The sequence below is a fragment of the Anas acuta genome, chromosome 4, assembly GCF_963932015.1.
Source record: "Anas acuta chromosome 4, bAnaAcu1.1, whole genome shotgun sequence".
NCBI lineage: Eukaryota > Metazoa > Chordata > Aves > Anseriformes > Anatidae > Anas > Anas acuta.
The window spans coordinates 5781307-5842254 of NC_088982.1; the positions used below are offsets into that span (position 1 = coordinate 5781307).

A 60948-nucleotide genomic window follows, 5' to 3' on the forward strand; every position below is an offset into this window, starting at 1 on the left:
CCACCCCAAATCCCATCGGGGCTTGCCTTCAGGAGCAAGGCAGGGATGAGAGATGAAGACAGGCTCCAGAAATAAGTGACAAAGACACCTGGATGCTGAGCACCAGAGCACTGCTCAGCGCTGCTGTCCCCATCCATCCGTCTGTCTGTCTGAACCCCAACAGCGTTACCCTCCTGGGGACAGGGGGACACCCCCTCCCCAGCCCAGGCACCCAGCACAAACCCTCCCTTGGCCTCCAAAGCCCCTTCACCAGAGATGCTCGGGGTGGGGGGCACCCATTTCCACCCCTTCCCTGGCTGAGGTGGAGCAGGAGGCAGCACCCTGGGGTGCTGATGGGCAGAGGCAGGAGCGGGGCTGGGGGCTGAGCGTGCCAGATCCATCCCCTACCCCGGGCACCGGGTCCGACTCGCCTCCCCCAGCTACAGCATCACCTGCCTGTTTATACGGGAGATTTGAAAGCTGTTACCTCCAACTCTTTTTATACCCTGGTCTAATCTAGATACTGTTAATGATATTTACTTTCAAGACGCTCACCTTAGATTGGCTTTTCAACATCTAAATTAAGCGTTCCATCCCAGTCTTTGATATCATGACGGCACTTCAGCTACCTTTGATCATATCTACTAAGTATTCTCATTAGTAATCAACATTACTTACTTAAAATAAACACATGTTTTCTTGAAGCTTTGCGGTTACGCTTAATCAGCCGCAAAAATTCCCCTTAAGACGGTTTGTATCATTCAAGGGCATTTGTGTCCATAACCCTGTAAATAGTTGTTGTTTTCCCTGCGCTGTCTGCTGAGATCTGACTTGCCATTAAAAAGACTCGATAGCCATAACATCCCCCCCCATCTAAACCTCTGCTCGATGCGATCTGGCTGGCGGGGAGCTGGCAGCGAGCTCCTTCTTTCTCATCCCGGACCATCAGAGGGCACGAAGCGGCTCCCGCGGTGCTGAGCCTGACCCCTGACTTCCCGGCCTCGGCGAAACCACCCGAGTCATCGCAGCAGAGGGATACCTGGGGTTTGTTTGAATTAGAGGCAGGCACTCCAGAATGTGCAGTGAATTTACACGTCCGCACAGAAAACGATGAGTAAATTCTGTGTTTTAGGCTGGACTGGAGCCACACTGCGTTTCAGGTGCGCTGCGGAGCATCGGCTGCTGATGCTGCTCCCTGGGCAAAGAAGTCCTGCCTTGCTCGGGGTCCTGCATCCCACACACATCATGGTGTTGAGGAACAGTTTTGTGCACAAGCAGCACAGCCCACATCCAAGAAAGTCAGCAGGGGAGGCAAATAGGTGCCTCGCTCCTTCCCCTCGCTCTGAAAATGTCCCCGTGCCCTCCTCTGCTGCTGCTCTTGCTCCCAACTCCTCTCCTCCCCCCTTGGGAGCCCCATCCTGGCTTCCACATCTTGGGGTGCCCCAGTCTATCGCCAGCCTCTCCCACTGGGGGTGAAGGCCGGGAAAGAGGAGGTGACCCCCAGGAGACAGCAGTGGTGGTGCTGGGCTCCCAGCACAACTTCTCCATCCCGTCTGTCTCCAGCGGGAGAGGACCACGACGCCTCCCTGCCCGCCGGCCGCAGAGGGATTAGGGACACAAAGCCCCCTGCCAGGGAGGATTTTGCAGGGTCTAAATCTTTCCTGCTGCTGATAACGCTTCCTCCGGCTTCACCCCATCCCCTCCACCCTTTGATGTCAACTGGAGGCACCAGGTCTAAAACAGCCGCTGCTGTTGATTAGACCTAATTAGTCCCTAATGCCCTCTTAAATCCCATTTAAATAGGGAGCTATACAGCACGCCCAGGGCTGAGACAGCCCTGGCTGAAGGCAACGTTAAGGGGTCTGTGATCAAAAGGAGGGAGAGTGCTCTCCAGGTAATTCAAGATGGTCAGGGTGCTTACGGTGGGCACCAGCCCTCGTGGCATGGGCTCAGGGAGGCTGGAGGGCAGGGAGCATCCCCCAGCTGCCGGGGGCACCCCAAACCCATGTGTCCCCCTCCCCAGGCCCGATGAGCCCCTCCTGCTTAACCTAAATTCCTTCACTAGGGTGAGAGGCTGATTTCTGATGCAGTCAGTGAGGCAAGGAGGAAGAAAGGGGGATGAAGGCTCCAGCAGTCCGAGAACACGGGGTCAGGTTCCCAATAGAAATGTTTTTCCCACCAGATGTCGTTTTAGAGAGGATTTACACCAGCAAGTCGGTTGAATTGATAACCCCTGGGGGCCATCCCTCGGGTGGGGAGAGGAGAGCATCCTCCCTTCACCCACCTCATCCCTCCCCAACACAGGAGACATCAACACCGCCAGGACCAAGACATTAGGGCATTGGTTTAGGCAGACACAAGAGGGATGAAGTCCCGTTTATCACAAACTGAGTGCCTCTAACCTCAGCGGCTCCTTCCACTCCATCCTCATCCCATCTCCTCCATGAGGCTCAAGAGCTGGGAAGGAGATATTCCCTGGCCTGGGTCTTTGCCTCAGCCACACGACCAACCTCCCGCCTTTAGGTCCAACTTTCTCTAGAAACCGGGCCCGCATCCAAATTAATTTTCTGTATGTGTTGTTGGAGCGATTAGATCTGCAAATCAACATAGCCACAAACTGAATAATGCACCAGCGCCTAGCGCTGTCGGGGCAAAGCCCCAAGTTCCTCATCAAGTTCAGTCCTGCAGAGCCTGTAACTAATGATTTTTCTCACTTGGCCGGGAGTCAGCGCTGTATCTCTCACATGCACACACAAACATTGTACGTGTGCCTCGTTAGCATAGAGCGATCTGCAGATAAAGAGCAGCAGAGCGGAGCTCCGGCACCGGGACACTCGTGAGGCACCTTGTCCTCGTCTCGGCAGGAGATGCTGAGCCTGGGAGAGCCAGCGTGAGGGCAGGAGAAACATCTCGCCACCCAGACCTGTTCATTTTGGGGCATTTATCCCTTGCTGGGAGGTTCTGGAGGTGTCTTTTTAGCCCTGATATGAAGGGCTGGCTCAAAGCCTGCTGGTGGTGATGAAAGCCAAGGATGAGTTCAGTGTTTCAGAGCAGGGCCTTCACGAACACGTATGGACTGCTGTTGGTCTGGCAGGTTCCAGGTGTGGACACCACTGCCCTGGCCACAGCAGCATGGAAGCAGAAGGTGATTGTAGCTCCCAGAAACTCCTCAAGCATCACCTGGTTGGATCCAGAGAGAGAAAACACAAGGGGTGCAAGATGCCTTCTCCCATGTCCTGGTCCCCAAGGTTTCTTTGCTGGAGGTGCTGGGCCCTACTCTAGTCCCTGCCCCCAGGTTTGGGTTTCCACCCCGGTGCCACAAAGAATCATTAGGGTTGGAAAAGCCCTCCAAGATCATCTGGTCCAACCATCACCCTACTACCAATGTCACCCACTAAACCATCCACAGCTATGCCCAGCCCTGAGCCACAAGCTCCATCTCTACAACGGGGCTCCCCCATGATCCCAAGGCCTTCCAGGCTGGAGTTGCAGCCCCATTTGGGATCCTCTAGGGGTACTGACAGGGTGCCAGGGGCACACAGGAATGACCCTGGCCTACTCTGCCCTACTGTGGTCCTCTCACAGCCACAGCCATGGGCCTACACTCAGGAGCTCTCCAGAGGCCTGGTGGGAGGACGTTCATCTCCTAAATCACCTTCTAAATTTGATGTGTGGCACATCCGTGGTTCACAGCAAGAGGCTGGACAGCCAGGATGGACCATCCTGCTCCACCTTATGAGATGTCTGGGACAAGGAGGCACCCAGTGGGTGGTTTTTCCCTCCCTTCACTATCGAAGGAGCACCCAGGTGGCAGCAGGGTGGCATTCGTGTCACTCAGCAGTCAGGCTCTGCAGGGCTGACTTCTGGAGCTGAGCAGGTAGCTCAGCAACCTTTGTAGTCACCAAAGGCCCTATGGAAGTGCAGTTCACCCCGTCTGCTCCCAGCTGCTTCAAGACAAGATGAGCTGCACCCTAAATTCACTGTCTGTACAGATTAGATCTCCATCAGCTATAAAGGGAGCACAGCAAGACCTCTAGGCCTTTTACCTGTCTGCACGTAGATGCACGGTTCCCACCCTTGGTGGCTGAAGCTGGGGGAGATAAGGATTTGCATTGCTGCAGGAGAAACCAGGATAAGCGAGCTGGAACCAAGGTGAAAGATCCATAAAATGGGGTTAGGGGGTGAAAAAAAAAAATTATATTCCCCACATGGATGTCCCTGACTGGATGAGATCTGTGGTGCTCCAAGGTAGTGTGGGCATTTAGTGCCAGCTCCTAGCTCCACCTAAAGCCAACCCATGGGGTGAGTGGCATGTCCCCAGGCTCTCAGCACTGCCACACAGTGACACAGCGAGCCAGATCAGTTTGGGACCTCAACAACCTGATGCCAGGCCTAGGGAGATGTTTAATTCAAAGCACAATATCAGACCTTCCCTCCTGGTGCTGAACAGGAGGCTCCTGCGTTCAGCTGGAGCTTTAGCTGTGATCCCCAGTTGGATTTCCCCATTACCCATTTAATTACATTTCCTTATGATAAAACTCATATTTTTCATACTCACAGATTCAAATACCTACTTTATCCATATTATCGTTTATGCTGGTCAGCCAGCTGTGATACCTGCTATTCTTTATATTACACTTCCTAAAAATGATGTCTCTTAACTGATATCAGCAAGGCCAGTCCTACCTCCACCAGATACCCCCCATTCCGGGAGTAGACCACAAATGAAAAGGAGGGGGCACCCCTCAACTCCATTGCTTTTAGGGCAGCACCTCTAAGCACACTCCTTCAGGTCCTGTGTTTTTCAAGGATATCACCTTAGCACAAACACCGAGAAGGATGATATTTGCCCAGACCAAGCCCAGCTGCCCCCTGCCCTGTCCCCATGTCCTTCGTCCCCTTCCTCATGGCCATGCAGTGGCTCATCATCAAACATGAAGCTGCCAGGGCTTGGTTCCAGCTCAACAACTGAGCTGAAAATGGGTTCTTTCCACAAGGCTGGGACCTTGGGGGGCTGCAGATGTGGCCCCTGAGCCCGTACAACACGGTGCCTGTGCCAGATGGTAGGAGAGGAGCAATACCACCTCGGAGTCCCACCATCACCACCCTTGTGCCAGCACTGATCTCCTGAGGAAGCCCAGCTCACACCAGCAGGAAGGGAAAGGAGTCCTGCAGGTGTAGCTTGTACCAGCTTGCCAGGCAAAATATCAGTGCGAAAGAATGTACCTGCAAGTATAACTCCACGCAGTTACCTTAGGGCCTCTGTCATTGCAGAACCATTGCCCCAGCTCACACCCCTGCCAGATGTTGACAAACAGCAAAGGTGAGGTCATCCTCGGGAGAGGAAAAGCCAAGAGGGCTTCTCCTGCCCTGGCCTGGCTTTGCACGGCATGCGTGACCACAGGAGGGACAACCTCTGCTCACCACCCCAGCAGAGACCAGCCGCCCCTCCCTGGGGCCTCTGTTGACCATTGCTCTGCTGGGACAACCTGCTGGAGACCTTCTCCTCTTTCCATGGTTTTCTTCTCGGAAGGAAGGAGACGGAGCAGGCCAGATGGGAGCAGGACATCCTGGAGGCCATGGATTGCACCCACCACTTGCTTTGGGTGCATTTATGGAGAATAGAGTAAAACTGATGTCCGACCAGCAGCAATTGTTGCAAATCTGCAGGAGATGGAGCAGAATGGCAATCCTCTGTGGTCCTCATCTCCTCTTGGGTGGCTTCTGAGTGGTGGTGGGGACGTGCTCATGGAGCCCTCACATGCACAGAGCTGTAGAAATATGATGAGGGGAACACCTCCTCCCTGGAAGGGTCCTGGCACAAGGGTCTCAGCATGGGAAAAGCATCCCCGGGCTGGGCTCAGCCACCCACTCATGCAGCCGCTGCGCTGCGGTGGGAGCTCAGCATCTCCTGGTACCCCACCGCGCGGCTTCTCCTCGCAGCGCCTCTGCTCCGCCGTGAGAGATCAAAAGGCATCCAACCCACTGATTGCTCAGTTTGTGTCGAAAGGCTCCCTGATTACCTCACCATTAGCTGCGCCCATTAAACAAAATCCGAAAGGTTTTAGACAAAGCTGAGGTTTCAGATGAGAGGGCGAAGGAATGACTCAGTGCCTTTCAACGCCAAAGTCTTCTCCTCCGTCCTGTTTGTACAGCACCTAGCACGAGGGGTCCAGGTGCACGCCTAGGGCTCTGAAACACCGCCACAATTAAATAATAAGTGTAATAGCAGCTGTACTCCCACCAGCAGGGTTTCGTTTTATTATTTAAATATTCACTTGGGCTCGGGAGCACCTCTGGGAGATGCAGTTTGTTTCAGCGAGGAGGAGGGTGACCCCCGGCCAGCCACCGGCATGGCATGGGTACAGATGGAGCCATTGGGGCAGGAGGCAGTGGCCCCAGGGTCCTGCCATTCCCCAAAGGCTGGCGTAGGGCTGGGGAAGGGGGTTTCCAGCTGATATTAGGGGCCTATGCAGCCTACAAGGGTGGTGAGCCCCACTTTGGGCCTTTTCCAAATGAAACCCACTGATGTTGGCATTTCTCTGGTCCAGGGATGCTCACACCCGGAGCTGGGTGCAGGTGAAGGGGAGCAGGGAGGGCTGCAGAAAGGTGTTCTCCCCTCCCATTCCACCTGGAGAACGAGCAGCAAAAGGTGAATTTCGGTCCTAAAAAAAGAACTGATAGCAAACAAGCAGCGCCGTGGTTTGGCAGCGCCGCCTGAGGTTTGGGCTGAGGATGGTTCGCTCATTGTTGGGCACCGAACCCAACACAAAGGCAACCTCCAAGAGGACAGGTTTCTGCAGGGAGGCCCTGGAGACCCTCCACCTTGCTCCTGGCCTCGGTTGACCATGGCCCCGCACCGAGCCCACCGCTGGGCCCTCCACATCTCTGGATCTTCCATGCTGAAGATGGTTCTGGGAAACACGTTGCCTTCAGCTCGGTGCTTCTTCTGGACGTGGTCCTGGGCACCCTGCTCTGGGTGGCCCTGCTTGAGCTTGGGGTTGGACCAGACGACCTCCAGAGGTCCCTTCCAACCTCAATAGTTTTGTGATTTTGTGTTCCTCCTGCCAGGCCCGGCTGGCGGCCCAGAGCTGCAGCGGGACCCACCTGCATTTATCGCAGAAGAAACAGTGCCATCTACTGACCTGACTAACCCTGTTCCTAGAAAGCGAGGGGTGGATGCTTATCTCCCTTACGCCAGCCAGCTTTTGGGGTCATGCCAGCTTGAGAACTGCCCGTGGAGACACACCAGTGGGGCAAACCCACGAGAGACCCATGTGCTGGGCTGGGGCACCCCTGGGAGAAGGGCTGGAGGGGACGGTGCTGCTCGCTGCCAGCCAGCAGAATTTAATTGGCCTTTATTTTTTTTTGCTGTAATTCATGAACAAAGCTAAACCCCTTCAACAGGCTGCTTTTCGAGGGCTATCCCCCCTCCCATGCCATTTTTTGGTATAGTTTGTCCTCCGTGATCTTTGGTCCTACCTCCTCTGAGGCTGAGGGGTGCTGGAGGTGCTCCCAGAGGAATTACAGGACAAAGTACCTTGGTCTGGCTGCCAGGGGCCGGGGCACCTTGTAAAGGTCCCTCCCAGCCCCATGAAACCTCAGCTCCATACAGGTCCCTAGGAGGCAACTGCACTCAGCATGCCGGTCCCTGGGTGAGCTCTGAAAAGCAAGAAAGCGCTGACTTTCTGCTTGGTTCTGCTTTATTCTGTTCATGGGATGTATTATATATCATAGGAGTGTGATTTTATTACATTATATTGTGTTATATTGTGTTTTATTGTGTTATACAAGAGACCAGCCCCACCTGCTTGGTCCAGCACCAAGGCCACCTTCCCACCTCAAGACAGGAGACATCAGGGGTCTCAGAAATCAGCAAGGCAAAAATCACTCTTCATATCCCAAATTATGGGGACAAACCTCCATCTCAGCTGCAGGAAAACCCCAAGACCCCAGTCTGGGAGAGCTCCACGTTGGGGACACGATCCCACCCCCGGCACCTCCCTGGGGACGTGTGAGTCACAGGGACCAGGTTGAAACCGGGTCAGCGTGCGAGTCGAGGAAGCCTGGTGGTGCTCAGCTTGGGAACTGCCTGCAGAGAGCAAAGCTCCCGATTTTCTGATTTTCTGAGCTGACCTTCCAATAGCAAAACCATCCAAGCAGGAAGCACATTCCTGAGGTCTGACCCAGCGCGGCGAAGTCCATGGAAGGTTCCCACTGAACTCAACGGACACTGGGCCGCGGCCACAAACTTTTATGCAGCCAAGATTTATTTATTTTTCTCCCCTATGGCTTTGTCCAAGACTTCATCCCGCCAGGGCTCTGTCTCATCCTGCAACGAGGAAGTCAAATTTCTCCTGCAGAGACGTTTTAACACAGCAGATAACCAAATATATATAGTTAGAAACATTACCACGAATGTATATGTATATATAGCGTATATATTCTATATACATACAAACAGCCTCTTAAATGAGAGGCCAGCGTACAAGACAATCAGAGTAAACACTGTAATAATCCTAATTATGCAGCACATTCTGCCTAACATATTTATTTTTAATGGCAGTCATTTTAATAGCTCTAAGGCCCTGAATTAGTCCAATATGTTCTTAACTAGGTTCACTTTGAATACAAATGATAATGACTTTTCCAGAGGGTCCAGCGTCCTGGATGAGCTTGCTGCACGCCGGTCTACTCTGCTGAGCGCGTTTACTTTTAATAACAGGTTTAATGATGCACTCAGGGCCTAATAACCACGTTTAGTCACAAAGAGAAAAACCAGCTACGAAATGCTTTCCCTAAAAACTAGGCTACAGGGGATCGCCGCGCTGTTTGAAAGCGTTTCGGCTCTGCCCGCGCCGGGGCTGGGCGCAGCGAGGACGGCGGGTGCTGGGATTTTTGGGGAGGGTTTTGGGGCGGCTGAGAGGGAGCCCTAGATATTGGGGATGAGGGATTTGAGCCGAATCTGGCTTCGCCTCCTCCCACCCGTGGCTGGATTTGGGGAGAAGGACGGGGTGGGACGCAAAGGGAGGTGGCTGTGGGCATCGTGGGGCGCTCGCCGGCGGAGACATGCCGGAGGGGAGAGCGTTTGAAAATCACACCCACCACTTGTTAAAAAAAAAAAATAGAAAAAAAAAAAAAGCAACACAAAACCACCACCACAACCCCAACTCCTACCTCCAGCTCCCCAGCAGCAAGAAATGCAATCAAATCAAGCAGCAGCTGCTCTCAGGCCGGATCGAGCCATCACCACCAGCCCTTTGCCAGGCTCTGTGGGGTCGGGGACAGGCGGGACCCCTTGGCATATCCAGCCTGGCGCAAAGATGCTCGTGCTAGCAGAGCCCTGGCTCCCCAACACGTGCCTCCGGGCGTCCCCATCCCCACTGTGTCCAGACCTGCCAGAGCCTGGGGCCGTGGCTGGACCTGTGCAGCCTCACACAGCGAGGGGATGCTCAGAGCCACCTCTGGCACAAGCTGAGACTGTTTTTCCATGTTCTGCCACTTATTGCCTGCGATAAAAGAGTTTTCTGGCAAAGCTGGCATTTCCCCAGGCATACGCTTCTCCCCCCAGGCTGTGAGCATCCCAGGGTGCCCAAATTGCCCCGAAACCTTCCCAAATGATCCTAAATATAACCACGGTGGATCTCGCCAAACTTCAACCCCGGTTGCAAGAAAAACACTTGCAAGGCTTGAACCCGCTCTAATTTGTATGCCTCCTGCCCCGAGGCCCGCACGGAATCCAATAGCGTGTTGTGCATAAAAAGATGATGCCAAAGATAACCCTATTGCTAATAATAACCGTGGAATCCGTCCCCATGAACGGGCCCCATTGAGTGTCTGAACACAGGCATTCCTCGGTTAGGTTTTCTCTGCCTACAAATATTTCGTTGGAGTCTTTAAATACTAATCACGGAATTCAGGTGAACGCTTTTTATCTTCAAAGCGCTGCAGGAAAAAAAAATATTTAATTAATTCATTAATCAAAGATAATTAAAGGGCACCAAATACGCCTTCCCAAGCGCGGGAGCCAGCCGGCGCGGCGCAAAAGCCGTGGCGGGGACTCGGAGCATCGCTCTGACATGAGGCTGATCTTCCCCGAGCGGTGCCCAGGGTCGGATCCTGCTCGTTACCGGCAGCTCCGCTCAAGCTGTCGGCCTGACATGTGTTAGGCTGTGTGTCTGCCACGCAGGAAATAGGGTTTGAAGCTCACAGCCAGGAGCACAAGCTCCGCTTGAGGCTTTAATGAAGCTGGGATTGAGTGGCGAGGGTGGTTCAGTGAAGCAGTAAATGCAAACACATTATCACCTGAGAACTCGCTCCAATTTCACACCAATTAACTAGGAATGAGAGACGAGGGCTGGGGCTGGCTGCAGAGATGGCTGATAATCCCGGGAATGGGCAGAAAAGGCTGGTACGGAGGCGCTTGTGCCAAAAGGAGTTTGTTAGATAACGCCAGGCCCCGCAGTCTTGTCTCGGGGAGCGAGCACGTCATTACTGGAGCTGCAAAACAAACGTTTGCAGAAATATGGGTGTCTGTGAGAGCAGCGGGGGTGGGAGGTAACCGAGCGATAGGTGACTGTGTCACCCCTCTGCCAACGTGTCCCACAGCAGGGACAGAGCCCCTCAGGATGCCCAAATCTGGGTTTGGGTGGGTTTTAGGTCCAGCACAGTGCCCACAGCTGTAGCTCTACAAGTACTAAGCAGGTCCCCACAACGGTGCCATGAGGCACCCTGCAATCAGCAGCTTGAAGGAGAGCAAGTTCTTGGCTTTGGCTGAAATCTCATCTTCGTTTTAAAATACAGAGTCTACCACAAATGCGGGGACAAGAGCCCCTTGCTGGGTTCCACGCTGGCTGGAGCCCTCAAAAACAAGCAGGTGGCCTCCCTTAAAAATCGGAGAGAGGGTTTCTCCAGCCGAGGAGGATGGATAGCCAGAAACAGACCAGGATTAACCACAATTTCCTTCAAAAAAATAAAAATCACATGGTTCACCTCACTGGGAGCGCTGGGACTGAGCGAAGGTGCCCTCGCCCCTTGCAGCTGCCCACCCTGCCCAGTCAGTGGGCTGGGAAGCGACGGTTTGGCTCGGGGACAAACCTGCAAAGGGATTTAACCCTGCACCCAGGCTGGGGGATGCTCCCCCTGGGGTACCCCACATGCTCCGGGGCAAATCTCCTGTATCCTGCACAACGGTGCGCTCAAACCCCGGTGCGAATCCACGGGGCTCTTCCTGCTCGCTGCCTCCAGCCTGTAATTATCTTAAAGGCAACAATTAAAACTCCTGGACGCACGTGATGGGCTGAGGGAGCACAACACAGCTAATCCCCGCGAGCAGCCCGGAGGCTGGGATGGCTGCACCCCGCAGGGAGCTGGGGACGGAGCCCGAGCGGTGCCACGGGCAGCAGGAGGGATCCCCACTGCAGCAAAGGGCCCCGTCCCTGTCCCTGCTTTTGCTTAAAGCTCTGCTTTAAACATTGGTGGAGAAAATGCCATTTTTCCACGTCGAGACGAGGTCTGGCATGGTTAGGTCCTGCTCCCAGTAGTGCTGCACTCACACACACGTCCTTCTGCCTCTCCTGTCCCTGAGCACAGCATCCCACTGATGCTTCGTGTTCATGTGCAAACACCTGGACATTGTCTACCCCAGGAGCTGCAAAGCAAAAGCAAGGAGATGGAGAGTGCAGAATCACATGAAATACCCTTGTCCTCACCCCCATCACCTTTTCCCCCAGTCAGGTATTGTGGACTTGAGGAAGTAAAAACAAAAATAATTCAAGACGAGGTGCTGCTTTTGCTGGATGCGGTGTTGTAAAGGTTTCTAAGATTTCCAAAATTCCTAAACAACCTGCTTTGCTTCCTTTCCCAAAGATTAAACATAATTTTAGCTCTTTTGACTAAAAATGAGTAATTGGGACTTAAAAATAGATTGGAAGGGGGAGGGAGAAAGGGAAGGCTCAGATTATTTTTTTTATTTTATTTTCTGATCAAAACCAGCTTATTTTTGGTGGAAAAAAAATATTTTATCAGAACCCAAACAAATCCAAATTCCTTTTCAATTAAATATGTAATTTCTAAATGCAAGCTAGCTTTTTTTTTTTCTCCTTTCATTTTTTTTCTCTCTCCTTCCTTCCTAAAATGCAAATAATCAGGAAAAGTCCTCTCCTGAGCCCTGACTGTGTCCCCAGATCCTGTCCTGTGCCCTGTAAATGCCCATCTGATGGCATTAAAACCTCGGGGAAGACAAAGCTATGGGGCTGGGGACACAGAAAAGGACATGGCAAATTCAGCTCCATTCACCTGCAAAAGTGAGTCTTGGCACCCAAAAGGGCTGTGGTGGTTTTCTGGGAAGGATGGGAGCTGTCACCACCCCAAACTGGGGACACTTTTGCAGGCAGGCAGTGCGGCTGTCAGAGGTTACCTGCAGATTTGTTATACGGGCACTGCAGACCTCAGGTTATAAATGACAGAAATGCAGCCTCCTGTGTTTGCATCCACACAAAGACACACGTGCAGCTGCTGCATCTTCCACACTGTCAATGCTGCATTGAATTCTCTTCGGCATCCCTATTGATCCCCACGAAGCCTATTTGCCTCTAGGGGCAGCACTAACATCAGGTGGAGGTGCTGTTCAGCATCGTGGATGGCTTGAGAGCTTTATTTGGGGGTTGCCTTCTCTCCTGTCAGCATCTGACTTTTTAATTTGCTTTGCCAGAGAGTGTGTGTGTGCCGAGTTCCTCGCTGAGGCCAGGGAGGTGAGAGGGTTTCCCCAGCACCCCGAGCTGCGAGATCAATATTGACCACAGGAGGGGACTTACACCACTGCCTGCTCCTTCACAGCAAGGGTGAAAAAAATCTAGCGAGGGAGTAGGAGGGATGGACTCTTATCTCCAGATCTTCACATCAAGACGTTCACAAGCCAACAAGTTGCTGGGCTCGATGAACACGGCAGCGTGGTATTCAGCAGCCTGCCTCGCACCGGAGATCAAGCAAAGCCATCTCCTCCGCCTTTAAAATGTATGAAGCTGGAAAATCTTAAGGGCATATAAACTTACTTTGATTGCAGGGCTGGTATCTTGGAAGTCGCATTCCTTTAATTTCCTTTAGCTGGTTGCTTTCCCCGTGAAGGACAAGCACAGGGTGGTGAGTTTTCAGTGGAAACTGGTTTTGCCTCATTTTCCACTTCTCTCCTGCTACAAGGAAAGAAGTGCAGAGCTCCGGAGGCCTGCCTGCCTCTTTCTATGCAGACAGAAAGGGCTGGGTGTCTGTGTTTAATTACAGCCTGAAAGAACTGCATTTAAAAGACAACAGCAAGCTATTTAATTAATACTTATCATTAGCACACATAGGAATGCCTAGCAGCAAATTGCAACAACAAAGCAACCCTCTTTTTTTTTTTTTTCTTGCACTTGGGATAAATTAATTTAAGGGAAAAAAAAAAAGAGTAAACAAACCATTTGCACCAGATTCGAGATGACTTTTTACGGAGTGGGAGTACTGGTGTAGTAGCTATTACCCTAGGACAGCCGAGATCTTTAGGAGCAGGCCTTTCAATCTCCAGCTCTCCTGGCCAAGCAGCTTATCTCCATTTATCCATCTATCTATCTTTCTATCTCGGCATTTACACCGGGCTCATCCCCATGTCTGAGCGCCTACTTGTCTTCATACCTGTCCATAAATTACACAGCGCCCCCAGGGTATTATAAATAATAATTCAAACTCCCAAACCTTCAGAATGCTGGTTTAAAGAATTGGCTTCTCGTTCTCCGCACTGCGGGCTCCTCCCTCCAGCCCATAAAGGGAACGCTGGAGGAGGACGTGACGCCCCGTTCAGCTGAGGAAATGCCCCAAAATCAGCCCCGTGTGCGGGAGGAACAGGGCAGGTGCCCATGAGCTGGTGGATGGTGATGGACAGAGGCTGGGTTGCTCTGTTTGTGGGAAATATTATCACCATCCTCAGCCCTTTGTGGATTTGTATATGCTCCCTTGTTTTAGTGCGGCCAGCCCTGCAAACAGCCTGTTGTCCCATGTCCCTGTTTAATTAATAGCACTTTTAATAGCACTATTGATGATTGGAGAGACAAAACAACTCCATCCCAACACCCTACATCTCCATCCCAACACGCTACCTTTCCCCACGAGGTACTCAGGGTTTAGGAGCAGTTGTCCCAGCCATCTCCCTTCTGTGTCCCAGCCTCTGGAGATCATCCCTGGTGAGACTCTTAGCCCCCCTGGAGGATGACCTGTGGGCATCATCACCTCCTCGGACACACAGGTCAGCTCTGCTCAGGGTGTGGGACCTGAAACTGGTGTTTTTGCTGGAGATAAGGGTGAGGGGCTGAGGTACGAGTTGAATTGTTTCACAGGTCTGGCCTGGATTTGTGCACGGCTCTGGACGGCACAGAAATGATGTCTTGCCATGCCCAGAAGCACGTTGAGGAGCCCTCAGCACCTCTCAAGGATGGTGAGGAGGCACCACCAAGCCAGCACCATCCACTTTTCTGCAGTTATTCCCTGACACTCAACCAGAGACCGAGGAGGAGCAAAACCAGCTCTGAGCACTCATTTTGGGGCTGAAACAGGAGCAAAAGCCCCAGTATGGGAGCACCAAGTTCCCCGAGCAGCCCGTGGGACCTGCTGGGAGCTGTCCCCAACCTGTCCCCACGGCAGGACCATGTTGAGCAGCAGCGCATTGCCCTCTGCAGGGGTGCAGCATCCCTGCACACTGCGCCTTCCCCCTCTGTCCTCAAGAGGAACAGGCTTTCCCAGCCTCCAGAGCCCTAAGAGAGGTTTCACAGTGTCCTGCCCTCAAAACAGCTGGAACTGCACCCCTACCCTAAAGGATATTTAGGAATTAAGCCCCCTTCCACCTCCCACCCAGGACCAGGTCCCTAGCTGGATGCTTCAGGGATGGGAGAGGAGTGAGGGGACACGCTCGCCTCTCGCTGCTCCATTTCTGCTCCATTTCTGCTCATAAACACACCAGCTTTCGGTGGGATGCAAGCCCGGCCCCCCTCACCCCGTCCTCCCCGCAGCTCCTGGCCGGCCGGATTTGCAACCTTTCGCTTGGATGCGGAGCTGCCTGCAATTTCGGGCCTCTCCCCCCTCACGGGGTGTCTAAAGCTATGATTAAGAGCTAAATTACAGCCGGGCAGCCGGCCCTGTCCGAGAACCGCAAGATTTGGGGGAGGCGACTACTCAAGGCGGTGGAGTCCGACTAGAATAACGTGCAGCAGAAGGCAAGGAGCAACTGACCACAGGGTTTGAGCGGGATGGGGGGGTTCTCACCTTCACCACTGTCATTTATAGGGACTTGATGGCTTGGCCTGGAGGCTGTGCAGTGTTAGGAGCAAGGCTGATGCTGCGCTGTTGCTCAAACAAGAGGCATTCTGCTGTCCTTCTTGTGTTATCTTTAAATAAGCTGGTTCCTGCAGCAAAAAGAAAGGACCTCATTTTTGGGATGGGGGCAGCCTCGGTAGAGGTATGGTTCCCTTCCTTCCAGCAGGGTTTCACGGGGAAGGGAGCATCAGGCTGCACCAAGGGGCAGAGGAAAAGGCAGCCCGGGTGCCAGCACGGCAGCTTGCAGCCCAGGCAAGGCTCCCCGCACATTCTGCAAAACCCCACACTGATTCACTTCACAGCATTCACTTTTACCCCGCTAAATGCCACTAAACCTTCAAATTAACCCTCCCATTACAGGACCTCCTTTGATGTCAAAGGGGAATTTTTTTTTTTTTTTTTTTTTTTGATGGCAAAGGGGGATTTTTCCCCCCCGGTGTAATTATTCCCATCTTTTTTTTTTTTTCCTTTTTAGGCACACGAGATTCCTGCCAGATGCACGACTTGTGGAGGCAGCTCCCACACGAGGTATTTATATATTTATATGTGTACGATGGGAACGTGGTATTGAAAGCCCAGAAGTTTCAGTCTGAAGATAAGGGGAATTTCCCATTTCCTAGTTGTTTCAGTGGAAGTTGCCCGGGAACAACCTGCAGCAGGACTCGGACCCAAAGCTGCGAGATACAGCACCAAAAAGCAGCGCTGGTGGCTGACACCCCTAAAATAACCACGCCCAGGGACAACACCCACTACTTACTGCTATTATATGAAGTTTCCATGGTCAGTGATGACCCCTGAAAGCAGATCCACTCCAGCCCTGGGTTCATCTTATTCAAAGATTCAAGCATCTTATTCCCAAGGCCAGCACAGGGCTGCAGCTTCAAAACCTTTAAGTTTTTAAGCCTTTAAAATACATTTAGATGTAGAGCTTAGGGATATGGTTTAGTGGGGACTGTTAGTGTTAGGTCAGAGGTTGGACTCGATGATCTTGAGGTCTCTTCCAACCTAGAAATTCTGTGATTCTGTAACCCCACATTTTGTAGGGCCGATGGTCCCCCGAGTGCCCAGGAGGCTCCAGGGGATATCTCCCCTTGGAGATTGATGTAATTAATTGATGTAATGCCCACAGCTCACCTCCAGTTTTTACTGGAACAGAAAACATGTTTGTTACTTCCACCAAGTGGCTACTCAGGATAAAACCACGATGGCTCAGCAGTGACACCTGGCAATGCTCCTTCAGGTGGGTCTCGAACAAGATGTTCAGGGCCAGAGCCACCGAATAATGTTCAGGAAGGTGATGATTGTGGATAATTTTAAGGGAGCTTCCTGTGATGGCTGGTAATGATGGAACAAATAGGTTTCTTCGTCATTTCAATCAGCTTTCACGAATTTATAGGAAAAAGAGGGTATAATTACAGAGCTATTTTCTGAAAATTTTGTGAAATAGTCCACATAATTCAGTGCCAAAGTATGTTCTGTGAATAATTCATTGTACAGAGAGTGTAGGCTCCTCAGCCAGTGCAACACAGGAGCAAGAATTCCTGAGAATGGAGAATGAGCCCTGGGAGGCATCACCAGCCGCATCCCAAGAGCTCAGCCCTGCGTGACGACCTGCCCAGCACCTCCCTGCAGTCCTGGGGGAACAGACCCACCCCGCCGTGCCTCCCAGCGCCGCACCACAGCTGCAACACGCTCCCGGAGCACTCGTGCCCAGTCCTCCCCCCGCTGCAGGGCAGTGGAGCGGGTCTCCATCGCCATCAGGGCGGTGATTTCGGGAGGGAGCTGGGGAACCAGGCCCGCTCGCAGCACGGCATCCTGAAATTTGGCAGCGGAGGCTGACGCTAAGCAACACCGGGGCGTGCTGAAAAGGAAAGAGAAGGAAGAAAAGCTTTTGAAGCAAGACAGCCCCGAGCTGGAGGTACAGGAGGAACACATGGGGAAGATGTTCTCATCCCTAACACACTGGATTGTGGCTGTCCTTGTGCAAGTTCCTACCTGCTGGCACAGCTGTCCAGCTGCGAGTAGTGGTAGTGAGCAGCCACGGCTGTGTGGGGGCACAGCAGGCGCTGGTTCTCCTCCCAGCAGCGCCGCATGGCTCGCACGATGTCCTCGTCGGATGCCGAGCTTGAGCACAGAGTCTCGGAGAGCTGCAGGAAGGGAAACAAAGGTTTGCACCGGGCATCATCACCGCACGCACTTCCCTCAAGGGAGCCGATACCACAGGCACCCAGCAACGCAGGATTAGGGAGGCTGGAGGCTGCAATTGGGGTGGGGGTTCCCACAGGGAATAAAGAAAAGGGGTGGCTGCTGAAGGTGAGAGAGGGGCATTTTCCAGCACCGCCTTCCCCCTTTTTTTTTTAAATAATGTATTTTTACATTATTTATTATTATTATAAATACATAAATACAAAAATATAAATATAAATGTAATTGTGGACCCAGCAGACCCATTCCCCAACACCATGCTCACTTTGTGCCAGCACCCACTGCCCAGTCCACCACGGCCTGCCTCAATGCACAGCCAACACTGGCATTGGAGTGGCCAAAAGGAAGGGGTGGTGGCTTCATATCCTACCTGAAAGGTCACAGGTGTTTTTAATTAATTTTAAAAAGAAAATATTTCTTTTAAAAAGAAAAAAAATAAATAAAAACCACCTTTTTATTAACATCTCCATGCATGTGCACTGAAATAAAGCTCTTCCATCTTAACATCTTAACATCTACTTTAGCTTGGAAACTCTCCAACATGCCTTTTATAATTCTGAAAATGAGTCAAGAACGACTGACAACAGTAACTCTCCTTACACGCAGAGGCACGGGCACAGGGGACTGACCTTCCTGTGCAGATCCTCCGGCAGCTTCAGGCTTTTCGACGCGGTGAATTGTTCCATCAACGTTTTCACCAGGTGGCCATCACAGCCTGACAGCAGCCAAAGGATCCTCTCCACATTGCAAGGCTCCTGGAATGACAAAGACAGTATGTGAGCATGGAAACGTGTCCATCTGTCTTGGGGAGAGGAGCTGTGTGGGTTCTCCGATGTCTGATTAGGGTTGAGGTCCTATTGCTACCTTTTTCTTGGAGAAGGCTTGCGTCTTCTCCCTGGCCTTTGCATCCTCCCCCTGCACAGCTACGTCCCCAAGCCTTGTCTTTGGGAACTCGGTATCCTTCAGACCTCTGACCTGTCAGAGGAGTCTGGCAGTGACCATCAGATTAAAAAAATAATAATAATAATGAGGGGGACAACTAATAAACTGATGACAAGACCACATCTGTATGATCACCTTGAGGAAAGGAAGCTAATAACACACCACGCGTTCGAGAACCAGAAATATCCAGCTGTTCACTTCGTGTTGCAGATGCTGCTGTGAATCACGCAGCTCCTATGTGACTTAATGAGACACTCAGCTCCCTGCAGGGCTGCCCGATAACCTTTATGAACATGTAAGGCACATATAGGGCCTGACAGGTCTGTATGGCTATGTAGCAACTGGTGTTGCGACACGGCAGCAAAACTCAGTGCAAGGCCATTCAGGAGGGTCCCGAACAAATTTCGCTGCTCCGTCTCATTCCCACATGCTCAACAAGCACCAAGAAACATTCATCCAAGTGGTTTTGCTGAAACATTTTGTAGGAACAGACACATGGAACACCAGACCAGGTCCTCATCACGTTTCTGGGGTTGTTCCTATGTTGCAGTCAAGTGCTGGTTTTGGCTGAGTTCTTTGCACCTTTTAAGAGCTGACAGCACCGGTGACCTTCTGTCTCTCCATCCTGTCCTACCTTGCGAGTGATTAGGACTTACTCAGCCTTCCATGTCCTTATCTGGGTGGCTTAGGGCTCCATTCCTGTTCTTCATCTTCCCACCATTATCTCCCAGTGCCTTCAGCCTGTAATCTGCACTGCAGTCTGGGCGTAGCCTGCCCTTTGCTTTAGGCTGTCCCCTGGTTTGGGGCTGTCGTCTGCTTCCTGAGCTGGGTGTCCTGAGAAGGACGTGTCAGCACGCTAGGACTTCGATGACCTGCTACCCGGGGTGCCTCCAGCATCTTTCTCCTGCTGTCCCTTCTTCCCTCCTTCCTTCTGCTGTTCCCACATCCAGCATGAACTACCCCATGATGTGCTGAGCTATGGAAAGGTTTGAATGGATGCTTCAGACATGAGCTAACAATGACATCCCATGCAGCTTTGGAGAAGGGCAGGCAGAGGGACAGAGCTGTTTAGCTTTCTGGGGACCTCTGGACATCACCTCACCCAGCCACCTCCCCTTCCCACCCCAACATATGCCAAGAGAGGAGCCCAGCCACCCTTTGAGACCTGAGGAGCCTCACAAATTCATGCCTCAGGATGAAATTCAAGCTGTAGGCCACAATAGTCCAGAGACTGGGGCACAAGAACTTATTCTCTGCAAAGCATGGCAGTTCCTCCAGGCTCCCAGGTCCTCCCAGTGCATTTGAACAGCTTTTGGAAAATCCAAGTAGCTTAAGGCCACGGTGATAAAACACCAATTATTTCAGACCTTGGTCACTTGTTTGGAAGCCCATCCAATCCCTGTGGATCACAGGGTAGGTATGAAAGAGTATTTGCTGTTATTATTTGCTGGTATTTGCTTCCAGGCATTTGCTTTCTGTCCTTCCATGACTTCTCATTTCTGATGCCTTTGCCTGCTGGGACTTGTTCTGCTCTGCACAAATTGCAGACAGCTACAGAGGAGGAATTTCTTCTGGGCTACTCTACCTTCCTTCCTTCTTCTCCTGCTCTTGGTGGAGCCTTTCAGAAGCACCAACAAAACCCTTAGAGAAGTATAAATCCTGTCACGTTCCAAGCATCACGGAGTTTTTGAGAAGATTTCCCTCTTTCTAAGCTTACACGACGAACCCCTAGAAGCCCAGCATTGAATGAGTAAGATTATAAAGTCAAGCCCTGAAAAGTAAGGTGGTGTATCTCAGCTCAGCAGTCTGCAGCATAAAGGCTCAGCGTGAGTCACAGCTCTCAATGTATCACTGAGAGGCATTGCCAGTGGCAGAATTATGGTCTTATAAACCACACGTAACAAAGTACAAGGAAAAAATTATGAAAATATGTAATGTTCAGTATTTTCCCATTTGTACCAATTCATGATGTACCTGAATATCCATGGCTGGTGCTAACGTAGCCTTCACGTGCTCTGACGCTGAGAAATCTCCGTGCTGAACAGCCCTATGAATGATGTCGTTACTGTTAACCACAGCAACCAGTTGAATTGGAAGACCCATCTTCTGGGCAATACAGCCAGCTTTAAAAAAAAAAAAAAAGTGAAAAAATGCATGCATACTTCAAGAAATATCCAAAGGAGATTTAGCAAAGAAGTCACTTCATAAATTGATTGGGTATCTAGTTCAGAAGTAGCCACAAACAACAAACCCTCATAAACTCCCAAACACCTATCTTAAATGCTTTGGTAGAACCCCAGAATATAAAATCCTGGGACACAAAGCTCCTAACAAACCAGTCCAGGAAAATCTCCAGATTTGAAGATGGATGAGCAGAGGACTAAGAGGTCAGGCAGCTGCCATTCACGCAAGAGAGATGAAGTTGTGGGGTTCTTGCAGCTTATTAATGCTGCCTCAGAAGGGTGGCCTAGAAATACAGTGAATGCAGTTGAATGCATCAAATCCTTCACTGCTTTCCTAATACTGTGGTGCACCTATTTCAGAGTGGAGGCAATCAAGAACTCAAATTTAAAAGGCCAGATTATGCAATTAGGATTGGTTCTCTTGACTGTGCACTACCGTCTAAACCAGAGTAGGATCAGGCATGACTCCGCACCTTTGTTAAAGTCTTACTCAAGGAATAGGACCCACAGTATTTTCCCTCTTTTCTGGACCAAACACATTCTGCCCTCTTCTAACGTGCGCATCCTCAAGATAGCTATGTCACCATCAAGGGGTGGTTTGGGATTTTCTGCACCTTGCAAATCATCAGTGACACCTGAATGAGTAATAACCATACATGAGTAATAAATGTAAGGGCTTCTGAAGAAATCCTACCAGCGAGTGGGTGTTTTAATAAACAGCAATACCCAGCATTTGCAAAATGCTTTTAGTCCATAGGTCACAGAACACTCTCTCTCTTCCCTATCTAACCCATCTTTTTTCCCTTCACCTGTGATATTTCCTCCTCCTCCTGTTGGCACAACAATTTCCACCACTGGCAGCGGGGTGGTATCCAGGGACGGGGCACACTGGAAGTAAGCGTAGAAGTGGTGAGCAATCTGCACCATAATCCTTGACCAATTGACCGAATTCAAGCTCATCAGATTGTATTTTCTGGAAAAATCGACATCAGCAAACAGCTCCTTGATCACCTCATCGATTTGATCAGAGTTCCCATGAGCTGTCAAAAAGAGAAAGGAAAGATTACATCTACTGACATCAGCGCACCAGGCACAAAGTATTTCTGCTCAGAAATAAGACCAGAAGGCAAATTAGGAAGGCAAACGCTTGCATCTCCTGTGAGATGTCAAGGTGAGACGTGGCTGAATGAAAAAGATCATGGCACAGCTCAAACACTCCGTGGTGATACACAAGGAGGACACAGTTAGGGGTGTGAATCCCCCATGAAGGTGAAGGAAGGGATCACCTTTGATCCCTTTAGTTCCAAGAAATGGTGTTGAACCCAGTGCAGCTGAACACCAACTGACTGCATGGAGACAGCTCTAGTCTGAGGCGGGGAGAAAAGAAAGCCTTGAACCACTTGACCATCAAATTGGGAACATGTGCTAAGAGTTAGCCAGACATCTGGGCACAGTGACCACCATAGAAATGACCTGGCTGGCTGCAACTACAAAAACAGCAGCCCCCACAGACTGTCAGGGTCATGGTTTCAACACAGAAGGACCACAACATAGTTCAACAGTAATACCAACCAGCAAAGACATGGACGTTGTCTTCAATGACAGTGGTCATCTGAAGTTCCTGTATCTGTGTGCAGAGCCCTTTGGGCAGCAGAACAAAGATGTCCATGTTCTGCTGGCCCCTCACACTCTCGATGGCTGAGCTGCCTGTGTCCCCCGAAGTCCCTGTTTCAAAGCAGCAGAGAACCAAGACAAGCAAACATTGAGACATCCGTCAAATCTGCATCACCACACTTCAAGAAAAAGATGCAGAGATGCTCCATGAGATGGTTTTGGTTAGAGAAGCTTCCCTGGCATTGGCTGGAGATCGCTCACCAGCCACCCACGAGGCAGTACCACCCTGGGGCATCTATGTGGTGGGCCATGGGATGATGGCTCTCAAGGTAAAGACCTGCCCAGAAGTTCTACCCCCCACAAAGAGGAATACTCACCCACCAGAATAGTGATGTGCTTCTGTTTTTTCTCCAAGAAGTACTGCAAAAACTGTCCAGTGCAGGACAAGGACAGATCCTTAAAAGCATAAGTAACCCCATGCCAGAGCTCCAGAACATTCAGCCCATCTTTCAGCCTGGACATATGGACAACATCCTTGTGTCTGAATCTGCTGAAGGCCCTGTCAACCAGATCTAGAGGGAAAAGGATTAAAGAGGATGTCAGGCTAGGCAGAGAATTACTTTTTTTGACCAGTGGCTTCCTGCGTCTGTGTTCTTTATGCTCCTGGGAAGCTTTCTGCGAAGCCCAAGACTCTCAGTTGCTGAAGAGGTGACAGATATCCAACAAGTTACTCTTAGCTGTTAGGAGGAATATTGACGTGCGCTGTTGCCTTCAGTAGCTCTACAGTGAGTACCCCCAGGGGAAACCTGACACTATCAAAGCAAACTGTGTTAAAACATAAAATAAGGAAACCCAGATTTTATTACAGTGCACTGTTCAGACAGAGGTTGTAGGTGCCCTCTGGTGGAAGGGATGGCTTAAAAACATTACAAAGCATGGAGCAGCAGAAAACCCTGATGCGATATCAAGTCTGGAGCCAGCACAGCAGTTTCCCAGCAGTCAGCCGCGCCACAGCACCAGCTACTGCTGCTGCAATCACCACAGTCCCCATCAGCACATAGAGAACACCTTGTCCAGAAGGTAACAAGCCCCAGCAAGGCAATGGAAAGGAGGACAGAAAACAGATCAGGCAATGGTGCAGCCAGCTCCATCCTCTGGGGGCTGCAAGAGGATGGGGCTAATGCAGGTGGCAGCATCCAAACACCCCAAAATCCTCACACATATCCCTGCAAACAGCTCCCACCACACAGTTGAGGCTCACCGTTGAGCGTGCTCCGCGGGACCAGCTCGGGGGCGATGAAGAGGGAGCACAGCTCCTTCACCAGCTCGGGGTAGGAGAGGCGGCTCCAGCTCCGCAGGGTGGCCTCGTCCAGCAAAGGGATGCTCCGGGGCATGAAGAGGCCACCATCAGGAGCATATCCAGAGAAGAGGGCTCCCTCGAAGTCGACAGCCCTTGAGCCTCCCCTCGTGCTGACGTACTCCATGGGTGCTGTTGGGGGACACCACAGTCACTCTCAGGACTCCAGAGCAGCCACCCCACTAGGAACACCCAAGCAGACCCCCCAGATACCTCCCCTGGGGACACTCGCAGCTGTAGGGCGGTGTTGTGGGGTGTTTTATGGGTGGTGGAAGTGCTGCGTGGGGTTTGCACCCAGGTTGCTGCAAGGAGCCCTCTTGTCCAGCTCCCTCAACCACGTGCCCGCTGCTGCAGCAGGCACCACGCCCGCACCTGACGTCCCCTACAGGCCGTGCACAAGCTGGAGCTTTAAAATAAAAATAAGCAAATACGTATCTCTTTAAAAAAAGAGGAAACAGGGAGGGGAGTAAGAGGGAGAGAGAAAGCAGAGGAAAGGGGGGGTGGATTATGCACCTAGTGCAGCCTGTTTTTTTTCAAGGGGGTTAAAGCAAGGACAGGATTTAAGTCGATGCATGACAAGCACAGCAAACTTCCAGGATCCCTTTTTTTCTTTTTCATAAAGGTATCGGCAAGATTTGGGGCTCGGAGCCTGCAGGGCTTTCTGCCCCAGCACCTTGTGCAGAACCATTTCGTTCCTTCCACATTTCCCCTCCTTGCCAAAACAAACCGTCCCCCGACACACACACACATACACAATTACCCTTCAGAGCTGCCCCGCAGGAGCGGGTAGAGGGAAAAAATAAAAAATAAAAAAGCTTCCAGAGCTGGTAAACAACCAGCCTTTAACCCGGATCAGCTCGGCCACGGCTCCCTGGCCGTGAGGGGGCGGAGGCGGGAGCAGGGCCGGGAAATGGCGGCCCGGCACCGAGGGGAGGGTGGGGGCGCCATGGTTGTGAGGAAAAGCTCGGAGTTCAGCAGGACAAGCTCTGAGTTGGGTTTAAATTTAAGGTTAAATCTGCTGGAAGAAGGGTCAGAAAGCTCCACGAGTGGCTTCCCACTATGCAGTTCGCTCTGGGAGGCTGCGACGTGGAGCAGCTCCCTCCCTCCCTGGGGAAACTGAGGCAGGGAAGGGCTGCGCGTCCCTTTTCTTGATTTTGATTTTATTCCTTTGCCCAGTTCTCCACGGTTAGTGCCTGTGTAGGGCCATGCAGCATGCACAACTGGAGCAGGTGCCGGGACTCGAGCCCAGTAAGGCAAGGTGCAGAGGGTGCCTGGTAACCATGAGTCAGAAAGCTCCCAGGACAGCAAGGGACACGCTGCCTCCAAAATGCCAGAAACTGACCCAAAACGCATCACCTCCCCAACCAGCCTGGCAAGTAAAGCTACTCAGTGGGACGGAGCGATGCTGGTAGCCTCCAAATTCGCCACATCTCAGAAACCAGCCAGCAACAGATCCTTGAATTTATTATATAAACTATCACCCAACCTGCCCACACCTCCACCCCACAAGGGTTTCATGCTATGGGCTCCCAACCCCTTTTTCAGGGTCTGTCCCCATCTCAGGGCTGGAATAAATAGTTGGCAGGGCAGGACCTTGCTCTTCAGGGACAGCTCGGGCTTTAGCCAGTTGTGAAATCTCTCCAGGGCCATCCCTGGTGCTTCCCGGAGTCACCAAAAGCCCTGGGGTCACCCAAGGACCCTGTTTTTGGGACATGGGCCACTTACCTCAAGCTGGCCCTGACATGCAGGGCAAATCCCGCAGTGCCACAGCGGTGTCAGTAGATGTTCTCAGTCCTGTAAGTTTTTAATGCCCTGTGTATTTTCAGAAGGTAAGCGATCTATTAATACATGCTCCAGTTAGTTATTAATCCCTTGTTTACCAGCTCTGGAAGGGTTTTTTTTTGCTCCATTATGTTTCAGCAGCAGCTCACACACACATATGAAATAAATAAACAATGAATAGCATCTCTGGACAGGACAGCAAAATAATAGAAATTAAGAAAACACTGAGCTGCAGGATATGTGGTTTGCCTCTTCTGCCACGACAGCCTGCTGAATTTGGCATTCGTGCAGAGGTAGAGCACAGCTTGGGCAGAACAAGGAAAGGATCAAATCCCTAGAAAAACCCACACAAGCTGATAGTTTAATATTACCAAAGTAATTTAATATTTCCAACGTGTATATGATCACAAGTGACATGGTCCCACGGGGTCACCTCACCTCTCCCACCACTGGTGCCTCCAGGCATTTACCTCACATATACCTAAGACTTCCCATGTGTGAATTAGCTGCATGAGATTATTTCACTGCTTCATCTAAAAGTATTTTTTTTCAAGTGAAAAGCTTGCAATGTAGCACATACAGGACCCCCTGAAAAAAATATATAAATAATAATAATAATAATAAAAGAAACAGGATAGCTGCTGCTCCGTGCTTGCAAACAAATAGCCTCAAGGCTGCTGATGCAGCTTTTTCTATGCCCTGTGCCTGTCAGTGGTGATAGCTCTTGCTAACAAGGTCATGGGTTAATGCCGTGGTGGATGTCAGCATTTGCTACTGCTGCAGCTGGGGACGAGTTACCTACTGCTTATGTGGCAGCCAGAGGTGAGCACGAGGAGCACCTGGGCATTGCCATCTCTTAGGAGAGCTTTTCCCATGCTCTGCCCTGCAATCTCTGTGCTTTCATTTTTGAAATTATCATTTCCTTGTCAGAGGAAATGATAATTTCAGTAGCAGACCCAAGATCTGGAAGATGTAAGAGCCTTTGATTAACCTTTGATTAACGGCCCAGTGCCTCCGTGTTTCTGCTTGGATGTGCACTTCCACTTTGGACCTTGTGTATTCCTGAGGGGTTCATGGGTGCTCAGTTGCTCTTTGGACATGTCTATCAGAAATCAGCTGTGTTTGCAAACATGAGCTAGAGCTACTGTGTCATTTTTCCAGCTTTTTTTTTAACATTACATCAGTTTCCATCCCTCTAGATCGGACTTCCTCAGCCTCTCTGCCCACGAAAGGCATCCTGAAGTGTAGCAAGGAGCAAGGAAACAGAAAGGCATATACAGCAGTGAGATGCTGGGTTTGGGTGCTCTTTCTATACCTCCATCAAAGCATCCCCAGGCCCGGGAGAGCTGCAGACCCCAGGTTCGGCCAGAGCCACCGATGAATCCTGTTATCACTAGATGGCGGCAGCGCCTTGCATCCAGGGAGGAGATGCACAAACGCAGCCTTGCCCTGGTTGCACCCTCCCTCACACAACCTCACACAGGCTATTTCGCCTTCACTGCACTCAGGCACACACACTGTGCTCAGCCCCGATTTCAGACAGCAGCAAGAAACACGACTCCAAAAAGCCCTGTTTCGTAGAGCTGAGGAAGGGGAGGCACAGGAGATGTCCTGCTGGGTGGCCTGAGCGAATGCAACTTATCGCAGTTTTCAGTTGGATTTGATGATCTTAGAGGTCTTTTCTGTCCTAAATGATTCTATGGTGGGAAAGATGTTCTTCATCTTCACCCCATCTTCTCTCTGGGGGTCCTTGGGGGGTTATCACTTTGTCAAATACGATTCTATGCTCACCCTTCTTCCAGCACAGTCTTTCCTCCAGGGGTCTCTGCAGCCTACAGCCTGGCAGAAAATCAGAAAAGGGCACGTAGAAAGACCCCAACTCACAACCAGGACTAGAAGGTGCCACATTTAATCATAAAACACAAAGACAGCCTCAACGGCACAAAAATCCCTTTCTCTCCTAGTCCTGTCTCTGCCCGTGAGCTGGCTGATGTCTGCAAACTGTACACACACAAAAAAAAAGCTTTCAGATCTATAAACAGCCCAAGCGATGCAGGGCAGATCCAGCAAATGGCTGATAAGGATGTTTGAGGTTTTGCAATGCCATTTCCTACTGGAGCACATCCCTGTAAGGAAAAAATGTATAAGCCTGTCACTGGAGGTAGGTGAAGAAGCCGTGCATCCCCTCCCCTCTCAGGCACAGAAGTTTGAATTTTCACAGAGGAAACAGGGAGTTTTGGGGTAGAACCTGTAAGGTTTGGGCCAGAAATCAAAATATTTAATTTTTGCATTTCTCAGAGGTGGCGGGCCTGAACCTCACATATTGGTGAGGTTTGGGATCCATCTTCCCTCTTTCCAAATCCAGTATAAATTGTAGGCATCTCAGCTGGCATGGGGTAGGACTTCCACGTGGGCCACCCGTCCCTGCACACAACCTTGCGCACACACACACAGTTTTCCACCCCTACCCATGGTGATTTTGCAGTGCCAAGAGCAGCCAGCACGTCGGCCCTTTCTCCACGGCGAGGTGTGACTCTTTCCTGCTGCGAGGTGTTTCACAACGGGCCCAAGGGCATCTGTGTTGTGGTTTGGGTCTTAAGAGGTCAAAGTGCAGGACCCACTGGTAACGACGGAGCAGAAAGGGAGCGTGAGGATGGGATTGTGCAATGCTCACTCCTGGTGAGACACGGAAGACACTCTTGCCTTTCTCCAGGAGGTTGTGCAATCCGGTCCTGCTCTGCCAAAGGTTGCATTAAACAATTGGGCCAAAATTTATCTCCAGATCTGGAGTCACACAGGATGTGGGTTCTGGCACTGCCAACTGGGCAGGAAGAGAAACAAGGAAGAGGATGAGGAAGATGCTGCGGTAGTTGCACAGTTACAGCAGGTTTTCTTTATCAGCTTTCTTTTGGGAAAGTCACTCAGCCTCTGGGTACTTCGTCATGCACAAAGCAGAGAAACCTGTGCTTATGGAGGGGCTTTGAGTATTGTAAATGGGGCTGAAGCACCAAGCAGGACGTGCATGGTGGTGATTCTGGACTTTGTCCACAGCTTTGGGCTCGCTGGCACTGTGGTCATTTCCCATGGAGTGCCTCCCTGGCCGTGAACCTGCTGCACACTTGGATGCTCTCAGACCACGCTCAGCCTCTCACCCTGCCCTCCTCACAGCAGCATGGTGCCCGTATGGGCCTGAGAGGCTCTCCTTGACTAATTGCTGCCATCCACTGTGTCATCCGCTTATCCCCGCTGTGTCTCAGGGGCTCTTTGTGAACCCAGACCATGCGGAGATACCTGCACTGCAGCTGTGTGATGGGCTGAGATGAAATGCATTTGCATGGGCTGAATATTCACTGCTCTGAGGGGCTCTTCCAGACCATCCTCACTCAAACCCATAATGGTGAATGGTTCCATCTCTCTCTCAACATTTTCTTTCCCTGCCCCAGCACAAACTATCTCCATGAGCAATGACACCATTTTCAGACCCTGTTCTTCATCTCTAAACTGGGTGGTGGGATGAAGGACAGCCTCATCCCACCATGGGTACCAACACCAGCAACAGCCAGCTCTTCTGGGAGCCCTAATACCCAGGGGATCATTGGCAGTGACAGGTTTCGTGTTATCATGAAGATCTCCGCCTTGTCCCTGGAGAAGCAATCCTGGGACTTTGCTCCCTTTGGGACCTTTGTCCTAAAGTGACACTGCTGATGACAAGGGCTGCCCGTCACTGAATTTCGGCATTAATGGGAAGTGTTATCAAGCGGCAGTGCTCTGTACAAGCTGCTGCTTTCAGCAGTCTTATCGAGGCTGTGATACTGCCATATCTAATCTAAAGCAATTCGAACTGGCGCTTGCAAGTCTACGCTTTGGAAGCTTGGAGCCGGCCAGCCTGATGTTGATTCCAGGAGACCATCAAGACCATTAAAAAGGAAAAAAATAAAATAAAGAAAAAGCTGGGAAAGGTGCCATATTTCATCTTAGTGCCGTCTTGGGAATGCAGCCCAATGAAAACCTGGTGAAGGCCAAGAAGGACGGGGAGTTTATTGCAGCAGAAGCATCTTTCCCCATCCTGTCCAGCCTTTTGAAGCGACGTAGCCATGTGGCCTGCTTGAAGAAACCTTTGTTCCTCAAGGTTAGAGATAACCAAACCTAAGATGTGAAAAGCGGGCAGCAGGCCAAGTTGCCAGGTACAAGCACAGCAGAAATAGAGATGACCGAAGGAATAATATGGCTTAAGATAGAAGGAAACCCGCATGGGGATTGGTGATTGTGACAAGCTTGTGACCAAACTCTTCAAAAAATGGTTTTGGGGTTCCCTACTGGGCTTGCATTAAAGGAATCCATGACTGAATCGGCAACAGCTGGCTTGCAGCCTGACACATTTTGGCTAAGAAAATCCTAGCGTAGTGCCCAGCCCCAGCATCCCAAAGCACTGAGGAGAAAGAAAAGGCTTCAGAAAGTCTGGGAGTCACTGGTGGGGCAGACAAGAAGAGGAGCTGGAGGTGCATGAATACTGTCCAAGGGTCCTGCAAGGCTGCCAGGTGCCCCATCCTGGGCTGGAGCAAGGTGCCTGTGTTCACACAGCACTCTGTGAAGTCCTTTTTGGAGTTCAAAGCTTCAATTAGAGCTATGGCTCAAACCAGGGGAGGCAGAGAAGGATTTTTCCTTACCACAATGTCCAAGTCACCAAGAAGCAGTGCGTGTAAAAGGGTGGTTTCCCACTGCCCTGGCAGACAAGAAGTGTTTAACTCATGGGAGCAGAGACCAAAAATCCCAGGAAATGTTTGAGGGAAGGTGATAGGAGCCCACAACTGCTCCAAGGGCAGTTACAGAGACAACGGGACCAAACTCGTCTTGGTTATGGCCGATGAAATAAGAGGCAGTGGCCACAAATTGCTCTTTGGGAGGTTGGGGCTGAGCACCTCTTCCTTGAGAGGCGGCTGGTGCAGGTCCAGAGTGGGTAACCAGAGAGGCAGAGAACATTTTTGAGACGTGGCCAAAACCATGGCTGACCTTCATTGGTGTTGGTGATGTTACTGCCCCGAGCAAGAGGTCAAACCAGAGACCTCCATCATTCCCTCCCAACCAGCATTTCTGTGATTCATCACCTCGGGACACAGAGAATTCGGGTACCTCCGTGGCTAGGAAGGAGCTGAGATGTTTTGCATATCCATATCTTTGGTTCAGGTGCAAAAAGGAGAAATGAGACACTTGTCTCCTTTTTTTCAGACAAGCTTCTAAGGTCCTAAGCATTATTTTCAAGGCAATTTAAACAGCTAAGTACCTGCTGGCCTTCCACAAGACAGCCTCCTCAATAATTCTTTGAAAATAATCCTCGTCTTTTCTCTTTTTACTAACCACGTCCAAGTTTTAGGCTGTGGATTTAGATTTAATTACATGGCCAATTGACTTGGCCTTCTGCTAGCGCAAACCAGGTGCATTTTCATGGCCCTGGAAAGTTAAAGTGATCTCACGTTTTAAAAGCTCCTGTATTCTGGTGGAGGGGTTTACAGGCGTTCTGAACTTTGCTATTGAGATTAAATTTATCTCACCTACCGTTTGCTCAGCCAGCTTGGCTAGATAATAATTACCCTGGCCAAATTTCATTCAGTAAGGGTTTCTTCCCTTTTTTTCTTCTTTTTTTTTTTTTAATAGGAACTTTACCGTTTCTTTAGTAGAGGAAATAAAAGTAGACAAGCCCAACAGAATCCTTGCAGACAAAACAAGCTTTATTTTTGGTCATTTATATTCCTGCCCCCTACCAGGAGAGCCCTGAACACTTATGTTCTCCTTTTGCCATCTGGTGGGGGACATCCAGGCTTTATGACAGTTCCCAGAGGTTGACTAATTAATTCAGCTACCCTAATTAGGCGCAACAGCCGTTTATAGGTCTGAGGGACAAAACCTGGTGGGCTTTTCTGGATCCTATCTCAGGCTCAGGCCCCATTAGCTGTTTTAGGCTTGGTGGTTGAGCTTCATTTCCAGATGGAAAGAGGCTCCTAGGGCGAGCATGGCCCTGGGGTGTCCCGGCTGGAAATGGGTGAGGACTGGGCATCTGCCTTGGTGGCGGGATGTGGCCAGACATGGGTAGTCCAAGAGTAATCCCACTGAAAAATGAATGAACAACTCCAGGATGCTCCAGTCAGCAAGACTGGGTGGAAAAATGAGCTGTGCAGGGCTGGAGCTTTCCCACAGCCATCACAGCACAGTGTGTCGGGGGTGCTGGGCTCCAAAATGAGTTGGATAGAAGAATATCCCAGTGTTTTTTCAAGTCTGAACATCTCTTCCCATTATGTAAGTGTGTGGACGTGGACCATCTGGAGGTCTAGGGCATGGATGCCCTAAATCAACCCCATGAGTGCTTTCTGGTCCTAGAGGGGACGGGTGCTCTCCCTGCTCTTTGCAAAGCTTCCTTGGGCTTATTTTGAGAGGAAAAAGAAGGAGAAAGTTGCATCCCTCTGAATTGGAGGGAGCCTTTTTTTTTTTTCCCATTCTTATCCACGATTTCACTAAAATGAGGCCAAAGATGCTGAGAGAAGGCAGAATGAAAGAATCGTGAAGAGGAGAAGGCATGTGAGTGAAAAGGGGGAAAACCTGACAACTTTGGGACAGAGGAGGAACCCATCAGGGACAGAGGAAGAGATGGGAGGAAGAAGCCCAGACCCAGAGGATGGGTGCTGGGGACGATGCCAGGAGAGGAGCCCAAGCCCCCAGTCCTGCCCTGGAGGGAGGAATTGGGCTCAGCATTGAGGCTACCACTGGCCCTGCTTCTCATGCAGGATTTGGGAGAAATGTAACTCTAAAGGCCAGGATGCTTCTTCAGGACACATGGGACTGTGGCTCCTCTGGGGAAAGTAGAGGAAAGGGTTTTTTTTTGCAGTGGCTCCTGGCAATAGCCTTGATTGATCACTACTGGCACCCACGTGAGGACGAGGTCACAGTGGTGCAGGCTGAGTTTCAGGCTGGGCTGCACGAAACCCAGGATTTCCATTTGAGGCGTGTTCTGGTTCCTTCAGGGACAATGATTTTGTGCCTAGTTCTGCACCTGGATGACACCAAAACCCCACGAGGCATCTGCAGGAGGGAGCTGGCTGCTCCCTGCCAGCACACAGCCTCTGCTCCTCCTGCCCATGCCGAAGACCTGGGGCACACACCAGAAACCCCACTGCTGTCAGCCCCAGGGGACACCATCACCCATCATCTCTCCTCGCCTTCTCCTCTTCCAGATGTGCACCTCCAGTCTGTGAGCTAATTAGGTGATTTGGCTCATTACCCTGATAATTAATCTTTTTGCACGATATTTTTTTTATTTCATTTGTTTATGGATGCCACGTTGCCACCTCCATAAAACCCATTTATGGGACTTTCTCTGCCCCCACGCTGTAAATCGAGGTCCGTAGGATGTCGAGAAGTTTATCACTGACCATTGCCCGCTTTTATGTTAATGTTTGAACATGGCAATAAAAGAATTACATCATCTTACCTCTGACCAACTTTAGGGCAAAAGGTCCTTATAAAACCAAGCTCTGCTCACCAGCAAGGCATCTTCTCTTGCTTTGGGAGCACAGAGAGCTTTTCACCATGAGCTTCACTGGAAAGTACGAGCTCCAGTCCCAGGAAAACTTTGAGCCTTTCATGAAAGCCCTTGGTAAGTGCCTGCACGCATCGGGTGCTGCTTTGCTTCCTCACTTTGCGCTGATATTTGGGATACCCCAACCGTGCTGATGCGCTGGTGATGTGCATTGAAAATTTTCCTTTATCTCTCATCTTGCAATTGTTTTTTAAATGTGTGCATGGAGATGTGACCCCAAAATAGAAGGGGAAGCATCTCTCTCGCTGATGAGATCAAGAGACACAGGGTGAAATTACACAGCTGGCACGAAAATGGTGCTGGCAGCTCAGGGCAGCTGTAGGCAGCCCACTGTGATGCTGCAAAGCTCAGGGTCCACTGTTCATCAGAAAAAATAGTCAGCCTGTTTAAATATTTCATGATGAATGTGGCTGGTGATGTCTCCATCGGGGATGTGATCCTGCAGGGACCCAGGAGAGGTTGCACTACTTCTGCATCACCACGTGCAGGAGGGGCTCTACCTCCCGGGTCAGCTCCAGGGCTTGGGAGAAGACTTTGGTGGGGAAGGTTTTTGGGAAAAAAAAAACACACTTGGTTCCCTCCTTCTGCCTTGATTTATTCTGTTTTCTCTGCTTGCTTCTCTGCAAGGGAAGGAGAATTGGCCCTGAGCAGACTCAGGGCCACGTTGCCCTTGGGGAACTGTCATTCGTGTGGGACTTTCCCACATGGGATCCTCCCTGTGGAGGTCCCAAATCCCACAGCATTCATTAGGCAGCAGCAACCTGCCCACCCGTGGCTCCTCCTAACGTCCCTGTTCCCGTGCAGGGCTTCCCGATGACCAGATCCAGAAGGGCAAGGACATGAAGAGCATTTCGGAAATCGTGCAGGACGGGAATAAGTTCAAGGTTACCGTCACCACTGGCTCCAAAGTGCTGAGCAATGAGTTCACCATCGGGGAGGAGTGCGAGATGGAGCTGCTGACAGGAGAGAAAGCCAAGGTGAGTGACCAGCTCCTCCTCCACCAGGGCTACAGGAGCTCAGGGCATTGCATTTCCATGTAAACCATCCCTCCTGTGCCTGGGATAAAGGGAACGACCACATCACGGGTATTAAATCTGACACTGGGCAAAGATCTGGGTAAATTCGCCAGCCTGGTCCCGTCTCAGGCAGTTTGCTTGTGGGATTTAAGGTAACGGGAAGGGGCTGATTGCTGAAACCACACTTTGCGGGTCCTCAGCAAGTCCCCTAGGGACACATTTCAGAAAATGACAGTGTGTTTCTGTCCGACCTTCCTGAGAAACCCAGAGCCTGAGACTCTGAGGTTTCACCTCCCCTCTGCTTTTACAAGACACTGCACAAGCTCCCCTCTCGGCACGTCTGCGGATGAAGCTTTGCATTTCTAAAGCAATCTTATTGGAAAACACTGGAAGTCGGTGTTTTAATAGCCGGGTTGTAAAAGGGGAATAGAGAGGCTTCGGTAAATCCTTCTGACAACAAAAGATCTGAAAGACTTAAGGTGGAAAAGGGCTGACTTTTTGTCACGCTCCAATGCGAGACATACCCCCCCCTCTCCATTTTGTTGACTCAAAGGTAGCACAGGAAAGCCAGCCAATGAATCATAAACCAATAAAACTGTCCTTTTAAGTCCCAGAGGCTCTTAGCTTGTCTGCTAGCCTTTTCCACTGCTTCTGTTTACGCTGGGTGAGATGATTTGGCAAGGTGAGGATTTATCGCCCTTAAAATTGGGTCAGCTCCAGTTCCTGGGCGATAGTTTGCAATGGTTCATAAAATGTCAGGGTGGCACTGCTGGCAAACATTACCTCTCACCTCTACCTTGGGAGAAGATGATATTGCAGGGACTTTGGGGCCCAGGAGGAATGATCACCAAGGAAATGCCCCGCTCTGAGAGCGATACTTTCCCTAGCATGATTTCCAGCATCACCGAGCTCCCTTGCTCAGAAACGAGGGGCTATTTGATGAGTTCTGCCTTGCCTAAATCAGCAGCTTGAGGGCAGAGGGAGATGACTCGGATCTGGACAGACAGATGAACAGAAACGGGTATTGCTGTCTGAGTAATTTCAATGATCAATGACAGCTGCCCTGGGGTGCCCGTGCTGTCTGAAGCCCTTTTAGATATACAGCTCCAGGGGGCAGAGACTCAGCAGACATGCCCCTGAGACCCTCCCAGTCATGCCTGTGTTTCCAGAAGCTCTTGAAGTTGTTTCCCAGCTTGACTGAGACCCACCCCAGCCCCATACCTCAGCTCCCCAGCCCTCCACCCCAAAAGGAGGGTCCTGCAGCACTGTGGACCCAGTTTGGATGGGGGGCAAAGTAGGTGCAGCAGCAAAATGGCACCTCTGTCACAGAGGCCTGAAGAGCCCCAAGTAAACAGCCATCCCCTTGTGGTGTTGTAGTCATCACCAGCACAATCCTCCCTCCTCCTCCTCCTGGGAAAGCCAAAATCGCCGGGGGAGCAGCTTGGTCAAAGCCTACACAAGGGATGGTGGCAACTTGGTACAAAAGGGGGAGGACAGAATGCGGGGGGTGATGCGCTGCACAGTGCCAACGCGAGCTCTCATCCTTTCTCTGTCTCACCCCTTCTCGACAGACCGTTGTTAACATGGAGGGCAACAACAAGCTGGTTGCGAACCTGAAGGGGCTGAAATCCGTCACCGAGCTCAACGGAGACACCATCACCCACGTGAGTGCAGTGGCAGCGCGCACCGCTGCCACCAGGGCTCCCACTGGGGCCAGGCCCCACAAAGCCTCCCAGTGGTGCTGGGGGCCAAAGCTGATCGGTCAGCCAGGCAATTAAGGCATTTTTGGGGTGCAGTGTGATGTACAAAGTACCCTTTGAGACCCCAGTAGGCATTGCTGATCAAATTTATGTGTAATGAGGGCGTGTTGTAAGCCAGAGGCATGGGTTTATGGCAGGGCCTGGTGTTTTTAAAGAAGAGGGGTGTAACAGAGTGATCCCAGCCAACATCAGATTATCCCTATCTGCTTTGGAGTAGTCATGCCCTATATCCAAAGCTTTAGTAATTTGATTTATGGGTGATGGACTGGGGACCAGTCCTTTTTGGCAAGACCAGAGCCTTTCTAAATAGAGTTTGGAGCCAAGTGCCAGGCGAAGTTAACCATTTCCATTATTTTTCAGACAATGACCATGGGAGACCTCACCATGAAGAGAGTCAGCAAGAGAATCTAGAGACCCTCTGCACGCCTATCATTTTACTGTGTAAAATGTGTCCATTAAAGTAAAATTTATATTAAAATCTCTCTTATTATCATCAACCTCTGCACTGTTGTTTTAAAGAGGCACAAGCCTCCAAAACTCGCACAAACACTGGTAGAAACTGGGCAACGGGCTGAGCTGAGGCCGTGATGATGGTGGTGAATTGAGCAGGGCCAGGGGGAGGCTCAGAGCCAGCGTGAGACCCTCTGTGTTGCTCACTTGTTGTCACAGATGTCCTCCACCCCAACAAGTGCTCTGCCAGCCCCTTTCTGGCACCAGCATCCTTCCTGGGGCATCCTGGTGGGTTGTACCCACACGGCTGGGTGGATGGAGTAGCACTAGGGCCATCAAAAAGGTTCTCTCCTTTTTTCTTAAAGAATTGGTCAAAGTGACCACAAGATGATTGGTAGGGCCAAAAGATGGGGTGGTGGAGGGTGGCAGATGCCTGGGGACAAGGAAATGTGGGTGATCCTGCATGGAAAACCGCCCTGGGGTAGGGACCAGCACTGGGGGACTTCAGGCATCCCAACTATCCTCTTCCCCCAAGAACTCCCAGCCCTACAGGCTCTGGCCACCCCATTACCACCCACCCCATCCCTTCCCACCAGTAGGAGGGCCTCAGATGGTAAATTGGGTTACTGGCACTGAACTCATTCTTCTGGGCTGAAATTTTGGGTTTTCTCTGCTGGCAGGAGAGGCCAGCACTGGTTGTGCACAGCAGAGACTTTCTCACTTGCTGCTGGAGGCTTTGTGAAGACCTGGATTTCTGACAGGAAGGAGAGAGGAAATTCTTCCTTCTTAGCTGCCCTTTCCAAGCCCTGTGCTTGGAGGCTGACTGGGAACTTTCCTGGGAAATGGGTGTTTTCTGGTGCGATGGACCTATCTGGGATGGTGTTCTCACAGCCACTCAAAGCAGATGTTAGGAAAACACCACCAGTGCCTCCACACCTCCTTCTGCAGCCCATGGACAGATAGAAGGACTTAGCTCAACAGCGCCTAGAGAGCATATGTTGGTCTCCAGCAAGCTTGTCTTAGAGCTGGAGAGCATCTGCAAAAGCTCTGAGAAGAGGAAAAGCCTTGTTGTGGTTTGTTTTTTTGTGTGTGTGTTTTGTTGTTTTTTTTTCCTTGCTATTCTGCTGAGGAGCAGGTAGGGATTTTTAGTACCTGTGTCAGCTGCAGAATAATTCTTCATCATTTTTTTTTTATCAGAAGAACATCACTTTCCACAAAATACAATCTTAGCCACTCTGCACTCATTGCCCAAGACTCTTTTGGAACCAGCTTCCTACTTCTACCATCCCTTGGTCAACCACCCATAGGCATCAGTGGGAAGAAGTGAAGTCATCACAAGGAAGTGATGGAAAAAATATTTCGAAAGAAGCAATTTTAAAAATAACCAAGGACTTCAGGTTCAGAGAGAAACAGGCTTTCAATAAGAATGTAAATAATTTTAAAACAGGTTTCTTGCTTGGATTTGTAATGCTAGTGGTAGAAAAAGGATGTTGCTTCTGCCAAGAGCTCCTCTGCTTTGAGCCCTCAGAAGATTTTTCAGGCCTCTCCTGCAGCAGGTCCATGCTCTCAGACTGGTGCCACTGGAAACAATCCTCATGGATGTGTCTTGTTCATAGATCACGTTCCCCAGGTGCCACAGGCAACAATGCCCCACAGGCATGATTGTTTCAAGCTCAGGGTCTATTCCTTCTTGTGGAAGAGGCTGGGTGCGGTCTCGTTGCTGGGTTCAGGCATTACTTGAATCTTTTGGTTTTTGAGGGCAGCTTCCCTCATCTTGTAGTACATGAACTCGTTCTGCTGGAACATGCGCAGCTCCATCTCCGTCTGGACACGCATGACCTGAGGGACACAACATGGGGGATCTCAAAGCAAGTGAAAAAACCCTTTCAAGTGAAAAACCCTTTCCTAAGGGTTTTGGGACACCTTTTCCAGGTGTCCCAAAAGCAGGACCAAGGCTGGCTGGACACAGACAGAATTTACTTTCTCAGTCCTGGTTGCCTGTGAGCCATGAAGGTGAAGAAGACATCAGTCCTTCCTGCACCCAGCTCTTCTGCTGGGAAACTTCATGCTCCCAAACATCCCTGGATTCACCATGAGCAGTCATTCATGGTGCTGCATTGTGGCATAGGTTCAGAAGGGATTTTAGGAAATGTTTTTACACCTGTGAGTTTCTTCAACCTTCTTTAGGAACACAGAAGTAAGCATGTGTCATATATTCACTATTTTCATCCTGAAGAAACTGGAAAGGGAAATGGAGGTGCTGGAGCCTCACGCCCTGATATATATATATATAGGCAAACAGCCAACAGATAGTTTGGCTTCAGGCCTAAGATAATTATTTTCCTGATGACATAAAATTGCACTAAGATTATAGCTCTGCTGTAACGGGGACTAAGACATCAGTGAAAGATTTCATTTGGTGTTGTGTAATCTTTTTGGCTAATAAAGGAGAATTCTGTAAAGCCAGCAGGTCACACTGGGTGAGTTAAAGGTTAAAGAAACGATCAATCCCCAGATGCAATTGTAAGGAGTCCATCACAGCTGAGCAGATACAATTCCTCAGGGATCTGCAGGTCTTGGCCCTAAGCTAAGGTATAGATCTATTGGTCATTTGAGAATAAAAATGCATTGCAGCCCAGAAGAACTGGGGAGGGGTAAATAAAGAAGAATGGTCACCAATATAAGATGGAGAATATTTTGGTTGGTAAGCTGGGAACAGGCCCCATACGTAATCTGATATAGTCAAACCGTAACGCCATCCATCTGGGAGCAATGCAATCAGGCTGTTTGAAGAATGGGAGCCTCTGTCCTTGGGCACAGCAGTTTCAAAAAAAGATTCAGGGGCTCACTGGCTATTTTTAATGCATGTCCTGGTGCTGGGTAAAAGCTATTTTTCAGGGATTAAAATTTCCACTAGGAAGGAACGTGCATTTTCCAGCAGACTGTAACATGATCATGAATGGAACTGTACCAAGGTAGATAACAGAGACAAGAAGGAAGATCCTGACACCTACCTCTAGGTCTTTGGTAATGGGGTGGGAAGGTCCGTGGGTTATCAGGAGGATGGCATAGGCTTTACAGATCATGCCGTGCCCGGCTTCGATGAGGCCAGCGTGCCAGTGGGTCACTCCTGCCCGCATCACAGCCATGCCCAGCTGCGCGTTGTTGGGATGGTATATTTTCCTGGAAAAGCATTGAGTAATTTTAGTTCAGGAGAGATCTGAGTTCCCAAATGTTTGCCAACAATGTGACACGTTTTCCAAAGAGCAGGCTGTGTATTCAGGTGAAGACCATATTGAATTTGGTGCCAGTGAAATGTGCAGCCCCGCTTAAAAAGGGTCAGGAGGACATGAGTTACACAGGGACACGAGATGTTGTGAAAGAGGGTGAACAACCTGCAGACAGTGTGAGCGGGACATCTGGACTGGAGAATAGCAAGGTTTATCACTCCACAGGATTTTGGCACAGACAAAACCCAGACCTGACCCTACAGCCCAGATGGCACAAAACATAAAATCAGAGATTTAATGAAGGCCTAAATTGAGAATGCAATAGTCATCAGATTTTCATTAGCCAAGGCCCAAATCCACATATTCAAGGGGCATCTTGAGTGACGCTCATTTGACACAGTTTCTCTTTTATCTATGACTTCTCCTTCCTGCAGGTCACAGGGGAACAGACCATGCCCTGAAGCAATGGTCTCTTTGTCCTGCACCCAGGCTCTGTGCTTTGCTCAGGGCAGCCCTGAGATGCTTCTGAACACATCAAAGAGGCTATAGAAAGATGACCCAAACCACCTGGCAGATACAATTCAGTAATTTGAGGTATTTGGGAGCTCTTGTGCATTTAGGAAGGGGCTCTCTATCTGCTGATATAATCAGGACCAAATCCAAATGTCACTGCTGCTGTCCTGGTGGGAGCAGACTAAGAAGATAATTTCTATAACACGCTGCCTAACATTGCACAACCACAGAGAGCTGCTGAAAGCAGGGCAACGCCATACATGTAGCCATCCACCATCCTCTTGGCGTAGTCAGCTGCTTCCTCAAACATCTGGAGGTAGGAGAGCACCTCGGAGGCGATGCTGAGGATCCTCAGGAGGTAGAGGTTCGTGTCCCCCAGCACAGGCTCCTGTTTCTTCAGGCAGTCACGGCACAATTTCACAACCTACATCCAGGGGAAGCAGGGAAATAAAACCAGAGCATCATCAGCCTGAATCTGACCCCCAGAGCCCTGTGTGTCGTGTGGTCCACACCAGCCCTAGAGGCCAAGTCAGGCTCTGTGAAGGCTGGGGAAGATAGGATATGCTTTTATCTGTCTAGAAACATCAATTTAACAAAATGATTCGGGCTCAGATCATGCGCTGGTGAGGAAGATGTGATTATACCCCTCATGCCATCCACGCAGCCTCCTACCACACTTGATGCAAGGAATGCTCCCGATCACCCCGTGGGGCTACAGACACGCACTGCCCCATGTCCATCTCTCCTCTGTGTTGTGATTCCAACTGCCAAGAGGGCAGGAGGCACTTGGGGACGTTCAGGTGACAGAGATGGGGCTTTGTTTCCCCCATAAATCATTGACTCAAAGAGGGACGAGACCTGCTGTCCCTAGCACCACGCATACAAAAGCACAGGGACTCACCTCGTGGTAAACTCCCTCCAGGCGGGCCTTGTTGATCTTCTCCAGCGTGTCCTTGGAGAACTGGATAACCTCCTTCACCGTCTCTGCAGAGGGCTGGGGACAAAATTAGGAAACCTGGTGAGGAAAATCCACCATTCCTGCTGCTGGCTGGGTTTGCTGGATGCCTCCTCAGGCCTGGCCTGAAACCACCCCATAACCAAACTCAGGGGTGAAGATCCTACTGGCTTCAGCAAGAGCACAGCTGGGCCACCAGTCAGGGCAGCAGCCATATATATCTGGCATGGATCCTCAATTATTTCCTCTGCTTCTCTCCTCTAGAGAAAGGACAGAAGCAGCCCTGCTCCTGGGAGGCCTCACGAGACACCAGAGAGGCTGTGAAAATGGGAGAAGGTGAACAGCCACCTGTCAGTGTGTACCAGGCACTCCTAATGCCTGGAATAAATTAGATGGAATGAGGTGGAATAAGGATAGGAAAGATTATATTGCTAAACTTTAACTATTCTGCTCTCTTTAGATCTACATACCCCAAGACAGTTTACCTCAGATTTCAGTCACATCCAGGGAGTGAAATGTGTTTCCCCATATACCTCAGAGACGTTTGGATTTCACCGTGTATTGGAAGACATCCAGGCATGATGCATATCCAGGCATGCCTGACCAAACACTAACCAGCCCCTAATTAGCTGCCCTCCATTTCATGCTGAAATATAAAATACCTTTATCCAGCACCATCGGGTATCCTCTGCTTTTCTGAGCTGTTCAAATCTGCATCTTCAAACTTTTGAAAATTTAGTGCAGAAGAAAACCAGTAACTTTTCAGAGCTATAGGCCCCATATGTTCATGGATGTGTATATATGTGTTATGATTTATTATTCTATATTATTAGACAGGAACTATCACGGCTAATCAGATCGTAGCAGCTGTTTGAGCAGTGCACGGGGTGTCCTAGTGGCCAGAGCACTTTCAAAGGCAATGTTAATGTCAGTGCAGATCTGCTCTGCTGTCTGAGCACAGACTCCCAGAATAGGCACTTTCACAGCACTTCCACAGCAGCTTTATCTATTAAAACCCCTCTCCTGCATTTCCTAGCCCCCTAATCCTGTTGCCATCATAAACAATGCTGCTCTTTGGAAGGGGTGACGGACCGGAGGCCGGAGCGGCTGCTGAGGATGCGAGGTGTCAATCCTGCAGACATTCAGGGAGCTTTTTCCACGCAGCTGTGAGCTCTGCTGCTGTCAGGAGAGCGAGCCTGGGTTTAGGGAATGCGATACAGCCGGCGTGCTCTGCGGGTGAGCTCAGTCCGGATACTTATTGTTCAGGAGGGTATTTTTAATAGCTGAAATCACGCACCTGGCATAGCTACAAGTTGTTGTTGTTTTTTTTTTAATGCCAGCTTTAGATGGTGGAGCACACGTATCAGAAAGTGCATGTGTCCCTGCTGCACTGCGGGGCACCTGGAAGGATCACAAAAAGGGGACGCTACCTCACAGGAGGTGTTGAGATCTTCCTGAGAGCGGGGCTGGGATTCTTTTATGCAGCCCATTGCAGGAGCTGTTTGAAAATACTTCTAGAGGAAGTCAGATGAAAGGGCTTCTACCTCTGTGACACCTTTACATTAAATGTGGGGAGCTTCAGTAGCCAGGATTAGCTCTAAAATGAAGCTTGATAATTTGGAAAAGGGATTATATATCGATGTCTTTTGCAATAGCTTGCTTTTTGTAAAGCTTCCAGGAGTAGAAACTCCCTAAACTAAAACTGCCACAGATTAATAATAATAATAATGATGATAATAATAATGCACTTATATCCTTGTGCAGAGGAGCCAAAAAGGAGATCTTACAGCTACCGGAATGCTCAGAAACTGGAGCTGCTGGCCAAGCAACATATCCTAATGCCGACAGCAAGACACAGCCCTCCCACTCAGTGACTTGCCAGGCCTCCAGAGAAAACACAGGTGACTGGAAAATGAATGGGCCAACACACTAATTCTTCCCAGTAAGTCTGCCCAAAGCAGCCATGCACAGAGGAATGCCAGGGGAAAGATCAAATTCGCTGTGACCGGCTGGTGCGATGAGGGCTGGAGGGTCAGATTCCCACCTTCCCAGAGCCAGCGTGATGGTACATCTTTTACAAATACCACAGCTTCAGCAGGGCCAGTTAGTCCTGTCATCATGAATTATAGATATATATATAATATATATATATCAGAATAATATGTTATCCCCTGTTCTGCTGTTCAAAACTTCAATTCCATTCAGCTCCTCACAAAAAGCCCAATCTAAATGTCAGCATTTTTCTCCACTCTAGACCTTATTTTCCAAGATTTTAGCATGCTGCCTGTTGCTGGACTGTTAGGTTAGAGTTAAGGGCAACATTTGTGGGCTTTTTAAAACTGAAAAGCTGTAGGTACGTTGCACAGTAGGGACTAAACCAACCTTGCACGGTGCGTTTGAGTTGGCATTGCGCTCAATAATGTTTCAGTTCTGACCTCATTTTTCACATTAGCACTCTTCGGGCTTCTGCCAAAACCTGCCTCTGCTGCTCCTGGGTGTCCCCAGGCTGTGGAGGAGACGGAACCACCTCTGGGTTTGGGCACCACAGGGCCATACCTTGTTTTCCCCCTCCTTCACCGCCAGCATCAGGTCGTCCTTGATCTGTTTCTTGCAGTGCTCGCAGGTGCAGTCAAAGTAATACTGCTTCTTCAGCTGCTTCCGCCGCTCCTCGCTCACGTTGAGGAAATCCACGTAGGACACGGTCAGCTCGTCCCCGGGGGAGATCTTGCTCAGTGCCCGCAGCTCGATCCTGGGTGTGAAGAAGGCAAGAAAAGGGCTTGGAGAAGTGAATGCAGCCATTGAGGCACCGGGAACAAATCCTGCTAACAGCCCTTGCCCTAAGGTACTGCTTTAGCAATGCAGGGATGTGCAGCAGTCAGTTAACTTAATAGGGAGTGAAAACACAGCCACACCAGTTTCTCCTGCCCTTCTGCCAGTCCCTGTCTGGGATACACTGGAAAGCAGAAAGCGCTCCATTCGGGGTGAATGGAGGGGTACATTTAGGCATAAAATCTTATAATGATTCAAGGGATCTTGCCAGAAGTGAACCCTGAGATCAGAAGTACACGACGAGCCTTGCAAAATGCTGAGTTTGGACTTTGGGGCTTTTTTAAGCGCCGCTTGTGTTCTGCTTGCACATCCCTGGCCAGACTCCCAGATCCCGAGCCGGGCTGCTTTCGGTATCATTTTCACTCAGAAAAGCTCAGAGATGTTCCCGCTGGGCGCTGGAAAAGCCCTAACCCTTTTCGTGCATCTCTACATAGACCCTTAGGAACAGTTCACTGGGAATGGTTTATTTTCTATTATAGCCCATTTGATCCAATGCCTACTGCCAATATCAAACACAAGGAAATCACCAAATCTGTTACCAAACCAAAATCCACAGCAAACCCTTGCAAGTTGACAGGACTTTGGAAGGTCAGATCTTTGCATCTGCCTTTATTTCAATTCATTTCCCTGTCAAACATCTCAAATGCCCTTGCTGTTCCTCTGCAGCAAGAGAAATGTCTCAGCTACTCTGGGCCACCTCTCCACCTCGGGGTCTGGATAAGCATGGAGGGCTGAAGAATTAACCCAGAAACACCCCCTGTGAGTGGTGTTTCCATACCCATCTGCTTCCCTGTCTTCTAGTGCCTCACTTTAGGGCTCATCCAGAAGCCAGGATATTTGTATCAGCTCAGCTCTGTGTTTTAGGAGAAGGCTCTAGGGGATGCCCAGCTGCCAAACCAGGACGAGGAGCTGCTTGGACTGAGCACCACGGCAAGGCTGGTGGCTAAAAGCAGGTCAGTGGCACATCAGTTTGAGGACAGTGAGGCCACCAGGATGGGAGTCACCCAGGGGTCTTCCACCATCGGTGGCCTGATCCTGCTGCACCCTGTGGTATGTTTTATGCAACCAAGGGGGTTTTCTGGCTCCCACCTGAACACGAGGTCCTTTAGGACCAGTGAAGGTCCAAAGTGAAGGTCCAAAAACATACCCAGGTGCATCTTCTGGGTTGGATGGGGGGAACTTCTCCTGCATGATCATATTTCTGTAAAGGCACTGTAATTCCCATTAGGAAACCCTCAAGGGGCATACCTCTAAGTCTGTCTGCTGTGCTAAACTGCTGTGAAAACTACTCTTTGAGGATGGTCTTGACCTTCTCTGGGCGTTAGGTCACATCAACAGCATATTCCATACTAAATTTATCACCGAACATGCCATCATCACGACGGGTAGCTATCAGTTCTGCCCTAACCACGGGAAAATGCCCCCGGGAGAAAGGTGCGACCCGCTTCTCCAGGAGAAAGTGCACAAATCAGAGCAATTTCCATCCGAAAGTTACACGCAGAAACGTTCCCCTTCACACTTAACGGGATCCTCGTTAACGTGAGTCATGCAACCAGAGAAGCAGAAGCAAGCCTTGACTTTTATGATGCCCCTGGTAGCCTAAGCACCGTAGGTGTATTTTAAGCCGTGATCCCTTGGGTCGAGGGGATTGATAGCGTTTCGGACAAGCCTGGACACAGATGGTATATTTTAAATGCTACAGTTAAAGAGACACTGTCGGCCGAGATAGCTCCTCAGACCTTGAAAGGTGTGGGCATGGGCACTGTGAGCTCAGGGAACTCAAAGCTCAGGAATAGGAACCTTAATCAGAAGTAAAACTCATCTGCCCATTTTTATGGTCCTCTTTGTAATGCTCTGAGTCAATGATGAGGAAAGGCACTGCGAAAGTGTTTCGCCTCTGATTTGAGGAAATTGCCTGCTTGTTTGAAATTGAAGTTTAAAGACAACAGTGTCCCTTTAACTGGACTGACTATAACATACCAGGTGAAGGGAGATAAGCAGAAAACGTGTGTTTTTTTTTTTTTTTTTTTGTTGTTTGCACATGTTTTAGTGAATTCTTCATGAAAAGAAAAATGCTCGGATCAGGTAACAGTGGCATCATTAAAGGTAAAACATTAATCAGGCATTATCATAAAAAAAGAGGGATGAAGCCTACACCTCATGGTATTGCTATTGTAGTCAGTGCATTCAGAGGGCACTGTCTGTTGCACAAGAAACGTGGGCTGTTTAGTATGTCAGTAATGCAGCCGTTTCCCATCTCGTAGTACGCAAGGTTTTATTTTGGGCCGTGTAAGATTAGCGAGACCTTGCTCTGACTTTCATGCTCTCGCTGCAGTCGCTGGGGGGTGAAATGAGAAGTGGAGGGGAAATACTGAGAGGGAGGGAGCCACGGGACAGGTTGGAAGGGAAGGGAGGGAATTTGCAGTCGGGGAGGCATTACTGCTATTGTTTTAATTTACCACAAAATGCAGAGTTAAGTGAGGTTTGGGTTTAGTGGGGCTTTACACAGGGGAGGAATAGAAGTTTGGAAAAAGGAGAAGGTGAAATTGTCCACAAACGGAGGGATTTGGGAGCTGCTCAGTGCTGTTTGCAGCTTCATTAACACAGGGCATGAGGGTACGGGGCGAGGGGAAGGACGATGCTCTCAGGAGTGACCCACCTCATCTGTGTGTGGAACATTGATCTTACAGCCTCATGACTGAAAGACAAAACAGACATCTGCAGTTTACACGGGTGCAAGTACAACGAAAGGAACTGGGCGAACTGGGATCATCTAGGCTGGGGGTGATGAGGCTCCCGGCGCTTGGCTCGTGTCTCGCTGCGTGAGGGCACAAAGAGCTCTGCTCTTCCTCTACAGCTGCTGTAACCCTATCGCAGCAGATTCGGGGGACAGCTGTCCTGCACTGTGATTTTAGGAGTGCTGTCAGCCAGAGGATGAGCAAAACCCGCTCCTGACATTTGCTATTTGGGGCTAGTTCTCCTGCACAGACCAGAAACGTCACCACCGCTATCAGTACTCATGCTCTACAAAGCGTAGCGTGAAATGGAAATTAGATTGGGATATCAGAAACGAGGGGTGTGCAGTGTGATGAGTTTAGTGGCTCCCCAAACCTGGTATTGTGCCCTGAGCATTGTTTGAGAGCTCAGCTCCTGCAGCAGTAGCTGCTCTTATCACCAGGTTTTCACAGAAGGACAAGAAACCTGGCCAATTGCACAACCCAAGCAGACCGTTGAGGTTTATTCAAGTCAGCAACAGGCCACATGTGGGAGCTTATAGGGTTTTTTGGCTGTGAGAACTGAAGTGTGCAAGCAATACACTGATTAAAGAAGAGGAGGCTGCGGAGTCACCTTTTAGGCTCAGCACTGAAGCTTGCTGAACACAGGAATTTATAAAATCTTAAGACCCAGCAGAAAATGTTGATGAAATGCTGTGGCTGTGGAGTTTTTGGCAATCAGCTAATGTCTTGCACCTGATGCACTTGCTGGATCAGCAATGGTTTATGCCCATTCTGGCCTGGGAGGAGGCTGCAGAGGGCAGAGCATCCCTCCCATCCCTGCCCCAAGCCCTGAGAGCAGCAGCCTCTGCTCCCAGCTCTGCCAGGGCTTCCCTGCATTCCCCGCTATGCTCTCACCCTCTTCCCATCTCACACATCCTGCAGATGTTTCCTTACAGGGTTTGGGTGGCAATGGGGAATGCACGGTGCCTCGGGGTATCCTGCACTCACACATGACTCAGTTTGCAGCTAACAGTCACGTTTGCCATTAAGAACCCGTTGCTAAATAGTTAATCAGTAATTAATAGAGATTGTACGCTCTCACAAGGATGAGGACTTGTGTTAGAGATGGCTATAAGCACATCAGTAACAGTAATATAGCTGACTGCAAGCTTTGGTTATGAAAAACTCTTGGACTGTGGACTCAATATAATCTTTAATAATTCATTAACCAAAACTGTTCCTTAACTGTTTATAAATAAAACTTCCATTAAAGTGATCTAGTCAGCTACTTACCACTTTATCTGTCTATTTTGAGTCTGATTTCAAGACGCACAGGGAAAATTATTTGCTGGTTTGCTGCATTTGAGGTCAAGCCCTGCTGATAAGTTGTGTGCATTTGCTTGGTGCATCATTTTTTTAAATAACAAGGAGAGAAGAAAACAGTTCCTCTTTAGAAAGAATATCCTGGGGTTTTTTTGGTTCTGGACTACAAAAGGAAATGAGAACGAATAGATTTTCTGGGGCAGGGATCTGGTGCTCTGGGGTTAGCAGTCTGTTATGTGAGTTGCCTGTTAGGATGCATCCCCGCTGTGCCCGAGGGAAGAAACCCACTCACTTGCCGTTGTTGAAGATGACAGTACAGTTGGGCCAGCAGTCGTGGTTGGCTTGGCAGAGGTTGGGGAAGATTCCCACACCAACAGCTTGCAGTCCTCTTTGGTCACTGAGGGTGAAGGCGTTGCAGTTGATCTAGTCCCAAAACACAGGCAGGAAGAAGCATTAAAGGAGAAAAAGCTGAGCTCAGCTACACTCAGGATGTCTCGGCTCCTGCTGATGGTTAGGAGAGGTGCATCTCTATCATCCCCAAACTTTAGGGAGAAAGAAGCATTGCCTATAAGATTGTTGTAGGAGGTAACTGCAGAAATGACATCTTTATTTGGGATAAAGCATCAGAAGAAGAGATGCGATGCAGGACTCCAGCAGATGGACCAGCTCAGAGCAGGGCTGAGTAATGCTGCAGAATACTGCAGCAATATTCATTCAGGATTCTTAAGATATATTTTGTCTGACCGTGCTTTGCTTTCCTTATATTGGCTTTCTGCAGATAATTCAGGAAAAGGCCACAGGAGAATGAATTTGAGGCAGAGCATTCGGAGAAAGCAAAGTTCATGCTTAAAAATCAGGAGTCAGTGTCGGAAATTAACTTTGCATTCAGCCTGGGCACACGTCTGCTGGGTGGCCCCCAGAGCTGACAAAAACCAATTGCAGCAGTTTGGTATGAGTCCCAGGCAATGAATTTTCAAAATGATTACTTTGGGATGACGTATATACCAAGAATGAGTGGTTATGACTTTCTGTACCATACATTATCACATACCAATTGTTTAGGGAAGAGTTTTGAGCCACAAACGTAAACAAGTAAAGAATTTGCAAAAAGCAAGTACGATAGGATATACCAAAGGAAATCATTAACTCTGCTGCTAATTGCTTTAATCCCTTAATAGTTTTATTTCCTTTCTTATCTAACGCTGTGCTTCATCCAAACTGCCTTACTGCTACGTGGGCAAGCCGTGCCTGTCGCTAGCACGTGGCTCTCCCTGTGCCCAGTGGGCTGGATTTGCTCTGCGGGGTGGGTACCAGAGGATGCTCTGTGTCCCCCCAGGGGAAAACGATGTCCCATGGGGTTAGCACAGCCTGGGATGTGCCACCCTGTGCCAGGGCTGTGGGCAGAGCTGCTCTGCCTGAACTGGCCTAAGGGAATTTCCCTCTCTGCTACACTTAAGATAAAAATGTGTAGTTAACATGTTAGGAAAGGACATTATGAAGTATAGTTTGTATATTTTATCTGTTTATATATATATATATGCAAAAATGTAATGTATACAATATATAATAGACTAATGCATATACTAAAATGGATCTGCTATATACTACTTAAGAATACATATTCAAAATATATATTTAAATAGATTTTCTTAGCTCTTAGGTGCAGACTTGTACCTAGTGGGACTTGTGATGCTGGTGCAGCACCTGCAGTTAAGATAGCCACTTGCCTGCATGTTTAGACAGATGAAAAATCCAGACCTTGACCTTGCCGTGCTTCAATTTCTCCACGTGAGTGCAAATGGGGAGTGTGGCAGTATTCATTAATTAAGTCAGATATCATCAAGGGTTGGTATGAGACTTCCTCTGGGCACCTGGCACAGCCCATGGCACTAAAAGCAGCCCCCCTTTGCCCTCCCAGCCCTCGGACATACCACTCCAAATATGTGGGAGATGTACTGCATGCCGAACTGCTGGCTCTGGGGTGGCCAGAACTCCAGGAAGCTCTCCACATCGATACGGAGGTCTTTCTTCTCCTCCTCGCCAAAGTTTTCCACGTGGTTCTGCAGGTCATCAATGGAGACCAGGCAGCCCTCCGACAGCCCGCTGCCTTCCCTCTCCATCTTCCACATGATGCGAGCTGCCAACCTGGCCAGGAGAGAGCCCCGAGCACCGTGCACCAGCAGAGCCAGCTACGTGCTCCTCCAGAACAAGGACAGGGACGGAGGGACACCAAAATTTATTTTAGGGGTGGGAACAGGACAGGTCCTGCATCAGCTGGCTGGTGGCTGGCCCCACCCGGGAGTTTTGAAGGAAAGGAAGGTGTGGGGTTTTTCAGTGGTGTCTCTGTTCTCGCCTGGAGAAGTGTTACAGGCCCCATTTCCCCGGGGATTTCTGTTATTTTCCTACCAGGATGTGAATCTAAATCAGAGTATCCTGGAGGCAAGCTGGGGACCAGCCCAGCTCCTCTCAGCCTCTCCTGGATTTTCCCCACCTCCTTAGCTGCCCAAGGTGGCTTCACCTCACCACATTCAGCTGCAGTATAGTTTTTAGGGCCCAGCACCAAAAGAAATCAGGACCACAACCCTGTCACACCACAGATCATCCTCCAGATCCCCAGCCTGTGAGCTCAGGGATACTTCTGGCCTTCCCCAAAGCGGCTCCTGCCTCCAGCCTACCCAAGGCAGGACACCCAGCTCTTCCTTGCCACCTTTCTTATCAATATTTACAAATACCTGAAGTGTGGGAGACAAAGGGATTTGGCCAACCTCTTTTCAGTGGTTTGTGGGGACAGGACAAGGGGCAATGGCCACAAAATGGAGCCCAGGCAGTTCTGCACCAACATGTGAAAGAACTTCACGGTGAGGGTGACGGAGAGCTGGGACAGGCTGCCCAGGGAGGCTGTGGGGTCTCCTTCTCTGGAGATATTCAAGGCCCATCTGGACGCCTACCTGGGCAGCCTGCCCTAGGGAACCTGCTTTGGCAGGGCGGTTGGACCCGATGATCTCTTGGGGTCCCTTCCAACCCCTACAGTTCTGTGACTCTGTGGTTCTGTGATTCTCCCAAGGGACGCCCCATCCTCTCCCATCGCCCCCAAGGCCTGTTAATGAGCCCCGGCCCTGGGTCCAGCTCCCACCTGATGTTTTCGGTGGGTGCCTTGCCGTGCCTCTTGATGGCGGAGCACTCGTTCTTGTGGTTCAGCCAGGCGGCCCTCTGGCAGGTGCGGTCGCAGTAGTAGGCGAACTTGCACTGGCCGCAGCGGTGGAGCCTCTCCTGGCGTTTGAAGCAGGTGTGGCAGATGACGTGTGTCAGGCTGGAAGGACAGAAGGACACAGGGGATCATTTCTTGGAGATATGGGCAGCTCCACAAACAAGGGTTCTGCCCATGGGGTCCTCCCACCCCCCAGGACAGACCCCCAGCCATTTTGGGAGGACACAGAAACACCCCACGTCGTTTAATCCTTGTCCACTTGCACACTGAGGTTGCTTTGCTGCTCGGCCATGCCAAAGAGGCAAACATTTTGTTTAAAGGAGGAACGCAATAAAGCTCTCAGCCCTTCTGTCTGCAGCTCGTCTGCTCCTCCTCAGCACCACTGCTGTGAGGAGGGTTCTCGGCCTGCTTTTCTTTTCTGTCTGGCCCGTGCTGAAGCCTCAGCCACCCACGTGCTGGGCAGAAAGCAGATGCCTAATGAATCTCCTGCTCAGGCGAACGTGAAGAACAATGTGAAGGCAGCGAGCCAGCCTGAGAGCTTCATCTGTCTGCAGAGCCTCCGGATTTGGCTGAGCTGGAACCCATCCCAGGCCCTGCATCCCGCATCCTGCAGGGGCCGTGGCTCAAAACAGAGCAGCGACCATACAAATATGCATCCGAAACAGCAGGACACAGCAGCACAGAGCTCCAGGATGGGTGGGTTTGGGGCTCTCCTGGCCCCGGTGACTCCAGAAAGATGCTTAGCATGGGTCTGCAGATCCCAGGCAGGCTCCTGGAGGTTCAGCAGCCCCCAAGCACGACTGCCAAGGGTCGAGTGGATTTTTAGCTGCCCAAGGATAGACAAGCAGCACCAAACAGATGAATACAGAGGAAAGATGAATTCTCAATAGCTCACTGGGTGGGGTAGGACATGGGGCAGACTGAAATACTGAGTTTAAGGAGCCATACTTGCATTTATGGCCACCATAAGGTTTTTATTAATACATCCAAGGGGTCACAGATCATTCAGCTTCACAAGGCTGGTGCTGAGCTGAGAACATCAGTGATTTAGTGCTGGTCGGTGGCCCAGGATACGCCACCCATAAACAGCAAGATGACAAGTACAGAGCCTGTGAGGATGTGCTCTGCTCTCAGGGCATAAAGTACACCTCCCTGATTAGTCTGGCATTAGCTTTAGCACCGTGCTCTTCAGGCCACTTCAAGCTGTCCTGCAGATGGGCTGGTGTTGCACATTTCTCCTTCAGATCCCAAAGCTTGATGTGTCTTTCTCTGGCCAGCAGCAAGTGCTGCTCTCTGGCTACTCCGGCTCCTGTGGTTTATTGTGAGTTAGATGGCCACGGGGCAGCCAGAAAACAGCTTTCAAAAGGAGCAGGTTTCCTCTTTGGGGGTGTCAAAACAGGATTTCCAAGAAGCATCCTACAATTGTATGTATGTAACTATAACCAAGGGGGAGGAATATATCAGAGGGCACAGATGAAAGCTAACCCTCCAAGACTGCCCAGGGTCCTGGATCAAGGGGAAACCTTCCCCCTGTGCTCCGTTTCGCATGCCCAGATGCTTTATCTTGGCACTTGCTTTTTTGGGAAGGAGGAGGAGACCCTTTGGGACTTTCCCCCTGCTGCTACAGCAGGCTTTTCCCTTCCTGATCCACTGCCCCCTCAAAATTAGCTTCTCCAGCAACTGCACGCTTCACTTCTGCCTCTGACCAGGCTCAACAGTAGGGAAGAATTCAAATTCCTATTGCTTAGACACTGCCAGCCCCAGAAGGAAAGCTCTCCTCATTGCAGAAAGCCCACTGACCACTGAGGCTTCATTGACAGGGGAACATTATAGCCCACCGCAGGGAAACTGAGGCACGAGGAAACAAAAACTGTGTTGGGATTCACACGAGAACACTTTGCCACAAGGGGGAATCAGCCCCAGAGCCCCAGAGTCCCAGTCACAAGACCGTCCTGCCTCTCCACTCTATATACATATATATAAACATACATATGCATGTTTATATCTATCCCAGCACGCTTAAAATGCATTTTCATTCCTCTGGCACTATTGCACGAGCTGCTGACACAACCCACCCCGTGCGCTGGCTCTTGCAAGACGAAGAGGGCCATGGATTTAAAGCAGGATGACCTGCAGCAGGCAGCACCACGTGTAAAAATGAGGTTTGGGAAATGATAGGAGACGTGCTGGTGCACGAAGAGAGCCCGATGCAAGGCAAGCAGTCGGCATGGGGCAGGGGGTTGTGCGTGTCCAGGGAGGGGGATGCAGCCTGCTCCGTTAAGTCAAATGGAAGAGCTGGGAGGTGGTGAAAAATGCAAGGCTGGGCTCTGTCAGCTGTCAAGTCAGGGGGGCAGAGAGGTGCAAGAGAGATTACGCTCCTTGTAAGGCAAAGGAGAGGCAGGGAGCTGATAAAACCCGCAGGGTTGAGCTGTGCCGGGAAGCACGGGGAGATATCTCCTGCGGGGAGCGGGGCTCCCTCCTGCCACTCACATGTTTTTGGGGAGGTCAGCAAGTGAGAAGGCAGCTAAAGGATTCTCCCTGCAGGAGGAGAATATGGTGCAGCAGAATCCCTGACCACAAACAGGGGCTTATCTCCCCCCGGTCCCCTCTCTCAAAATGAAAAAATGCCAAAATATTGGCTCTGCATTTTGCTATTTATTGTATAGGGTGTCCAGCGTTTCCAAAGCTTTCCTAACTGGGGGAGCTTATTGCCAGCCCTGGAAAGCTGTCGTTTCTGAGGAGATGCAGAAATGCACCCCCCCCAGAAAAAAAAAAAAAAATGTTATACAAGATGTCCTGAGGAAGCAAAAGAACAGCTCTTACGGCAGTGACACTGCAGATATGATTATTCATAGTAATCTGCGTAGGCTGGCAGGTATAAAAAATACCCCATTTCTCACAAAACTCTCATGAGATCCTCAGCTTTCAGGAATGGTTTAAAAAAAGAATGGATGTATTGGTGATGTGCCAGGCCTCCAGGGGCCTACTCTTAGTGCTGAAATAAATAAATAAATCGGGAGACACAGGTACTTGAGCCCCCTTGCCTAAATCTTCAACAAACGTTGCTCAGTCACTGCCTGGCCCTGTAAGCACCTAAATCACCCAGGTGGAGTCCTGCAAGTCCCTGCCGTGCCAGAGGTGCTCAGAGACAAATGCCCTGAAGGCAGATGGCAAAATGGGACTCTCCTTTGGTCCCAGGGCTTGACCTTATGACAGGTTCTGATGCCATCTGTCCTACAGGCAGACAACACCAAAGGCTTGCGGTGGTCCACATCTTCCTCTGTTATCCCCTCTGCAATAGTTAAGGTACCCCAAGGGCGTGGGGAACCTTAACTGAGGTTAAATCCAATCTCTCCTTGGTCTATGAAAGCTTTTCTAGCTGGCTTAGGAAGTGTTTAACACAACCAAACATTAGGGTTATATCAGCCTTCATGTATCCAAAGGGGGCCGTTCCTTCATGGCCAGGATGCTGCACAGCCAGGCAGCTCTGAAGGTTCCTGAAGGGGTGTGTGGCACCTGCCCAGGAGCTCTGGAGGTCTGAACCTTTAAAGACTCTTTAAAGAGTCTTTACTCTGCTCCTTTGCTTTAACACAGGTACAATCAGACTGCTTTTTGTTGTGCCAGTGTACGTCGTGGCCTGTAGGGTGACCGCCGGCCATTCATTCACTGCCTCACTGTGCTCATGTACTGTAGATAGTGAGAACATCTTTATTTTATCCTGGCCAAAAGCAGGATCTTCCTTAGCACTGTGATTTCTTCAGCCCATCCCGGCCTTGCCAGGTCAGGGATTTAGGATAGACTTGGAGGGCAGATGCCACAGGCTGACTCACCAAATGACTTTCTGGGGAGCCTCAGGTTTCCTTGGCCTCTCATCCAAGTGTCAGCAGAGCTGAGCTCTGAGGGGCTCGTGAGCTCTGGTGTTACACGGATGAGACACACAGCTACTCCTGTCACAAAAGCAGCGATTCAATAAGCCAGCCAACTAATGCAAGAGGTGACAGAGCACTGCTAGCTACACCACGGCTCCCCCAGGCACGGCTCTCAGTGAGGGCAGAAGCAGCAACCAGCTCCAGTGACTGCCTGGATTGGATTCAGATGCATTCAGATCCCTCGGACCTGCCAGGTCAAAGGGCTGAGCACTGCTGTAGGAAATATATTCACCTCGCCTTTGAAACATGCCCGAGGCAGCTATCTGCCAGCCGTTTCACACCCAGCCCCCAGAGCATCTCATCTGCTGGTGTGGAAAGGCACAGTGAGATGGCTGCAGTGCAAAGGGACAGAGGAGGAGCTCACAGAATAGCTGCTGGCCATGCTGGGGAGCTCACAAACTGTTCAAAGTGAGTTTATTCTATTCTGTACATGACAGATGACACACACAGATGACATAAATTACACCTAAGTCCACCTGCTTCGTATTTATTATTGGCTGGCTAAGCATCCCTCTCCTCAACAGCTTGAAGAGGACAGCAGAAAAATTGCCCAAGGTGTAGGCAAAGTCCACTTGGCTTTCAAGGCAAGGTCTTAATACATTAAACCCAGCAGTCTAAGGAAATCCACCCACCCCTTCAGCAGGGAAAGAAGGGAGCTATTCAATACTCAGCTTCGCCTGGAGATACTTGTAATGGCGAATTATCAGTGCAAGAAGAGTTTTGCTCCTTTAAAAGTGGGGGGTTGGAGCTCAGTACTTTTATCTTCTAAATGCCACGGATGACACATCGTAGTTTATCTGATTTGAGTGAATGATTTATTTTAGAGCTGTTTTAGGCTTTCTTATTTTTAGCCTTTCATTACAAGCTTTCTCAGCCTCACTTTAAAGAGGTGTGGCTGTGGTTTTCTTTCAAAAAGCTGAGTTTTCTTCCCAGTTTTACTTAAGCTTTTGAACTAGGAATAAAAAAAAAAAAAAAGATATGATCACATTAGCTCTCAGTTTTTGTTGATGTCAACTCAAAAAAATTGCTTCCATAATACCTTCAGAGTCATATTATTATGGAAAATTTTGCATTCCTTATATCCCTAGGTCATCCCAGCTACATTAACAGAGCTCCCCACATTTCCCTTGGAAAATGTCTGCTTCATACATCACTCATCAAGCAGATCTCCGAGTGATCTTGGCTTTCTACCACGTGGCACTGTTTACCTTGACTACTCTCTCTCAAATCCCACTGGGTAAAAAGCAAACCCCTCACGAGAAGGTTGACAGAAATATATCGGGCCTCCCCCTGCCTGTGGGAAATGTAAACTCTTACAGGTTTGAGAGCCAACGTACATGCTAGAGGAGAAGGTCACATACTGTACATTGAGGCCAGGCAATGGGAATGTCATCGTCCCGAGGGGAGCTGTGAGGAAAGGAGACCTTTCAAAGGGAGAGGGAAGAGGGAGGGAAGGATTAAACCTCAGCACATAAGCAGAGCACGAGAACAAGCTTCAGCTGGAGATAATGGCCAACCAGGGAACCATGGTGTTAAGCAAAATGTTAGCCTTGAGATGAGCTGGCCGATGTCTGTAGGAACCTTCTTTACCTTCACTGTGAGCTTGCTGTACTTTTGGACCAGAAGTCTCAGGTACTGATGCTCAGATGACCACAACTGGGTTGAAAAGGACACGTCCCCATAAGCCTCAATGACTGAGGTCCCTGGGACCTTCAGAGTTTTCCATAGTGGGATGCAGTTTGCACGTTTTGACACCGCATCTGTGCCCTAGCTAAGCAGAGATCTGGACAAAACACTCAGTGGGGTCTGGAGAGCCATTTGGCTCAGCAAGGTAGAGGAGCCTGTCTTCGTAGGAGAGCTGCTCCAGCTCTTTGACCATCTTAGTGGCATCATTTTCCATAGTATGGCCACACCAAGAAAACAATGTTGTACCTCTGAAGAGCTGCTCCCACTAATCCAGAAAAGATGCCTTCACTTTGCTCGCTGTGTTGCCACACTGCGTGCAGTCACACAGAATATTGCAGTGTGGTCATAATAGGATTACGGCCATCAACATAAATAACAGTCAGAACTTGCTTTTCACCAGCATAAACCGGGGCTCCACATCCACCCTGTGACCAGACTTCCCATAGAACTGAGCTCCTAAAATAGCTGCTAAGTACAGACCAAATTTTCAAAGCGCGCTGCACTCTTGTGCTTCCCTCATACGCAAGAGAAAGCTGAGCTCTGTGGAAAATCGAGTCTCCTATTTGTCAGGACCTCAGCCAAAAAACTGAACCTACCAGCCACTCATATTTGAATTCCCTTTCCATAACTCACAAACATGCCGCTTTCAGCAAGAGACTGAGATGCTGACGGTAATTAGGATGACAGACTGACTTTGGGTGTCCCAGTGCAGGTTGAGCACCTTTTCAACAGTGTAGGCTCGATACTAATTTAGGACCTGGAAAAAAAAAAACATGGAAAAACACATGCCTCTTCATTGGACTCTTCACCGATGCAACGGTGACAGCAGTTCTCTCAGGGCAAAACCACCATGGCTAGTGGGGATTTACTCTTGCTGGTGCCAGGAGGATCCAGGCTGCCCTTCTATTTATTATTTCCAATTCAATTGGAGTTATATGCAACTGAACACCCTGGGGCAGTGGTGTAAGGTACCTTCAAAACCAAAGCCCTGTGTGCGTGTGAAAAAACGTCAGAACAGTTTTCATGAGAAAAAATGAACGCTCCCTTTATATCTCAGGCCCAGGATATCCCCTGCTGAGTGCTAACTGAGAAGTATTCAGCTGGCAATGCCCGCTTCAGAGATTTGGGGAATGGATTTCACCACTGACACATACAAAGTGCCCTGCGATGAAATGTGCCACAGGAGGGTGAGAGCCCGCTGCTATTGCAGGGCAGCATGAAGAAGCAGCAGAGAGAAGAATGACTGAAACCATCCCCATCCTCTGCAGTCGCAGAGGAGAGATGTGTTCACCTCCTTGCTGCTCTGGTAGTTAAAAAACCACAGGCTGGCTAAGAGAAGCACATCTCTCCCCTTCTGATGTTTTCTGATGGAAATCTAAGCCTACTGCAGCCCGGGCTGCTCTGTGTGCATCATGCTCACAACATTTCAGGTAGAAGAACAGAAATTGTCAACCAGCAATCAAAAGGCAGCATGTTTTCAGTGATTTAATTAGTATTTTTAATAAGGCATATGAGAGAAATCATCATTCATAGGAGCTTCTGAAGCAATATCACAGCAAGATCCCAGCTAGTGACACAATGAAAGTATGAGAGCTAGAAGGACACCTCAAGGAGAGATGCTTTTGTCACTAGCTACTGTAATTGAACTCGGGGTTAAGAATTTAAGAATTTAATAATAATAAAAAAAAAATAAAAAAAAGCATTTTAATTGTGAGCTCTTGCAAAGAAATTAAAATAAAACTTGAAAACAGTGTAATTGTTACTGTGGTATAGATTCACAAATATGTTCATCCACTGACAGTATAAGGGCAAGGAAAAAGTGAATGAAAGACCAAAAAAAATCAATTATTTCCTCCTATTTGATCCCTAATTCTCTGCTATTGCCAGATCACACAGTAGCACATACCAGCTGTAGCTGCAGCACTTCACTTAAACGCTCCAAGATGACCAGCGTTAAAACAGAAGTATGAGCTCTGCTTGAATTGCAGACTCCATTAGCAGAACTGATTCAGCCAGGGAAAGCCCAGCTGGGCAGGATCATCTACTGCCCTAGTTAGTGTGCAGAACATTTGCTAAAGGTACTGGCAATTTGGGGAAAAAATAAAAAAATGGGACAAATTCTGTTCTCGGTTACTGCATTATAAGGCTGAACAAATTCCATTCATGTCGGAGGCTCTAAACTAAATTTATTTAGGAGATTAACATAGAAATTGTCTCTTTGTGTCGTTTAGCTTTCAGGCTAATTAAGTGAATTTTCCATTGATTCGAAGGGCAGAAGTGGGCACCTACCAGCCACTGCCACTCCAGCAGTGCGGGTTGGATAAATGCTGCTCATCCTTAAAATGAGCAGCAGAGAAGAAAAATGCACCTGCACCAAAATTTAGCTTCAGGCTATATCAACATGAACAAAAAGGTTAAAACTACTCTCACGCAAGAGTGAACGTAGAAACCTGCCTCCAGTTAACTTAGCAAGTCAGAAATACAAAATTACTTGAAGAGAAGCAACACCACTTGCAGATCCCCAGGAGCCTCTAGTTTGAAGATAGCTGGCTATGAATTTCTGTGTAGGGATGGGGGGGGATAACACACGTGAGCACAGCACAGTGTAACTCACTTTTATCACCCATTTTACATTGGAGGCTTCAGCAAAGCCTGTCTGAGGCTGCTGGAACTGAATTACACGCGCTCCTGGCAGCTCACTGCAGTGTAACGTGGGTCCAGTTTCATGAGGCACCAAGCACTTGCAGCTTTCACAGCCTTTGGTAAAAGCTGACAGCACCGAGCACCTTGCAAGGTCACATCCTGGAAGAAGATTGTGCTTTATTTAAATTTAAAAAAGCAGGTCTGAGCCCCAGGAAGGATATTCACTGCAAGCTATGGATGTGACTTTACAGAAGTGCTTCTGACTTCCCTTCACGCCCCTCTCTGATGCTATCCAGACACTTTCAAACTTCCACCCGCCCAGCCGGATGACATTTTGCATCAAGACAACTTTCGATCTCGGTTTTTATGAGTACTTTTCCCTCTTACCTATCAAAAACCACGGCAGCGTAGGCTGGCTCCGCAAAGATGACATCCCCGGGCAGGAATTCCTTCTGTGCTTTCAAGCCCCTGCCTTTGCCTTCAGACGTGAACACTTCGACTGACTCCATTCCCCCTTTAGTCATCCCCGGGACCCCCAGGGTATCTCAGGGTGAGCCAAATCTCCCGTCACTCCTGTCAACTTCGTCTGGCCACAGGACCACGCTTATAAAAGGGCTGGCCTACCCCCACCCCCGGCCGCACCGTTTCCCATAGGAGGGCGAGGGGGTGGGCGCAGGAAAAGCAGGAGGAGAAGATCTCCCGTGCGATATTGGCAGCCTAGGCAGGGAAGAAGGTGCAGGGCTGGGTCTTCTGCTGCATTAGGAAACCCCTCTCCAAAACCCACGTTTGGAATTGTTGCTCCCAGCCACGAGTGGTTGTGTATGTTAGGACTCGGGTTAATTTATCCGCTCCCATTGGGGAGGGAATGTATTCTCTTTGCAGGGTGTATTTTTAGCAACCACATGTTTCTGTCTCTCAGGAAGCAACAGCTGAGACAGTGGGACGGGGAGGGCTGGTATGCATATTTCTGACCCCTTCCACTGTCGTCTGGCTTTTTCCAGAAATTAAACAATGCTGCTTTATTTTTACCCTCCAAGAGATGGACGGCATATTTAGAGGCAGGGAGAGCAGAGGAACTTGCGCCCTGAAATTCTCTGCCTCCTCCATCACCACTGGAGCCTGGAAAAAAGGACATCGCTTCCCAAATGCTGGCGGTGAGCACGCAAAGCAGCGAGGAAGGAGCTGGAAGGGCAGCAGCGGTTTGGCACGGGCTGCAGAAGCAAGCAGAACATCTTAGATATTTGCACAATTTTTGATGCATTAATGTCAGAAATGGCAGCACATTTGAGGGCTCTCCCCACCTCCAGTACTCAACCTTGAGAAGAGAAGGAGGAATTTGACCCACCATAGGGTAAAGGAGGGTGGAGAGACAACCAGAGAGATCAAGCCCATGAAAACCCAGTCCACTTTTTGCCCTCTGTCTCCAGCAGCTAGAGCATGTTCATGGTGGTGCAAAGGAAGGCCTCCATGTTTAACAGGGAGCCTTGCTATGGAAACTCAACTCGGCCTAGGCTGTCACTCAGCATTTATTTTATCCTTTAATAACATTTTGTGTGGCTGGTTCTCTACCATCTCAGCCTCCCACTGCTAAGAAAGCTGATTCTGTTTCCTCACGGATCTCTAAGCACCATACAGACATCACTGTTTACAAACCTCTTCCCACACCTCCTTGCCGCACAGAAAAACCTATCTGATTAATAGAT

The 60948-nt window shown here is 49.8% G+C and overlaps 3 protein-coding genes across 7 annotated transcripts; 1 reads left to right on the top strand and 2 right to left on the bottom strand.

The window, feature by feature from the left end:
- Positions 1–16690: 16690 nt before the first annotated feature.
- Positions 16691–26012, bottom strand: THNSL2 (threonine synthase like 2). 4 transcript variants are annotated; one of them, XM_068679592.1, is made up of 10 exons: positions 25869–26012; positions 25342–25428; positions 23521–23748; positions 22637–22831; positions 22218–22370; positions 21455–21685; positions 20437–20585; positions 18150–18275; positions 17311–17462; positions 16691–17176 (listed from the first exon to the last, which is right to left on the bottom strand). In XM_068679592.1, the coding sequence occupies exons 3-10, from the start codon at positions 23741–23743 to the stop codon at positions 16909–16911; spliced, it is 1497 nt and encodes a 498-aa protein (XP_068535693.1). In that variant the 5' UTR covers positions 23744–23748; positions 25342–25428; positions 25869–26012; the 3' UTR covers positions 16691–16908. The 4 variants fall into 4 exon arrangements, with proteins under 4 accessions (XP_068535693.1, XP_068535692.1, XP_068535694.1 ...); XM_068679591.1 differs by having other exon boundaries at positions 25837–26007; XM_068679593.1 differs by lacking the exons at positions 25342–25428; positions 25869–26012 and adding an exon at positions 24377–24532.
- A 6876-nt stretch (positions 26013–32888) lies between these two features.
- On the top strand, positions 32889–36259 carry FABP1 (fatty acid binding protein 1). The gene is made up of 4 exons (XM_068679597.1): positions 32889–33043; positions 33791–33963; positions 35574–35666; positions 36123–36259. Exons 1-4 carry the CDS (start codon positions 32977–32979, stop codon positions 36171–36173), a joined length of 384 nt encoding a protein of 127 aa, XP_068535698.1. The 5' UTR covers positions 32889–32976; the 3' UTR covers positions 36174–36259.
- A 1351-nt stretch (positions 36260–37610) lies between these two features.
- On the bottom strand, positions 37611–60070 carry SMYD1 (SET and MYND domain containing 1). Of its 2 annotated transcripts, XM_068679595.1 has the most exons (10): positions 59633–60070; positions 50913–51089; positions 49711–49924; positions 48072–48202; positions 46399–46437; positions 43467–43659; positions 40857–40949; positions 40216–40379; positions 39227–39395; positions 37611–38051 (listed from the first exon to the last, which is right to left on the bottom strand). In XM_068679595.1, the coding sequence occupies exons 1-10, from the start codon at positions 59767–59769 to the stop codon at positions 37893–37895; spliced, it is 1476 nt and encodes a 491-aa protein (XP_068535696.1). In that variant the 5' UTR covers positions 59770–60070; the 3' UTR covers positions 37611–37892. The 2 variants fall into 2 exon arrangements, with proteins under 2 accessions (XP_068535696.1, XP_068535697.1); XM_068679596.1 differs by lacking the exon at positions 46399–46437.
- Between the last annotated feature and the right edge of the window lie 878 nt (positions 60071–60948).

Excerpts from the sequence above, each read along its gene's own strand:
- THNSL2 (XM_068679592.1), bottom strand. The coding sequence starts at position 23,743 with ATGGAGTACGTCAGCACGAGGGGAGGCTCAAGGGCTGTCGACTTCGAG. Across the intron at positions 22,371-22,636 it reads GCACATCACTATTCTGGTGG|GGACTTCGGGGGACACAGGC; the intron begins GTGAGTATTCCT and ends GCTTTGAAACAG. Across the intron at positions 21,686-22,217 it reads CAACGTCCATGTCTTTGCTG|CTCATGGGAACTCTGATCAA; the intron begins GTTGGTATTACT and ends TCTTTTTGACAG.
- FABP1 (XM_068679597.1), top strand. The coding sequence starts at position 32,977 with ATGAGCTTCACTGGAAAGTACGAGCTCCAGTCCCAGGAAAACTTTGAG. Across the intron at positions 33,964-35,573 it reads TGACAGGAGAGAAAGCCAAG|ACCGTTGTTAACATGGAGGG; the intron begins GTGAGTGACCAG and ends CCTTCTCGACAG. Across the intron at positions 35,667-36,122 it reads ACGGAGACACCATCACCCAC|ACAATGACCATGGGAGACCT; the intron begins GTGAGTGCAGTG and ends ATTATTTTTCAG.
- SMYD1 (XM_068679595.1), bottom strand. The coding sequence starts at position 59,769 with ATGACTAAAGGGGGAATGGAGTCAGTCGAAGTGTTCACGTCTGAAGGC. Across the intron at positions 46,438-48,071 it reads GTCATCTTCAACAACGGCAA|TCATGAGGCTGTAAGATCAA; the intron begins GTGAGTGGGTTT and ends TTTGTCTTTCAG. Across the intron at positions 40,950-43,466 it reads TGAAGGAGGGGGAAAACAAG|CCCTCTGCAGAGACGGTGAA; the intron begins GTATGGCCCTGT and ends TTTTGTCCCCAG.